At 41.0% G+C, this 65,765-nt stretch overlaps 2 protein-coding genes across 2 annotated transcripts; one reads left to right on the forward strand and one right to left on the reverse strand.

Moving 5' to 3' along the window:
* Nucleotides 1-41,976: 41,976 nt before the first annotated feature.
* Nucleotides 41,977-49,959, reverse strand: LOC103080683 (RING finger protein 113A-like). Its single transcript, XM_082931022.1, is given in 2 exon segments — nucleotides 41,977-42,172; nucleotides 48,965-49,959. Coding segments are annotated over 2 exon segments (1,191 nt in total).
* On the forward strand, nucleotides 45,220-45,888 carry LOC103070196 (sentrin-specific protease 8). Its single transcript, XM_007455817.1, has one exon. The coding sequence runs from the start codon at nucleotides 45,250-45,252 to the stop codon at nucleotides 45,886-45,888; it is 639 nt and encodes a 212-aa protein (XP_007455879.1). The 5' UTR covers nucleotides 45,220-45,249.
* Nucleotides 49,960-65,765: the final 15,806 nt, after the last annotated feature.

A 65,765-nucleotide genomic window follows, 5' to 3' on the forward strand; every position in this document is an offset into this window, starting at 1 on the left:
TCTCACTGTTGTGGCCTCTCCTGTTGCGGAGCACAGGCTCTGGACGCGCAGGCTCAGCGGCCATGGCTCACAGGCCCAGCCGCTCCGCGGCATGCAGGATCCTCCTGGACCGGGGCACGAACCCGTATCCCGTGCATCGGCAGGCAGACTCTCAACCACTGCGCCACCAGGGACAGGGAAGCCCTAAATTCTACCCTGTATTAACTTGACCAATTCCCTTAGCCGCTCTGTCATTCTGTTTTCTCATCACCATTGTTGACATCTTCTCCATCATCGCCATAATCCTCACCCCCATCATCACCATCATCTGATTCTTGCCCCTGTTCCTTCAGCAGCTTTCTCCTACAGCTGGACACTAAGCTGCTTTTGTCTGTAGTTCTTTTCCTTTCTATATATCACTGTGCTTGCCAAGTTATTTCCAAGCACCAGATTGGGCTTTCCTCGGTGTCTGGGTTCCTCCTGAGTAGACATCCTGGATATCACCTGGATACAGACTGTTTCAATTCAATTGAATCCAAAGTTAACAGATGGTGTTCCCTACAGGAGGAGAGAGTTAGGGGTTTAAGGTGTTCAGAAAAATAAATTGGATAAAAAGAAAATATTACTCCTAACAATCTTTGTGAACTTATTTGGATTAGATTTAAAGAAAATATATAGGCTTTATGTGCATCATGAAAATGAGAGCTATCATGTTTTTTGAACAGACACCATGCACTAAGTACAAGGCTGGATTTTTAAAAATACAAATATTTTAGCTATCTTGCTGGATAAATATTCTGATGAGGAAATATGAGAAAACTGAAATGCACAGTAATGAGAGACTTATAAAAGGCAGTGCTAGTTCATGCTCTTTCTCTGACACAATTTTCTCCAATATATTAGTTTGATCTTTTTTTCTGACCTCTGGATGCCCTAAACATGTGTATGAAGCATAACTCAGTCATAGATAATAAAGGCAGCTTTTTTCAGTTGACACATTTAATTATTTCTTACTATGAAAGTAATACATAATCAATATACGAAATTTTGAAACAACAGATTTGTGACTTGCCTAAGGTCAGGCTGGTCTAATAAGTGGCACAGTCAAGGCTTAACCTTCCCTGAGAATCTATGCTCTCAGCCACAGTTTTGTATGAAACCATTTCCCTATGTTGGTCACCTTTGGCTGACTCACATACAGGGTCAAATTCATTGTTATTTAACATACTGGCACATCTCAGTCCAGGGCATTTGTTTGTTTTGCATAGTTCCATCTGTCTTTAACATAGGTTAACAGTATGGAACTTCTCTTGGCCAAATAGGCAGCCAATAGTAGTAGTATTGGGGGATAGTAGTAACATCTTCATGATTGCAAATGTAACTGGAGAAGCCAGTGAGGCAAATGGAATGATATATGATAAACTGTCTCCTTTCAGAGACTATCTAGTGATCTGAAAATGTATGTTTAGCTTGGTGGCAATGCTGTCATATTATATGCAAATTAGTAAATTTTTGGCATACTGTTTGGCCAGGGGAGGTCCAAGGTCACCACCTCCTTTACTTGTGTTTCCCCAAGCTCTATTTCTGCTGATGGGGGTGTTTGTTTGCTTTGTTGAGAATCATACTTTAAGATGATGCCTGCATAAATACATCATCACATTAGTTTCCTTGGTAAATATTGGTTTACTTCTCTTTTTAGTTTACAATTAAGTTCAGAGTAAGCCCTATAAAGTGATAGAGAAAATACGTATCAGGGTCTCAGCCCCTTCATCTATAATATTAAGGGTTAGGTTAGATGATAACGGAAGACTTTTCCATCTCTCAGTTTCCTTAAACTTTCCATTAGTCACAACAGTGGAAGAAATTTCAGGACCTGGGATCATATTAACAATTTTTTTTTCAGCAAATTTGGGTGTATTCCAGGAAATGTTGCTAGTTCATTTCCTGCCAGCTGCAGAGAGTGGAATTTGTGATTTTCATCAATTGATGAGTGTCAGATAATATTCATGACAAACTGACATCAGAAGGGAAGCTGACTTTTAGTAAAGGCATCAAAATGATAGGAGGTTAGGAACTGGACCCCATTTCTCATGTGTGAAGTGGAATAAAGTGAAATTAAGTTCTCTGCCACAAACATGTTCAGTGAAGTATAAAAAAATCTCCAGTTACAATTCTGGCTTATAAAAATAATATTGCACTCCTTTCCTTTACTCTCGGAGCCTGGATGGAAGGTAGACAGAATAATGACTGTCCAATTAGGCGCCACAGTGGTTTTGAGGAGGTGTGGTAGGAAATGCACAGGTGATAGATGCAGAGAGACTTCCTTAGATTCTTGATTACCCCTCTTAATCATGTTATTTAATTTCTCTGAGCCTACATTTTCTCATCTATAAAATGAAAATAATAAAATGTTCCTCAGAGGTTTTTTGAAAATATTAAATTTTAACATACAGGTGATGGCTACTGCTCAAACAGTCTAGGTCCACAGCTTCATACTCAAAATTTTGCAATCTAAAAGTTGTAAAAATTATTTTCTTGAAACCCCCTTGGTGGCAAAACCTCAACTGTCTGATCTGATTTCACTTGGTAGAAATTTTTACCTGATCATGTGAAGCTATTTACAGTCTTTACCTTACTCGGGGTGAATATTCATATATTTTACTGTATAAATATAAGTGTTTGATAATTTGTGCTGTCTCAGACCACTCTAGGGGGTATATAATGTACAATTTAATATCTTTTTAAAATTTAAAATTTCTTGAATTCTGAAATGTCATGGCCCCAAGGATTTCTGATAAGGGATTTTAGTTCTATATTTATTTTCTGCTTTCAGAGTGAATGAATATGGAAAAATTTTTGTATTGGCTTATTCTAGTTAATATCACATGTGGTCATTTTGGTAAAATAATCTCTAGGATTTTTTCCTATATTGTTTGAAGGAATATTTTCATATTATCTGAACTAAGATTTATGATTATAACCACCTCAGAGGTCAGATTTGACAAAGACCTAATACCAAGAAGCCAGGGAGTATTATGATAAGATAAAAAATATTCCACACTCGGGTTTAGTTTTACTAAGTTAACAAGGCCCTTTCACATTACCTATAGTAGTTGGTTAATAAACATTATTGAGAAGAGTTGAAATTCCAAAAAATATGCATGAACCTTATGATACTATGACAGTAGTTAGATGAATGAAATTTAACATATTCTCAGCTTCTGTGAATATCTTTCAATTGGATATCTTTTCAAGAGAGTATAATTTCTGCAAGGCTTTTACATATTTGGCTCAGCTTTCGGTCTCTCTTTTTTTTTATTTTAGAAAAGCTGCATTTGTTATTAAAAAAGGCAAATCAAGTACTCTCTTGACTCTTAAACTTCTTACTCACACCTAAATATTATTCTTATACTTAGTATTGAGTTTACACTTAGTATTGAGTTTCTGTATTTATTTATTTATTTATTTTTATTTTTGCATTACGTGGGCCTCTCACTGTTGCGGGCTCTCCCGTTGCAGTGCACAGGCTCCAGATGCAAAGGCCCAGAGGCCATGGGTCACGGGCCCAGCCGCTCTGTGGCATGTGGGATGTTCCTGGACCGGGGCACGAACCCATGTCCCCTGCATCGGCAGGTGGACTCTCAACCACTGGGCCACCAGGGAAGCCCAAGTTTCTATATTTATTGCTAGAAGTTGTGGCAGCCTAAGAAAGCTATAGATATGGATATACAACCAAAGGTGGGGGCCGGGTTCTATCCATGGTACTGAAGAAGTCTTGTTCTGTTGCCAAGAGCAGAAGCCACAGGATCAAAACCATAGGATCAATTGCCTGAAGTGCTCATAACTCATTTAAGACAAATTCCAGGTTTAATTGAGCCTGTATCAAATAGATTTTCCTGTATTAAGGGGATGTTTTTGTAGTTTAAGATATGAAAGAGAGAAAACTATCAGTAATACTCCATATACATGGTGAACAGACCAGTATAATTCACAAGATACTTAAGAGAAATTATTTGTAGGCTACAAAGTCACTGGGTAAAAATGAAAGTAATGTATTTAGTTATCCTTTGGAGGGCTCTTAACGTTATTATTATTATTTTATTTATTTATTTATTTATTTTTAAACATCTTTATTGGGGTATAATTGCTTTACAATGGTGTGTTAGTTTCTGCTTTATAACAAAGTGATTCAGTTATACATATACATATGTTCCCATATCTCTTCCCTCTTGCGTCTCCCTCCCTCCCACCCTCCCTACCCTACCCCTCCAGGCGGTCACAAAGCACCGAGCTGATATCCCTGTGCCATGCGGCTTCTTCCCACTAGTTATCTACCTTACCATTGTTAGTGTATATATGTCCATGTCTCTCTCTCGCCCTATCACAGCTCACCCTTCCCCCTCCCCATATCCTCAAGTCCATTCTCCAGTAGGTCTGTGTCTTTATTCCTGTCTTACCCCTAGGTTCTTCATAACACTTTTTTCCCTTAAATTCCATATATATGTGTTAGCATACGGTATTTGTCTTTCTCTTTCTGACTTACGTCACTCTGTACGACAGACTCTAGGTCTATCCACCTCATTACAAATAGCTCAATTTCGTTTCTTTTTATGGCTGAGTAATATTCCATTGTATATATGTGCCACATCATCTTTATCCATTCATCTGACGATGGGCACTTAGGTTGTTTCCATCTCCAGGCTATTGTAAATAGAGCTGCAATGAACATTGTGGTACATGACTCTTTTGGAATTTTGGTTTTCTCAGGGTATATGCCCAGTAGTGGGATTGCTGGGTCGTATGGTAGTCCTATTTGTAGATTTTTAAGGAACCTCCATACTGTTCTCCATAGTGGCTGTACCAGTTCACATTCCCACCAGCAGTGCAAGAGTGTTCCCTTTTCTCCACACCCTCTCCAGCATTTATTGTTTCTAGATTTTTTGATGATGGCCATTCTCACTGTTGTGAGATGATATCTCATTGTAGTTTTGATTTGCATTTCTCTAATGATTAATGATGTTGAGCATTCTTTCATGTGTTTGTTGGCAGTCTGTATATCTTCTTTGGAGAAATGTCTATTTAGGTCTTCTGCCCATTTTTGGATTGGGTTGTTTGTTTTTTGTTATTGAGCTGCATGAGATGCTTGTAAATTTTGGAGATTAACCCTTTGTCAGTTGCTTCATTTGCAAATATTTTCTGCCATTCTGAGGGTTGTCTTTTGGTCTTGTTTATGGTTTCCTTTGCTGTGCAAAAGCTTTGAAGTTTCATTAGGTCCCATTTGTTTATTTTTGTTTTTATTTGCATTTCTCTAGGAAGTGGGTCAAAAAGGATCTTGCTGTGATTTATGTCATAGAATGTTCTGTCTATGTTTTCCTCTAAGAGTTTGAAAGTTTCTGGCCTGACATTTAGGTCTTTAATCCATTTTGAGCTTATTTTTGTGTATGGTGTTAGGGAGTGATCTAATCTCACACGTTTACATATACCTGTCCAGTTATCCCAGCACCACTTATTGAAGAGGCTGTCCTTTCTCCACTGTATATTCCTGCCACCTTTATCAAAGATAAGGTGACCATATGTGCATGGGTTTATCTCTGGGCTTTCTATCCTATTCCATTGATCTATCTTTCTGTTTTTGTGCCAGTACCATACTGTCTTGATTACTGTAGCTTTGTAGTATAGTCTGAAGTCAGGCAGCCTGATTCCTCCAGCTCCATTTTTTGTTCTCAAGATTGCTTTGGCTATTTGGGGTATTCTGTGTTTCCACACAAATTGTGAAATTTTTTGTTCTAGTTCTGTGAAAAATGCCAGTGGTACTTTGATAGGGATTGCATTGAATCTATAGATTGCTTTGGGTAGTAGAGTCATTTTCACAATGTTGATTCTTCCAATCCAAGAACATGGTATATCTCTCCATCTGTTTGTATCATCTTTAATTTCTTTCATCAGTGTCTTATAATTTTCTGCATACAGGTCTTTTGTCTCCTTAGGTAGGTTTATTCCTAGATATTTTATTCTTTTTGTTGCAGTGGTAAATGGGAGTGTTTTCTTGATTTCACTTTCAGATTTTTCATCACTAGTATATAGGAATGCCAGAGATTTCTGTGCATTAATTTTGTATCCTGCTACTTTACCAAATTCATTGATTAGCTCTAGTAGTTTTCTGGTAGCATCTTTAGGATTCTCTATGTATAGTATCATGTCATCTGCAAACAGTGACAGCTTTACTTCTTCTTTTCCGATTTGGATTCCTTTTATTTCCTTTTCTTCTCTGATTGCTGTGGCTAAAACTTCCAAAACTATGTTGAATAAGAGTGGTGAGAGTGGGCAACCTTGTCTTGTTCCTGACCTTAGTGGAAATGCTTTCAGTTTTTCGCCATTGAGGATGATGTTGGCTGTGGGCTTGTCATATACGGCCTTTATTATATTGAGGAAAGTTCCCTCTACACCTACTTTCTGTTTTTTTTTTGTCATAAATGGGTGTTGAATTTTGCTGAAAGCTTTCTCTGCATCTATTGAGATGATCATATGGTTTTTCTCCTTCAATTTGTTAATATGGTTAATCACATTGATAGATTTGCGTATATTGAAGAATCCTTGCATTCCTGGAATAAACCCCACTTGATCATGGTGTATGATCCTTTTAATGTGCTGTTGGATTCTGTTTGCTAGTATTTTGTTGAGGATTTTTGCATCTATGTTCATCAGTGATATTGGCCTGTAGTTTTCTTTCTTTGTGACATCCTTGTCTGGTTTTGGTATCAAGGTGATGGTGGCCTCGTAGAATGAGTTTGGGAGTGTTCCTCCCTCTGCTATATTTTGGAAGAGTTTGAGAAGGATAGGTGTTAGCTCTTCTCTAAATGTTTGATAGAATTCGCCTGTGAAGCCATCTGGTCCTGGGCTTTTGTTTGTTGGAAGATTTTTAATCACAGTTTCAATTTCAGTGTTTGTGATTGGTCTGTTCATATTTTCTATTTCTTCCTGATTCAGTCTTGGTAGTTTGTGCATTTCTAAGAATTTGTCCATTTCTTCCAGATTGTCCATTTTATTGGCATAGAGTTGCTTGTAGTAATCTCTCATGATCTTTTGTATTTCTGCAGTGTCAGTTGTTACTTCTCCTTTTTCATTTCTAATTCTATTGATTTGAGTCTTCTCCCTTTTTTTCTTGATGAGTCTGGCTAATGGTTTATCAATTTTGTTTATCTTCTCAAAGAACCAGCTTTTAGTTTTATTGATCTTTGCTATTGTTTCCTTCATTTCTTTTTCATTTATTTCTGTAATCTGATTTATGATTTCTTTCCTTCTGCTAACTTTGGGGTTTTTTTGTTCTTCTTTGTCTAATTGCTTTAGGTGCAACGTTAGGTTGTTTATTCGAGATGTTTCCTGTTTCTTAATGTAGGATTGTATTGCTCTAAATTTCCCTCTTAGAACTGCTTTTGCTGCATCCCATAGGTTTTGGGTCGTCGTGTCTCCATTGTCATTTGTTTATAGGTATTTTTTGATTTCCTCTTTGATTTCTTCAGTGATCACTTCGTTATTAAGTAGTATATTGTTTAGCCTCCATGTGTTTGTATTTTTTACAGATTTTTTCCTGTAATTGATATCTGGTCTCATAGCATTGTGGTTGGACAAAATACTTGGTATGATTTCAGTTTTCTTAAATTTACCAAGGCTTGATTTGTGACCCAAGATATGATCTCTCCTGGAGAATGTTCCATGAGCATTTGAGAAGAAAGTGTATTCTGTTCCTTATGGATGGAATGTCCTATAAATATCAATTAAGTCTATCTTGTTTAATGTATCATTTGAAGCTTGTGTTTCCTTATTTATTTTCATTTTGGATGATCTGTCCATTGGTGAAAGTGGGGTGTTGATGTCCCGTACTATGAATATGTTACTGTCAATTTCCCCTTTTATGGCTGTTAGTATTTGCCTTATGTATTGAGGTGCTCCTATGTTGGGTGCATAAATATTTACAATTGTTATATCTTCTTCTTGGATCGATCCCTTAATCATTATGTAGTGTCCTTCTTTGTCTCTTCTGATAGTCCTTATTTTAAAGTCTATTTTGTCTGATATGAGAATTGCTACTCCAGCTTTCTTTTGGTTTCCATTTGCATGGAATATCTTTTTCCATCCCCTTACTTTCAGTCTGTATGTGTCTCTAGGTCTGAAGTGGGTCTCTTGTAGACAGCATATATATGGGTCTTGTTTTTGTATCCATTCAGCCAATCTGTGTCTTTTGGTGGGAGCATTTAGTCCATTTACATTTAAGGTAATTATCGATATGTATGTTCCTATTCCCATTTTCTAAATTGTTTTGGGTTCGTTATTATAGGACTTTTCCTTCTCTTGTGTTTTTGTCTAGAGAAGTTCCTTTAGCATTTGTTGTAAAGCTGGTTTGGTGGTGCTGAACTCTCTCAGCTTTTGCTTGTCTGTAAAGGTTTTAATTTCTCCATGAAATCTGAGTGTGATCCTTGCTGGGTAGAGTAATCTTGGTTGCAGGTTTTTTCGCCTTCATCACTTTAAATATGTCTGCCACTCCCTTCTGGCTTGTAGAGTTTCTGCTGAGAGATCAGCTGTTAACCTTATGGGGATTCCCTTGTGTGTTATTTGTTGTTTTTCCCTTGCTGCTTTTAATATGCTTTCTTTGTATTTAGTTTTTGACAGTTTGATTAATATGTGTCTTGGCGTATTTCTCCTTGAATTTATCCTGTATGGGACTCTCTGTGCTTCCTGGACTTGATTAACGATTTCCTTTCCCATATTAGGGAAGTTTTCAACTATAATCTCTTCAAATATTTTCTCAGTCCCTTTCTTTTTCTCTTCTTCTTCTGGAACCCCTATAATTCGAATGTTGGTGCGTATTTATCTTTCGATTTATCCTGTATGGGACTCTCTGTGCTTCCTGGACTTGATTAACTATTTCCTTTCCCATATTAGGGAAGTTTTCAACTATAATCTCTTCAAATATTTTCTCAGTCCCTTTCTTTTTCTCTTCTTCTTCTGGAACCCCTATAATTCGAATGTTGGTGCGTTTAATGTTGTCCCAGAGGTCTCTGAGACTGTCCTCAGTTCTTTTCATTCTTTTTTCTTTATTCTGCTCTGCAGTAGTTATTTCCACTATTTTATCTTCCAGGTCACTTATCCGTTCTTCTGCCTCATTTATTCTGCTATTGATCCCATCTAGAGTATTTTTAATATCATTTATTGTGTTGTTCATCATTGTTTGTTTCATCTTTAGTTCTTCTAGGTCCTTGTTAACTGCTTCTTGCATTTTGTCCATTCTATTTCCAAGATTTTGGATCATCTTTACTATCATTATTCTGAACTCTTTTTCAGGTAGACTGCCTATTTCCTCTTCATTTGTTAGGTCTGGTGGGTTTTTATCCTGCTCCTTCATCTGCTGTGTGTTTTTCTGTCTTCTCATTTTGCTTATCTTACTGTGATTGGGTTCACCTTTTTGCAGGCTGCAAGTTCGTAGCTCCCGTTGTTTTTGATGTCTGTCTCCAGTGGCTAAGGTTGGTTCAGTGGGTTGTGTAGGCTTCCTGGTGGAGGGGACTAGTGCCTGTGTTCTGGTGGATCAGGCTGGATCTTTTCTTTCTGGCGGGCAGGTCCACGTCTGTTGGTGTGTTTTGGGGTGTCTGTGGACTTATTATGATTTTAGGCAGTCTCTCTGCTAATGGGTGGGGTGTGTTCCTGTCTTGCTAGTTGTTTGGCATAGGATATCCAGCACTGTACCTTGCTGGTCGTTGAGTGAAGCTGGGTGCTGGTGTTGAGATGGAGATCTCTGGGAGATTTTTGTTGTTTGATATTATGTGGAGCTGGGAGGTCTCTTGTGGACCAGTGTCCTGAAGTTGGCTCTCCCACCCCAGAGGCACAGCAGTTGACTCCTTACTGCAGCACCAAGAGCCTTTCATCCACATGGCTCAGAATAAAAGGGAGAAAAAGTAGAAAGAAAGAATTAGTAGAAGTAGAAAGAAAGAAAGAAATAAAGAAAGAAAGAAGGGAGGGAGGGAGGGAGGGAGGGATGTATAGGAAGGAAGGAAGGAAGGAAGGAAGGAGGGAAGGAAGGAAAAAAGAATGAAAGAAAGAAGATAAAGTAAAATAAAATAAGGTAAGATAAAATAAAATAAAGTTATTAAAATAAAAAACAATTATTAAGAAAAAAATTTTTTAAAAAATGGACGGATGGAACCCTAGGGCAAATGGTGGAAGTAAAGCTATACAGACAAAATCTCACACAGAAGCATACACATACACACTCACAAAAAGAGGAAAAGGGGAAAAAATCATAAATCTTGCTGTCAAAGTCCACTTCCTATATTTGGATGATTCGTGTCTACGAATACATGTCTATGCATGTATTTCACAGATGCAGGGTACATGAAGTTGATTGTGGAGCTTTAATCCGCTGCTTCTGAGGCTGCTGGGAGAGATTACCCTTTCTCTTCCTTGTTCGCACAGCTCCCGGGGCTCTTTAGATTTGGCCCCGCCTCTGTGTGTAGGTCGCTGGAGGGCGTCTGTTCTTGGCTCAGACAGGACGGGGTTAAAGGAGCCGCTGACTCGGGGGCTCTGGCGCACTCAGGCCGGGGGGAGGGAGGGGCGTGGAGGCGGGGCGAACCTGTGGCGGCGGAGGCCGGCGTGACGTTGCACCAGCCTGAGGCGCGCCGAGCGTTCTCTCAGGGAAGTTGTCCCTGGATCCCGAGACCGGGGCAGTGGCGGGCTACACAGGCTCCCCGGAAGAGGGGTGTGAATAGTGACCTGTGCTCGCACACAGGCTTCTTGGTGGCGGCAGCAGCAGCCTTATCGTCTCATGCCTGTCTCTGGGGTCCGCGCTTTTAGTCACGGGTCGCGCCCGTCTCTGGAGCTCCTTTAAGCGGCGCTCTTAATCCCCTCTCCTCGCGCACCAGGAAACAAAGAAGGGAGGAAAAGTCTCTTGCCTCTTCGTGAGCTCCAGACTTTTCCCCGGACTCCCTCCCGGCCAGCCGTGGCGCACCAGCCCCTTCAGGCTGTGTTCACGCCGCCAACCCCAGTTAAATGAATGAATGAAAGAAGGAATGAGTGAAATGTTGGTGCCATTCTAGTTAGTTTTGGTGAAACTTCCCCATTTATGCTATTGTCCCTTATTACACAAAAATATATTGAGTACTTACTATGTGCCAGGCACTGTGCTAGGCGTTGCTAAACGACACTTACAATGTACAATAACCGAGCTGTTGATAATGAAGGATGGCCTCACAGTAGGTTACAGTTTCAGATAGATTTGGAGATCTAATATGCAGAACGGTCGAAAGTATAACTGTAAAACTCCACCTTTTTGCTGCTTTTAGACTAGACACAAGATTTAATTTCCAGGGAGGCAGAGATGCTTTATTACTTTTTAAAATTAATTAATTAATTAATTAATTAATTTTGGCTGTGTTGCGTCTTCGTTGCAGTGCGCTGGCTTCTCATTGCAGTGGCTTCTCTTGTTGCAGAGCATGGGCTCTGGGCGTATGGGCTCGTAGTTGCAGCATGTGGGCCCTAGAGCGCATGGACTTCAGTAGCTGTGGTTCGCGGGCTCTAGAGAGCAGACTCAGTAGTTGTGGTGCACAGGCTTAGTTACTTCACGGCATGTGGGATCTTCCGGGACCAGGGATCGAACCCGTGTCCTCTGCATTGGCAGGTGGGTTCTTAACCACTGCGCCCCCAGGGAAGTCCTAGAGATGATTTTAAACAAAAGTGAAGCACAATGTTTACTAATGTCTGCCATATTCGTGCTTGAAGAGTAGCATATGAAGAGATACAGATGTCTGTGCTACCTTGAGGTTCTTAAGTGAAGAGACCTGAGACTACCCTCACTCATTTCCTGTCCCCTAATTTTTTTACCTTGGGCATAAGAGGAATGAAATCATGGACTGTTATGAAAGCCTGTTCTAGGTCTGAAGGACTTTAGATGCTTTACTGTGTCATTTTATAAATGAAATGCTCAAGTGTTCAAAGCTTCTTTGGCAAATAGTGGCAGAATTACCATCTCTTCTAGAGGGACCTGGTGTAGTAGAGCAGAGGGATATTTGGAAGAAGCTAAATTAGAACTGACCTATTCTGCAGAGGGATTATCATTGAAGAACAATTTAATGTTTCTTTTGTATCTGTTACATGATTTGATCCAAATTGGCTTTTGGGGAAAGTTTTTTATTCCCTCTTTTTTTTTTTGTTTTTGTATTGACAGCATGTACATGCAACAAATAAATGTTTAGAGTATATATATATATATATATATATATATATATATATATTTACTGTTTGATTTGCTTCTTTATTTTTTTCTAAAAGACAACTAATTTGAGTGTGACTACCCTGAATATTATTTTCTGCTAATAATGGTAAGAAATTGTCACAGGATTGGTCATTCACGCCAGACTTGTAACTTTATAACACCAATTTAAAAGTAGAGTTTTGAAATTTTAGGGAAGAAAAGTAGGGCTTAGGGTATGAGTGTTCCCCCATTCCCCCAGGAAAGGATTATTTGCATAGAAGTAACTTTATGATAAATCACCTCTTTTGTCCAATTCTTGAACCACATGCAGTAGTCTCTCATCAAAGAGGCCTTCATTCTAGTGAGTTTTACAAAAAGAAGTCCAAGTTCCTCATCTGTATTAAGGGCTATAATTGTCTGAACTTTTTAGTCAATCTCAGATCATTTCACATTATAGTCACAGTCTTTGAGGCTGTTCTCAGTTAAATTATCTTCTGTTTAAATATTATACTATCTCCACTTGACACATCAACAAACATTACGAGTCATAGAAATCATAAGTATGAGAGGCTTTTTAGCTCCCCTCTCCACTTTTCTTCTTTCTTTTCTTTTTCTTTTTTCTTTTTTGGTCAGTAAAGATGCCTTTTATCATCTGGTTATTACATCTACGATTAAACGCAACCTTCAAGATAATAATTTTCTCTTTGAATCATGTACAATTATTTCCCTGTGTTTCCTCAGAACAATTGTATAGAAACTTGCTCCATGTTAAAGGAATTTCCAAACAAGTTTTTATTTGGAGAATTCTGCATAAGATACCACCGCTCTTGGAAATTCATAACAGGTGAACAGATTGGTCTCAAAGAAGTGCTTCAGTAAAAAAAAGAAAAAAAATTTCTTTAACCCAGGATTTCCTAAACTAAGTTGACTTTTGAACCACTTTCATTAATACCAAGTAGTATCCCACTATGGAAGTTTCTCTTTTAGTCCAAGCTATTGAATATAGGTTCTCCTAATACTCATAAATCAGCTTGGGATTTAATTCTGGGAATGAGAGTGTATGTCAGCTCATGATATCTGTGACCCTATGGATGACTTCCACTGTGGTTTGTTTGGCTGGTCTGGTAGCTAATGTAGATATTCTATTCTTTCTGCAGTGCTTCAGGTACAACTTTCTATTCCACTGAGGAGGACAACTTTCTTAGACAGAAGAAAACATTTCTTTGGAAAAAAGCATAAAATTGTTCTCTTTTCCTGCTAAAATCCAAATATGTTATTAGGCTCATTTTGGGAGAAACATGGAACTTTGATTCTGACATTTGTTCATAAGCTTGTTAGGAATGAATTGTTGTGATACCTTTACAATAAATGTCAAAGATTAGTTTATTATAACATATAGCATAATAGTATATGTTATACTATTATACTACAAAATATATACTATAATAGTATATATAGTATAATAATATCATATAATATAGTGTAATGGTATAGTTATAGGATAATCATGGTACAATTCTCAAGGAATAGTATAAGCACAGGGCGTGATGACCCAGTGAAGGTCGGCTGGTTATAGTGGAGCTGGGGATCCATTAGCATGTGAACACTAGAGAAATTCTTTAAGACTGCGCTGGGTATGTTCTTACAAATTTGTAGCTTGGCTTCACAATAGGTTGAATGTATTTACAGATCACTTGGTGAATTCATATAAAGCATTATCCTTTTCCAAAAAATGTCATCTTTGTTTTTCATGTGTATCCCTGCCTGTCTTCACAATATACACTTATTTCACCTCATTTTTGTTCCCAGCGCTCTTTCCTCTGGCCTGATGAACTGTTTCTATAGGTTATGAAGGATGTAGAGTCATAATGAGCTTTCTATCAGAGTCTCAACTTCACTAGGTTTAAAGTACTCCTTGTGGTTTTAGTAAAATGGAAACAGTTGTTGCTTGCAGAACTAATACAGATGAATCTGGTGCCACACTCTCCCTGGTCTTAGGTGCTGCTTGAACTTTACCAGAGGAGGAAGTGGTCAGCCCGTACATCATGCTCCTCAAAATGCTTCTTAGAAAGATGCTTGACTCCTGCGCCAGTAAAGCCACCGAGGAACTTAAACAAACTGGTTTGGGCCTCACGGAGGAAGTAATTTGCACTGTCAAGAAAGAGAGAGAATGGCTTTCCCACAGGAAGGAGCTTGGATGGCATAAGGAAGATAAATTGCCCTGAATGAATGGGTGAATAAAACCCTCGACAGTTTGAATTCCTTTGGAGGAACCTGGGAGGTAAGCATTTTCTTTCTTCTCCCTTTATCTCTTGTCTATCTCATATTTCAGTTTTATTGCCTCTCTTTCACTGCCCATGGTGCTGAATTATGATGAGACCCAGACTTTTAACCTTAGCTATTTCCTGACCTCCACACCTTCTTTTAAGGTGGATAATGACACAGTCTACTTCTTTCACTGCAGTCATGACTATTACTAAAATTTTTACAATAGTCACATCTAATTTCTTATTATGCTTCCCCTTCACCAATGCACTGGGCAATGTGTCTGGCAGGAAAAGTACAGGCATTATCTCTGGATAAAATAACATCAAAGGGCATAGCTAAGACCCAGTACGTGTTCTTACTTAATCAGAGAAGTATGCTGGGATGGCTCAGAATGCTCATGGTTGGCCTTCTTCTCTGCAGAGACCAGCCTAAGCTAGACATGGGTTCCAATTCTCACTCTAAATTTACTAGTTATGTTGCCTAAAGGCAGTTACCTAATCTTAGTTTGATTTGCTCATCTGTCATTTGAGGGACTAGCAATAGCTATCTCATAGGATTGTTCTGAGTATATGAGATAACATAAAAAGTTTAACACAGAGCCTGGCATAGATGTTCAATTAATGCTGTTTTCCTTCTCTTCTTTGAGTAGCAGTGGATGCTGTCTTTTTTTTTTTTTTTTTGTTTGGCTGCACCACATGGCCTGTGGGATCTTAGCTCCCCAACCCGGGCCCTCAGCAGTGAAAGCAAGGAGTCCTAACCACTGGACCACCCGGGAATTCCCGCTGTCCTCTTTATAGAGCCAGAAAAAGCTGAAGCTAGTGAAATAGTATGTCTGTGTTTTGGGTGCAATCTCTGGCCCTCTTGCCCTCCTCCCGGCCCCTTCCAATGCCCTAACTTTCTGTCTGGCATTGGTAATATTTTCCCAAGAGCAGGCTAGAAATGGCAAGCGTCGTGGGGTAGGAGGGAATGCCTGGCTCATCCTCAGCTCCTCACATGGGATCTTCCCGGACCGGGGCACGAACCCGTGTCCCCTGCATCGGCAGGTGGACTTTCAACCACTGCGCCACCAGGGAAGCCCTGGATGCTGTCCTAATACTCCTGGGAGACATTGGTAATTCTTGATTACAAGGTTAGGAGTCTAGGTTCTTGTATTTTTTAAATGAAATTATTTCAAGTTACAGCAGATCTAAGATCTGCTATTTGGGTTTTCTAAAGAAAGCATATAGTAGTGAGGGAACATTTTTATTTGAGAAGAAGCTCTGTATCACCTGGGTTAAGAAACAAGGTAAGACAACAGGTCAGGACTTCCCTGGCCGTCCAGTGGTTAGGACTCCATGCTTCCATTGTAGGGGGCACTGGTTCGATCCCTGGTCAGGGAACTAAGATCCTGTATGCCACATGTGGTGCGGCCAAAAAAAAAAGACAAAAAGACATAGCAGTTCAAACAGTGGTGGCAGGTACGAGCTGAAGGACATCAGCATATGCTCAGCAATGTAAGTGCATCTGAGATTGTAATGATCAGTCAGTCCCTGGTGGTGGTATTGGTGGTGTTTCTAAGAAGCAGCTACTCCAGTGACTGAGAGGATTGAGATGGAGCTTGCACTTTGAACTAGGCCTAAATCAGTTTCTGTGTCCATCAGATAGACTGATTTCTGGAGGAGCTCAAGTAGTTGGGAATATGGGTGCTGGGTGGAGGTGGGGGGCAGCAAGTCCAAGGCTGAGTTTCACAGACTGGGACAAACGCTCCTGTGTGGGGGAGTGTTGGAAGGATGTGAGCAAATGCATATGCTTATGCCTCAGACATTCTAGAAATCTTCAGCACTCACAGGAAATACAGTGTCGTGGTTAAGGGCTCCAGTACTGGAGATGGACAGACTGGTGTTCAAATCTCAGCTCTACCACCTGTTTTGTCAAATGCACTTAATAGGAAATCCACCTCAGATTGGATTTTTAGATAAGACTATTTATCCTCTCACACATCAAGAAATACAGAGGCAAGGTAGGCTGCAAGCCTAGTGTGTCAGGACTCTGGCTCCACCTCTGTGATCTCTTTGTTCTGTCCTTCCCAAGCAGTTGACTTAATTTTCAAGAGGGTAGAAAGATGGCAGCAGTGATTCTGGGTACCACATAATCTCCAGAAGAAAAAGGCAGACTAGTTTATTTCTCTATCTCTTCTGTAGGAGCGATAACACCTTTCCTAAAAGCCTCACAGTGAACTCCTCTTTTCATTCCACAGAATAAGCTTATATGCCCATTCCTAAACCAATCATGACAGGGGAACAAGATTGCTGTGATGAACTTAGGCTAAAAATTTTCCAGTCTGGGAGCCTGAGATAAGGATCACACTGAAAAATTTGAGGGAGGAGTGGATACCTGAACAAAGTTGTTTCTCTGTTAGAGAAGAAGAGATAGACAGCCAACAGTATACATTATAATTTGTTACCTCTTTTGAGTTTCAGATTTTCCATCAGTATCATATGCATATGTCACATATTCAGAAAATATTAAATAAACTAATGTATGTAAAGCACTCAGCACAATACCTGTTTACAGAGTAAACATTTAGTAAAGTGACAGATGAACTTGGCAATTGATATACCACAATTACTGGCTGCAAGATTGATTCAAAGCTCTTACTGCTTTATGTGACTCTTCCTGAGAAACTTTCTGAATTTTTCCTGACTGGTAATACACCAGAATAATCTTGAGATCCTAGACAAAGTTTTTTAATGACACCTTTTTTGAGTGTTGAGTCCAGATGGTAATGTCACTAAAGATGGCCTTTTCTCCATATCTTATGTAGATATACTGAGTTTCCACTAACTAGGAAAATGGTTAAATACAATCACCGTGCCATCATGGTCACGTGGACCTGTGTGTGTGCATGCACATGCACTGTGTATGAATATGTTCAGCTTTTATGTTGCTTTCAGCCACTTGGCTGAGCATTTCAATTATTTTTCAAGTACCAGTTAGGTGTGAGGAATATGGCAAGAAAGCAAGATTGAACAAGGGGGTGTCAGCAGAGTTGCCACACTCTACAGCTCCACGTAGTGCCATTCGCATAAGTTAAAATGTGAAAAGCATCCCCAAGGTTGTGTAGTACACAGCTTGTGCAGCTCTGTGTGATGGCCCTACATGCCAGTGACTTTTATTTATTTATTTATTTTTAGGTTATTTTTACAATTTTATTTTTGTTTACAGATATGCTTAACAATCACACATATATCCCCATATCCCCTCTCTCTTGCGTGTCTCTCTCCCACCGGTCTAGGGGGTCACAAAGCACTGATCTGCTCTCCCTGTGCTATGCAGCTGCTTCCCACTAGCTATCTATTTCACACTTGGTAGTGTGTACATGTCAGTGCCACTCCCTCACTTCATCCCAGCTTACCCTTCCCCCTCCTGTGTCCTCAAGTCCATTCTCTATGACAGGATCTTTATTCCTGTCTTGCCACTATGTTCACCAGAACCATCCCTCCCTTTCGATTGCATATATATGTGTTAGCATATGGTATTTGTTTTTCTGATTTACTTCACTCTGTATGACAGACTTTAGGTCTATCCACCTCATTACAAATAACAATTTCGTTTCTTTATATGGGTGAGTAATATTCCATTGTATATATGTGTCACATCTTCTTTATCCATTCATCTGTCAAAGGACACCTAGGTTGCTTCCATGTCCTGGCTGTTGTAAATAGAGCTGCAATGAACATTGTGATACATGACTCTTTTTGAATTGTGGTTTTCTCAGGGTATATGCCCAGTAATGGGATTGTTGTGTTGTATGGTAGTTAGTTCTATTTTTAGTTTTTTAAGGAACCTCCATACCCCAAATATTTTCTCCCATGCTGAGGGTTGTCTTTTTGTCTTGTTTATGTTTTCCTTTGCTGTGCAAAAGATTTTAAGTTTCATTAGGTCCCATTTGTTTGTTTTTGTTTTTATTTCCATTTCTCTGGAATGTGGGTCCAAAAGGATCTTGCTGTGATTTATGTCATAGAGTGTTCTGCCTATGTTTTCCTCTAAGAGTTTGATAGTGTCTGGCCTTACATGTAGGTCTTTAATCCATTTTGAGTTTATTTTTGTGTATGGTGTTAGGGAGTGATCTAATTTCATTCTTTTACATTTAGCTGTCCAGTTTTCCCAGCACCACATATTGAAGAGGCTGTTTTTCTCCACCTTATATTCTTGCCTCTTTTATCAAAGATAAGGTGACCATATGTGCGTGGGTTTATCTCTGGGTTTTCTATCCTGTTCCATTGATCTGTATTTCTGTTTTTGTGCCAGTACCATACTGTCTTGATTACTGTAGCTTTGTAGTATAGTCTGAAGTCAGGGAGCCTGATTCCTCTAGGTCTGGTTTTCTTTCTCAAGATTGCTTTGGCTATTCCGGGTTTTTTGTGTTTCCATACAAATTGTGAAATTTTTTGTTCTAGTTCTGTGAAAAATGCCATGGGTAGTTTGATAGGGATTGCACTGAATCTGTAGATTGCTTTCGGTAGTATAGTCATTTTCACAATGTTGAGTCTTCCAATCCAAGAACATGGTATATCTCTTTTGTATATATACAAAAGATGTTTGTATCATCTTTAATTTCTTTCAGAAGTGTCTTATAATTTTCTGCATACAGGTCTTTTGTCTCCTTAGGTAGGTTTATTCCTAGGTATTGTATTCTTTTTGTTTCAATGGTAAATGGGAGTGTTTTCTTAATATCACTTTCAGATTTTTCATCATTAGTGTATAGGAATGCCAGAGATTTCTGTGCGTTAATTTTTTTTTTTTTTTTCCTTGCGTTATGCGGGCCTCTCACTGTTGTGGCCTCTCCCATTTGCGGAGCACAGGCTCCGGACGCGCAGGCTCAGTGGCCATGGCTCACGGGCCCAGCCGCTCCGCGGCATGTGGGATCTTCCCGAAACGGGGCACGAACCCCCGTGTCCCCTGCATCGGCAGGCGGACTCTCAAGCACTGCGCCACCAGGGAAGCCCTGTGCGTTAATTTTGTATCCTGCTACTTTACCAGATTCATTGATTAGCTCTAGTAGTTAGAATAAGAGTAATAATAATCTTGTCTTGTTCCTGATCTTAGTGGAAATGCTTTCAATTTTTCACCATTGAGGACGATGTTGGCTGTTGGTTTGTCATATATGGCCTTTATTATGTTGAGGTAAGTTCCCTCTATGCCTACTTTCTGGAGGGTTTTTATCATAAATCGGTGTTGAATTTTGTCAAAAGCTTTTTCTGCATCTATTGAGATGATCATATGGTTTTTCCCCTTCAATTTGTTAATATGGTGTATCACATTGATTGGTTTGCATATATTGAAGAATCCATGCATTTCTGGGATTAAACCCCACTTGATCATGGTGTGTGATTCTTTTAATGTGCTGTTGGATTCCGTTTGCTAGTATTTTGTTGAGGATTTTTGCATCTATGTTCATCAGTGATATTGGCCTGCAGTTTTCTTTCTTTGTGATATATTTGTCTGGTTTTGGTATTAGGGTGATGGTGGTCTTGTAGAATGAGTTTGGGAGTGTTTCTCCCTCTGCTATAGTTTGGAAGAGTTTGAGAAGGATAGGTGTTAGCTCTTCTCTAAATGTTTGATAGAATTCGCCTGTGTAGCCATCTGGTCCTGGGCTTTTGTTTGTTGGAAGATTTTTAATCACAGTTTTAATTTCAGTGCTTGTGATTGGTCTATTTATATTTTCTATTTCTTCCTGGTTCAGTCTCAGAAGGTTGTGCTTTTCTAAGAATATGTCCATTTCTTCCACATTGTCAATTTTATTGGCATAGAGTTACGTGTAGTAACGCATGATCCTTTGTATTTCTGCAGTGTCAATTGTTTCTTCTCCTTTTTCATTTGTGATTCTGTTGATTTGAGTCTTCTCCCTTTTTTTCTTGATGAGTCTGGCTAATGGTTTATCAATTTTGTTTATCTTCTCAAAGAACCAGCTTTTAGTTTTATTGATCTTTGCTGTTGTTTCTTTCATTTCTTTTCCATTTTTTTCTGATCTGATCTTTATGATTTCTTTTCTTCTGCTAACATTGGGTTTTTTTGCCCTTCTTTCTCTAATTGCTTTAGGTGTAAGGTTAGGTTGTTTATTTGAGATATTTCTTGTTTCTTGAGGTAGGATTGTATTGCTCTAAACTTCCCTCTTAGAACTGCTTTTGCTTAATCCCATAGGTTTTGGGTTGTTGCGTTTTCATTGTCATTTGTTTCTAGGTATTTTTTGATTTCCTCTTTGATTTCTTCAGTGATCACTTGGTTATTTAGCAGCATATTGTTTGGCCTCCATGTGTTTGTATTTTTTACAATTTTTTCCCTCTAATCGATATCTAGTCTCATAGCGTTGTGGTCAGAAAAGGTACTTGATATGATTTCAATTTTCTTAAATTTACCCATGCTTCATTTGTGACCTAAGATATGATCTATCTTGGAGAATGTCCCCTGAATTCTTGAGAAGAAAGTGTATTCTGTTGTTTTTGGATGGAATGTCCTATAAATATCAATTAAGCCCATCTTGTTTCATGGGTCATTTAAAGCTTGTGTTTCCTTATTTATTTTCATTTTGGATGATCTGTCCATTGGTGAAAGTGGAGTGTTAAAGTCCCCTGCTTTTATTGTGTTACTGTCGATTTCCCCTTTTATGGCTGTTAGCCTTTGCCTTATGTATTGAGGTGCTCCTATGTTGGGTACATAAATATTTACAATTGTTATATCTTCTTCTTGGATTGATCCCTTGATCATTATGTAGTGTCCTTCTTTGTCTCTTGTAATAGCCTTTATGTTAAAGTGTATTTTGTCTGATATGAGTGTTGCTACTCCAGCTTTCTTCTGATTTCCTTTGGCATGGGATATCTTTTTCCATCCCCTCACTTTCAGTGTGTATGTGCCCTAGGTCTGAAGTGGGTCTCTTGTAGACAGCATATGTACAGGTCTTGTTTTTGTATCCATTCAGCCAGTCGATGTCTTTTGGTTGGAGCACTTAATCCATTTACATTTAAGGTAGTTATCGATATGTATGTTTCTGTTACCATTTTCTTAATTGTTTTGGGTTTGTTTCTGTAGTTTTTTTCCTTTTCTTGTGTTTCCTGCCTAGAGAAGTTCCTTTAGCATTTGTCATAAAGCTGGTTTGGTGGTGCTAAATTCTGTTAACTTTTGCTTATCTGTAAAGGTTTTAATTTCTCCATCGAATCTAAATGAGATCCTTACTGGGTAGAGTAATCTTGGTTGTAAGCTTTCCCTTCCTTCACTTTAAATATGTCCTGCCACTCCATTCTGGCTTGCAGAGTTTCTGCTGAAAAATCAGCTGTTATGCTTATGGGGATTCCCTTTTATATTATTTGTTGTTTTTCCCTTGCTGCTTTTAATATGTTTTCTTCGTATTTAATTTTTGACAGTTTGATTAATATGTGTCTTGTTGTATTTCCCCTTGGATTTATCCTGTATGGGGCTCTCTGTGCTTCCTGGACTTGATTAACTATTTCCTTTCCCATATTAGGGAAGTTTTCAACTATAATCTCTTCAAATATTTTCTCAGTCCCTTTCTTTTTCTCTTCTTCTTCTGGGACCCCTAGAATTTGAATATTGGTGCGTTTGATGTTGTCCCAGAGGGCTCTGAGACTGTCCTCAGTTCTTTTCATTCTTTTTTCTTTATTCTGCTCCCTGGCAGTTATTTGCACCTTTTTATCTTCCATTTCACTTATCTGTTCTTCTGCCTCAGTTATTCTGCTATTGATTCCTTCTAGAGTATTTTTAATTTCAGTTATTGTGTTCTTCATCACTGTTTGTTTACTCTTTAGTTCTTCTAGGACCTTGTTAAATGTTTCTTGTGTTTTCTCCATTCCGTTTCCAAGATTTTGGATCATCTTTACTATCATTACTCTGAATTCTTTTTCAGGTAGGTTGCCTATTTTTTTCTTCATTTTTTTGTTCTTGCATTTTTTTACCTTGTTGCTTCATCTGTAACAAAATATTTTTGCCGTTTCATTATTATTATTTTTTTAATGAGTGGTCCTGTATTCCTGTCTTACTGGTTGTTTGGCCTGAGGTGTCCAGCACTGGAGTTCGCAGGCAGTTGGATAGAACCGGGTCTTATTGCTGAGATTGGGACCTCCTGGAGGCCTCACTCCAATTAATATTCCCTGGGGTTTGAGGTTCTCTGTTAATCCAGCGGTTCGGACTTGGATCTCCCACCACAGGAGCTTGGGCCCGACCTCCAGCCTGGGAACCAGGGTCCTGCTAGCCAGCTCCTGTGGGTTCCTCCCATCCCCTTAGGTGTCTGTGGTTCCCCACCTGTGCCTGGTAGGTGCCCTAGCTGTGCCAAGACACGAATTCTGTGTCCTCCTAGTCCACTATCTTGACTCCGCCCACCAGTGACTTTTAGAATAGGATACAAACTTTTCACAGATAGCATGGAAGAGCAGGGAGTATGGTTTATATGCATTTGATTAGTATTTTTATAGTTAATTACTCCTTTATGAAATGTGTGGAATGTGGATTCATTCCTGCCTAGTAAAAGGCAGAATGAATCCCTGTTTACCATTTGTCTAGAGCAATTTTATCAGCACATAATGGGGACTGTGCTCTGATATTAACTGTCTCTTGAAGGACTTGGCTATTCTTACAATTAAAAGTCAAGCCTTTCTCCTTTTTAAAAAATGAGTAGGACAATTACTTTTTTTTGTGTGTGTGTGGTACGCGGGCCTCTCACCGCTGCGGCCTTTCCCGTTGCGGAGCACAGACTCCGGACGCACAGGCTCAGCGACCATGGCTCATGGGCACAGCCACTCCACTGCATGTGGGATCTTCCTGGACCAGGGCACGAACCCGTGTCCCCTGCATTGGCAGGCGGACTGTCAATCACTGCGCCACCAGGGAAGCCCAGACAATTACTTTTTAAAAAAGCTTTGCAGAGTGGTAGAATATTGTGGTGGTTGAATCCATTAATTCTAGCAGAAGATTGCCTTGATTCAAATACCAGCTACTCTACTATCTGTGCAACTTTTGCTGCCGTTAAATCACTTCCCTCCACCATAAAATGGAGATAGTCATAATGCTGATCTCCTGGGGCTTTTTGGAAATTTAAATGAATTATTATATATAGTGCCTCAGAAAAAGCCTTGGGTCAAGGGAATCACTCCATTAGAGTTAGTTGTGATCAAGTGTTGGCAAAGATATGGAAAAATTGGAAGATTTACACACTGATTATGAGAATGCAAAATGGTGCAGCTGCTATGAAATACAGTATGGAGGTTCGTAAAAAAATAAAAAATAGAGCTACAATTTGATCCAGAAATCCCATTTCTGGGTATATATACAAAAGAATTGAAATCAGGATCTCAAAGAGATATTAGCACTCCCTTGTTTATTGAGGCACTGTTTATATTACCCAAGATGTGGAAACAACCTACATGTTCATCAACAGATGAATGGGTAAAGAAATGTGCAAATACATACAGTGGAATTCTCTTCCACCTTAACGAAGCAAGGAAATTCTGCAATATGGGACAACACGGATGGACCTTGAGAACGTTATACTCAGCGAAATAAGCCAGACACAGAAAGACAAGTACCACATAACTCCCCTTACATGAAGTATCTAAAATGTAAAACTCATAAAATCAATGACTGGATGGTGATTACCAGGGGCTGAGGGAGAGGGAAGTGGGGAATTATTAATCAACAGGCATGAACTTTCAGTTAAGAAAGATAACTAAGCTTTAGAGATATGCTGTACGACGTTGTATATATGTTTATAGTCAACAATAATGTGTTACACATGAAATTTGTTAAGAGGATAGATTTCATGGTAAGTGTTCTTGCCACAAAAAAAGAGAGTAAAAGTTATCTTAAACTCTATTTGTCAAATAAAGTAACAATGGAACATTTAAGGGAAGGGAGAGATATCCACTAAATTCATGTATTTTTAAAAAAGACTCCACGAAACAAATCAATGTTAATATCCTCCATCATAGAAGGAAAATAATTTCTATGAAGCATTTTCAAAAAGTCTGATCATTTAACTTCAACTCATTATTGTTTTTGTTGTAACAAATATGTAGAGATATTCTTTATTTTTTTATTAAAAATTTTTTTTATTGGAGTATAATTGCTTTACAATGTTGTGTTAGTTTCTGCTGCACAACAAAGTGAATCAGCTATATGTATACATATATCCCCTCCCTCTTCGACCTCCCTCCCATCCCCCATCCCACCCATCTAGGTCATCACACAGCACCAAGCTGAGCTCCCTGTGCTATACTGCATCTTCCCACTAGCTATCTGTCTTACGCATGGTAGTGTATTTATGTCAAACCTAATCTCCCAATTCATCTCACCCTCCCCTTCCCCCACCATGTCCACACGTCCATTCTCTATGTTTGCATCTCTATTCCTGCCCTGGAAATAGGTTCATCTGTACTATTTTTCTAGATTCCACATATGTGCATTAATATATGATATTTGTTTTTTTCCTTCTGACTTACTTCGCTCTGTATGACAGACTCTAGGTCCATCGACAGCTCTACAAATGACCCAATTTCATTTCTTTTTATGGCTGAGTAATATTTCATTGTATATATGTACCACATCTTCTTTATCCACTCATCTGTCAATGGACATTTAGGTTGTTTCCATGACCTGGCTATTGTAAATAGTGCTGCAGTGAATGTTTGGGTACATGTGTCTTTTTGAATTATGGTTTTCTCAGGGTATACGCTCAGTAGTGGGATTGCTGGGTCATATGGTAGTTCTATTTTTAGTTTTTTAAGGAACCTCCATAGTATTCTCTGTAATGGTTGTACCAATTTATATTCCTACCAACAGCGTAAGAAGGTTCCATTTTCTCCACACCCTCTCCAGCATTCATTGTCTGTAGATTTTCTGATGATGGCCATTCTGTCAGATGAGATATTCTTTAAATGAAACAGTTAGCTGTGATCCTCATTATTATCACATTACTCTCTTGTAGACTTTTGGTGTTTCTGGATATATGATGCCACTCAGATTTTAGTATCAGTATGACCTTTTATATTGAACTTCATATTTTTCTCAGCAGCATTTTCATATCTTTTCTTCTTTGTCCTTGCAGCAACCTGTCAGCTAGGTAAACTAATTACCTGCACCTCTGTTATAGTAATTATTTAAGTCTACAGCACTTTTCTAATGATTTGCCTACCTCCTCTACCAGTGGAAAACTCCCATGAGTGCAGTGTATCAGTCAGGAATGCAATTAGCTGTCAGTAACAAATACCCCAAGTAACAGAAGCTTAAATCATAATGATGTATATTATTTATTTAGTAAAAAGTTTTGAAGTAATATCCAGTGGCTCAATGATAGTATAAAGGACCCAAGATTTTTCCATCATCCTGAGTGGAATTGATTCATCATCCTTGTGTTTGTGACCTCATGGCCACAATATGGCTGCTACAGTTCCAGGTACTGTGTCTCTAGCATTCCAAGCAGGAAGGAGGGGAGTGTGTGGGGAAAAGGTCTCCTTGTAAATGAAGAAAATTTCTTATAGAAGCTCACTTGATGATCTCTTTTGCCTTATTTACCAGAACTGGATGATGTAGACACTCCTAGTTTCAAGAGAGGCTAGAAAAGAGAATATTGTGCAAAGGGGATGAGAATTGTCATGATTTGCTCAGAAAAAATCATGATTTGTCTTTTGGAGCTGGGTGGATTGATGCCTGAACAAAATATGTTTTTTTCTGCCTCCCCCACTTTCCTTTCTTCCTTCTTTTCTCCCACCATTCTTCCCTTCCTTCCTTCCTTCCTTCCATTCTCCCTTTCTTCCTCTCTTCCTTCTTTTTTTTTAAATCTGGGAAGACTGTGGAGCAGAAGGGCCAGTGGTGGCAGGAAAGGAATCTAATAGTGTCATTCACAGGCATGGTAGTCCCTGATTCATTTTTTATAAACTCGTAAGTCTGACCAAAAAATCCATAAGTATTAGAATAAATGAAACTCTCTTTGACAGATAAACTGGGGCTCAGAGAGTAGAAAGTATATTTTTCCTAAGACCACACAACTAATTAGAATAAGTGGAACTTTAACTTACCTGTGCTGACTTCTGGCCTGGAGTTCTTCCTGGTTTTTTGTCTTATTACTTATAGAAAAATTAATGCAGCATGTTTTCTTTCTATTTGTTGGCTGTTTGATAGAATGGCTTAACTTAAAGAAGGTAAGTGTTTCTCCTGGAACTTAAGTAAGAAATAGAACATTTAAATGTTTCCCCTAATAAGAATCAATCGACAATGCCCCTCTTTGGATGATTTATAATTATGGAGTAAGATTACTGGCATGTAATAAATTGCAATTCAAAGCCACACTGACCTGTACTTTTTAATCTACTTACTAGTATTATTAAATATGAAGTAGAAATACTTTAGAACTTAAAGAACTGATATTGAGACTCATTATGTGCCAGACATAGAGCTAGCCATTTGAAATATAACTTAGATATTAATCTCTTCATTTTGCTGTTGAGGAAACTGAGGATTATGGAAATTGTGACTTGCTAAACATTGTAAAGCTATAAAGTGGCAGAGTTGGGATTCAAATCTGGCAAAGCTGGACTTTAAAACTTGTGTTTTTCACACTGTCTCAAACTCCTGTCCAGTACTTGGGTACTATAATAATTACATTTTAACCAGTACCCACTGTGTACTAAAAAGCCCTTAGTAGTTAGATAGGGAAATAATATATGTCTGAAAAATTTTTTGCTTCTAAGTCATTTGGGAATTAGCATTTTAGTATTTTGCATGTAAAAAATGTTTTATGTGTTTTATAGACTGAAAAGTTTCATATAACTATCGATTATCATCATCCTTATGTTAGAATTCAGGTTGCCTTCTTGGAATTTCAATGTAGGACTTTAAAAAAAACTTTGTACGGCATTTTGAATTTTTCCATACTAACATAAAGAAGTAAAACATGCATTATAAGTTGTTTAAAGATTCCAGCAGCTATTATGCATCATAATGTGTACTGAAGTTAATTCTGAAGCGTATCTATAGCTCATTTTATTGCTATGGCACCTTGTTTATAGTATAGTATATTTATGGCTTAGAATACCTTTAAATATTCTGGTCTTATGTAGTTGTTTTTTTTCTTTCCTCATAAAATTTTAAAAGGACACTTAATGTTTTAAGAAACACTGCACTTGAGGTGCAAAGCTGTTTTATTATGTTGTTACAAGTTAGCTTTTTTCATAATCTTTAGTTTTTAGCTTGTAGATAGTTGGTTCACAAACTGGCCCCCATACATGGCGGGCAAGGAGAGACTGAAAAAAGAGGCAGACAGCTCCAGATTGATAGGTGGAAGTTTTAATAAGCAAGGGAAATTACTTAGGAGGCTTGTCTTGGGCGTCCACAAGACAAGTAGATCTCTGCACCAGCCAGGCATCGTCTTAAAAGTTTATATAGAGGCCTTAACTGGGTTCAGTCACACATCTGGTCCAGGCGGTCTCAACAACATCTTGTTGTCCCAAGGCAGAGAGAGTGGGCAGAACATACATTGCAAGGACAGGGGAGGGGGTGGGAGGAGCTTCCAGTTACCTGGGTCCAGCTCTCCAGTCAACCAGCAGTCACGTCTTCTCAATGATCTCCCCCAACATAGGGGTTTATAGTAAGAATAAAATAAGTACTACATTAAATTTTAAAACTTTAAGTACATACTTTTATCAACACATATAATAATTAGTCCTATGTACTGCTATTACACTGGGGTACCTCTTCACATATCGAAAGTTTCCTGTTAGGAGACAGTTCTCCATAGGTCACTTGCATTTCTGAAAATTTTATGAGCAAAAGCATTGGTTGCCTTTGTCCTGGACTATCTTTTCAAGGATGCTTGTACAGCAAGTCCCCCACATACAAACAAGTTCCTTTCCGAGAACGCGTTCATAAGTCCACTTTGTTTGTAAGTCCAACAGGGTTAACCTAGGTACCCAACTACACAATCTGCGATATAGTACTGTACTGTAATAGGCTTATAATATTTTCACACAAATAATACATAAAAAACAAACACAAAAAATAAAGAAAACATTTTAAATCTTACAGTACAATACATTGAAAAGCACAGTAGTACAATACAACATTTGGTGTACAGGAGCTGGCATCAAGTGAACAGGCAAGAAGAGTTACTGACTGGAGGTGGGAGAGGAGGTGGAAGATGGTAGAGCTGAAGGATCATCAGCAATAAGAGACAGAGGGCAAGCTGCAATTTCACTCATGCCTGACATTGATCGAATGTACGTTCGCATCTTTGAAAGTTTGCAACTTGAAGGTTCACATGTAGAGGACTTACTATATAGCAATCAGCCTTGGAAGATAGCTCTAATGTCTCCTTCTGGAGCAAGGGACAGATTTTCCTACAGACTTGGAACATAGAGATAGTATATAGAGCATGGGCCAAGCTGTCTTCTGCTCATTACAGAAAATTAGGGCTCCGTAAGTCAGTGTTAATCTCCTATAATACAACCTTCTTTTTATTGTCTCATGGGAACTAGGATTTTGGGAGCTGGCACAAGTGCTGATACTCTGGCTACTTTTATTATCGTGAGTAATAAGTCTTTTATTTCTGACCCAGGAATCTCATGTGTTCTGTCAGCATACGTGAAACTGTGGCAGGCTACATTGTTAGTTTATAAATAGAATAAAATCTCAGACCCTTCATAGCTTTTGACTGGAGTATCCAAATTAAGTATCTTGGACCTACCACCTAGATTAGCAATTTTAATACATGGTAACTCAAAGTTTTTTAAAATTTGAAGGGGATTTAAGCTTCAGAATATTCCAGACTAATATAGTAAAAAGCCATCAAAATTGTTAAAATGTCATCATATTTCCACCAGATTTAAAAAATAAAATGGTTGAAACATTACAAATAAAGTTGAATTCTACTTTGTCCTTTCTGAGAACACTGCTTTTCTCTTCTTTCCTGGAGGCAATTACCATCTTGATTTTGGTGTGTGTCCTTACAGTCCATGATTTAATACTTTCACTATATATATGCAAAGATATGTAGTTCTAGTTTGTGTTTTTTAAAAAATTACATAATTTGTTTCATAGAGTATGATTTCTTAACGATCTTTTCTCACTCAACATTGTTTTTAGATCTAGTCTTGTTGATGCATATTGATCCCATTTATTAATTTTCTTCTGCTTCACTATATGAATATAACATATTTTATTCATCTAAACATTACTGATTAGGCATTTGGGTTGTTTCCAGTATTTTAATATTGCAAACAATGCTGTGATGAACATCTTTATGTCTTGGGACAACGAGGGCACCTTTCTCTTGGATGACTAATAGAATGTGGCAGAATTGACATGGTGCCAGTCTGGGCCTAAGAAAGCAAGGCAAGCTCTATTTTTGCTTTTTGGAGGAAGCCAGCTACTGTGTAAGAGATCCAACTACTCTGAGACTGCCATGCTGTGAGGAAGTCCAATCTAGCTATGTGGAGACGCCATGAGGAGAGAGGGATGTCCCTCTAGTCTCCCTGCTGTTCCAGCCATCCTAGCTGAAGTGCCAGACATATGAAGAAGTCACCTTTGACTTTCCAGCCATGGCAAATGTCACAAGGAGTAGAGACAAGCTGTTTCCACTGGGGCCCTGCCAAAATCGCAGACTCAAAAGCAAAGAAATGATGACTAATTTTGAGCCACTAAGTTTAGATAATGAAAATACCCATTTTTCTTGTGGGCATTCTTTTCTTGTATTAATTAGAAAGTATTCTTTATATACTATGGATACATGTTTCTAGTGTTTTTGTGAGGAAACTTGACTCATCAAGGTATAAACTCAAATGCTTTTATTTTTTTTGTCAACTGCTACCAACTGTACTATGTTGAAGCCTCGTTTTCCACTAGGACAATATCTCAGCATCTGCCTTACTTTTCAGCTGCATTCCATTATTAGAACAGACTCTTAACATTTTCTAAAATTTATTCCTGAGTGTTTTAAAATCAAAGTCTCTTATTCGATTAAAAAATTCTCTAGGAACTTCCCTGGTGGCACAGTGGTTAAGAATCTGCCTGCCAATGCAGGGGACACGGGTTCGAGCTCTGGTCCTGGAAGATCCCACGTCATGGAACAACTAAGTCCGTGTGCCACAACTACTGAGCCTGCGCTCTAGAGCCCATGAACCACAACTACTGAGCCTGCATGCTACAACTACTGAAGCCCACGCACCTAGAGCCCATGCTCCACAAGAGAAGCCAACGCAATGAGAAGCCCGTCCACCACAATGAAAAGTAGTCCCCACTTGCCGCAACTAGAGAAAGAGTGCGCAGCAACGCAGCCAAAAAATAAATAAATAATCCTCTAGCGCTCCCTCCTAAATAGGTGAGACTTGCAGGGGTAGGAGTTTGGAACAGTATGTGTGGGTGCGTATGGGACACGTGTAATCTCAACACACATGGGATGATGGACAGGCAGGAGTGATGTGAAGCAGATTCTGCCCTGCTTCATGCACCTAAAGTGTTGAGGCTTAGTTCTTTCCTTGGTTGGCCTTAAATGGTGTTTGAGATTGATGTCTGTGGACTCCATAGGACAAGATAATGGTTCCCACAGATTCAGCTGATGATGGTCTCTTCTCAAGCAGCCTCTGAAGGCATTGTGGGTTCCTTTCATGATTGGCTATATCTTCCACTGATCCTCAATTGACAGCTTTACAGAATATTTTTTTGAACTGAGTGCCTGTTTGCTTTATGATGTAACCATCACCGGCAAGACTGTAGCCCCAAATCTGAGGAAACTGGAATGCAGGTTTGGGATCCAGGAGTCCTGAACTTCCTTCTTCTGCCCTGTGGGCTCCCACCGTGCCTTCACTCCCAATCGTCTCTTCTCCTACTCCACTAGTGCAAGGAAGATCATCAAGTTCAGTGGCTAAGTAAACATCCTTCCAGAAGCAAAATATCAATATGACCTTCTTGCAGCCATCGTCAAACTTTACCAATCATTGTCTTGAGTGTTCCCTTGGTTTGGGGGAGAGGAAGCCCCTCCTTCCCTTCTGTTAGAGGGGAAAGAAGGAAAAATAGCTTCTATTTACAAATAAAAGACAACTTATAACTTCCTTTCATCCACATATAAATCAGAGGTTTAGGGGAAAGGTGGTGTCAGTTTTGTTGAAACTGCATCTCTCTACAAGCTCTGAAGGGAGAGACAGTTGGAGGTTTCTGATCTTGAATGTGTGTTTCTTGGATCTGTTTTGCTCAGCCAAGTCTTGGTTTTCCTAACATCATCCTTTCATATAATTAACTCTTTGTTACACATGCTACAAAGATCTATACCCAAACTGTGGGTTGACTTTTAATTTTGTTTATTGTGGCTTTGGTTGTACAGAAGTTTTAATTTTGATGTGGTCAAGTTTATGTATAACCAAAGAAATACTTCTATAAAGTCATAGAAGCATGTATTTTCCTTAATAGCTGTAAAACTTTGCTTTTTACATTAAGGTCTCTCATCCATCTGGAACTTATAAAAATTCATATATGATGTGATAAGGGGATATAATTTAATTTATATAGAAAGCCAACGGTTCCAACGCAATTTATTGAATGTCTGTTCTTTTCCCAGGAATCTGAAATACCAGTTTTGTCTTATATCACATTTCCATATGTGTATAGCTCTGTTTCTAATATTTTTGTTTCCTTAGTATATTGCTCCTCTTTGAAGCAAAACAGTACTGTCTTCATTACTATGGCTTTATATATCCTAAGATCTAGTAAGTCTCCCATCCTTTCTCCCAGAATAATTATGATTATTCTTGACCCTTTAGTCTTGCATATGAATTTTAGAATTGATATAAGTTCTGTAAAAAACTATGTTATGATTTTGATTAGCACTGTATTTGGATTTATAGATTAATTTGGGTATGAACTAGCTCTTTAATGTAAAAGAAATGAAGTACTTGCCTAGCAGTCTAAACGCATAAATGTTTCCATTTATTGTATAGCTAATATATCTTTCTTACTTGGCAATATTTTTATGCAAAGCCTTATCTATTGTCATGGTCAATGCCTAACACAAAGCTTCTCTCAATAAATATTTGTGGAATTAATGAATGAACCATGTAGACATTTGTGCTAGACATTTTTTAACTTAGAATGTATTTTGGGAACTCTATGTCATTAGCTATAAATTTTCCAGATTACAAAAATGTCCTTCCTGATTTAGTTTGAGAATGTAGTCTCTCAACAAGAACGCCTAATTTGTAATTATTAAAGCTGCACTAAGTCTACATTTTGCATTTTGTGTGGTCCTATGTTAGTAATTATTGTATAATTTCTGCTTATTTGTTGAGGATGGTGGAGTGAGTTATATCTTCAGATTATATTTTTTAAACCCCTTATTGAAGTATGATTGATGTAAAACATTTTTACATATTTAATATACACAACTTGATGAGTTTGGAGATATACATCCATAAAACCACCATCACAATATATGCCATAAACATGTCCATCACCTCCAAAAGTTTCCTTCTGCCTTCTTTATTTGTAATAATAGTAATAAAGGCTGTGTCAATTTACATTCCCACTAACAGTGTACAAGACTTCGCTTTTCTCCACACCCTCCCAACACTTGTTATCTCTTGTCTTTCATAATAGCTATTCCAACAGGTGTGAGGTGTCTCATTGTGGTCTTGATTTGTATTTTCCTGATGATTAGTGGTACTGAGCACTTTTTCATATACCTGTTGATCAGTAGTTTGTCATATCTATTCAGTTCCTTTACCCATTTTTAAATCAAATTGTTTTCTTTGCTATTGAGTAGTATGAGTTCCTTATACATTTTGGATATTAACCCTTTTTAGATATATTTTCTCCCATTTAGTAGGTTATCTTTTTATTTTGTTGGCTGATTCCTTTGCTGTGAAGAAACTTTTTAGTTTGATGTAGTCCACTTATTTACTTCTGATTTTGTTGCATGTGCTTTTGGTGTCATATCTAAGAAATCATCATCAAAATTAATGTCAAAACATTTCCCCCATTTTCTTCTAGGAGTTTTATGATTTCAGGTCTTTAATGCTTAAGTCTTTAATCCATTTTGAGTCGATTTTTGTGTATGGTAAGATAGAGGTCCAATTTCATTCTTTTGCATGTAGCTATTCAGTCTTCCAACACCACTTATTGCAAAGACTATCATTTCTCATTGTATATTCTTGGCTCTTTTGTTGTAAAATAATTTACCATATATGCATGGGTTTATTTCTGGGGTCTCCATTCTGTTCCATTGATTTTTGTGTCCGTTCTTATGCCAGTACTATACTGTTTTGATTACTATAGCTTTGAACTATAGTTTGAAATCAGGACATGCAATGCTTCCAGCTTTGTACTTCTTTCTTTTTTTTTTTTTTTAACATCTTTATTGGGGTATAATTGATTTACAATGGTGTGTTAGTTTCTGCTTTATAACAAAGTGAATCAGTTATACATATACATATATTCCCATATCTCTTCCCTCTTGCATCTCCCTCCCTCGCACCCTCCCTATCCCACCCCTCCAGGCGGTAACAAAGCACCGAGCTGATATCCCTGTGCCATGCGGCTGCTTCCCACTAGTTATCTACCTTACCTTTGTTAGTGTATATATGTCCATGCCTCTCTCTCGCCCTATCACAGCTCACCCTTCCCCCTCCCCATATCCTCAAGTCCGTTCTCCAGTAGGTCTGTGTCTTTATTCCTGTCTTACCCCTAGGTTCTTCACGACATGTTTTTTTCTTAAATTCCATATATATATGTTAGCATACGGTATTTGTCTTTCTCTTTCTGACTTACGTCACTCTGTATGACAGACTCTAGGTCTATCCACCTCATTACAAATAGCTCAATTTCGGTTTTTTTTATGGCTGAGTAATATTCCATTGTATATATGTGCCACATCTTCTTTATCCATTCATCCGATGATGGACATTTAGGTTGTTTCCATCTCCAGGCTATTGTAAATAGAATTGCAATGAACATTTTGGTACATGACTCTTTTTGAATTTTGGTTTTCTCAGGGTATATGCCCAGTAGTGGGATTGCTGGGTCATATGGTAGTTCTATTTGTAGTTTTTTAAGGAACCTCCATACTGTTCTCCATAGTGGCTGAACCAATTCACATTCCCACCAGCAGTGCAAGAGTGTTCCCTTTTCTCCACACCCTCTCCAGCATTTATTGTTTCTAGATTTTTTGATGATGGCCATTCTGACTGGTGTGAGATGATATCTCATTGTAGTTTTGATTTGCATTTCTCTAATGATTAATGATGTTGAGCATTCTTTCATGTGTTTGTTGGCAGTCTGTATATCTTCTTTGGAGAAATGTCTATTTAGGTCTTCTGCCCATTTTTGGATTGGGTTGTTTATTTTTTTGTTATTGAGCTGCATGAGCTGCCTGTAAATTTTAGAGATTAATCCTTTGTCAGTTGATTCATTTGCAAATATTTTCTCCCATTCTGAGGGCTGTCTTTTGGTCTTGTTTATGGTTTCCTTTGCTGTGCAAAAGCTTTGAAGTTTCATTAGGTCCCATTTGTTTATTTTTGTTTTTATCTCCATTACTCTAGGAGATGGGTCAAGAAGGATCTTGCTGTGATTTATGTCATAGAGTGTTCTGCCTATGTTTTCCTCTAAGAGTTTGATAGTTTCTGGCCTTACATTTAGGTCTTTAATCCATTTTGAGCTTATTTTTGTGTATGGTGTTAGGGAGTGATCTAATCTCATACTTTTACATGTACCTGTCCAGTTTTCCCAGCACCACTTATTGAAGAGGCTGTCCTTTCTCCACTGTACGTTCCTGCCACCTTTATCAAAGATAAGGTGTCCATATGTGCGTGGGTTTATCTCTGGGCTTTCTATCCTATTCCATTGATCTATCTTTCTGTTTTTGTGCCAGTACCATACTGTCTTGATTACTGTAGCTTTGTAGTATAGTCTGAAGTCAGGCAGCCTGATTCCTCCAGCTCCATTTTTTGTTCTCAAGATTGCTTTGGCTATTCGGGGTCTTTTGTGTTTCCATACAAATTGTGAAATTTTTTGTTCTAGTTCTGTGAAAAATGCCAGTGGTAGTTTGATAGGGATTGCATTGAATCTATAGATTGCTTTGGGAAGTAGAGTCATTTTCACAATGTTGATTCTTCCAATCCAAGAACATGGTATATCTCTCCATCTGTTTGTATCATCTTTAATTTCTTTCATCAGTGTCTTATAATTTTCTGCATACAGGTCTTTTGTCTCCTTAGGTAGGTTTATTCCTAGATATTTTATTCTTTTTGTTGCAATGGTAAATGGGAGTGTTTTCTTGATTTCACTTTCAGATTTTTCATCATTAGTATATAGGAATGCCAGAGATTTCTGTGCATTAATTTTGTATCCTGCTACTTTACCAAATTCATTGATTAGCTCTAGTAGTTTTCTGGTAGCATCTTTAGGATTCTCTATGTATAGTATCATGTCATCTGCAAACAGTGACAGCTTTACTTCTTCTTTTCCGATTTGGATTCCTTTTATTTCCTTTTCTTCTCTGATTGCTGTGGCTAAAACTTCCAAAACTATGTTGAATAAGAGTGGTGAGAGTGGGCAACCTTGTCTTGTTCCTGACCTTAGTGGAAATGCTTTCAGTTTTTCGCCATTGAGGATGATGTTGGCTGTGGGCTTGTCATATACGGCCTTTATTATATTGAGGAAAGTTCCCTCTACACCTACTTTCTGCAGGGTTTTTATCATAAATGGGTGTTGAATTTTGTCAAAAGCTTTCTCTGCATCTATTGAGATGATCATATGGTTTTTCTCCTTCAATTTGTTAATATGGTTTATCACATTGATAGATTTGCGTATATTGAAGAATCCTTGCATTCCTGGAATAAACCCCACTTGATCATGGTGTATGATCCTTTTAATGTGCTGTTGGATTCTGTTTGCTAGTATTTTGTTGAGGATTTTTGCATCTATGTTCATCAGTGATATTGGCCTGTAGTTTTCTTTCTTTGTGACATCCTTGTCTGGTTTTGGTCTCTGCTACATTTTGGAAGTGTTTGAGAAGGAGAGGTGTTAACTCTTCTCTAAATGTTTGACAGAATTCGCCTGTGAAGCCATCTGGTCCTGGGCTTTTGTTTGTTGGAAGATTTTTAATCACTTGTGCTTGTGCTTGTGATTGGTCTTGTGCTTGTGATTGTGATTGTGATTGTGATTGTGAGTGCTTGTGATTGGTCTGTTTGTATTTTCTATTTCTTCCTGATTCAGTCTTGGCAGGTTGTGCATTTCTAAGAATTTGTGCATTTCTAAGAATTTGTCCATTTCTTCCAGGTTGTCCATTTTATTGGCATAGAGCTGCTTGTAGTAATCTCTCATGATCTTTTTTATTTCTGCAGTGTCAGTTGTTACTTCTCCTTTTTCATTTCTAATTCTATTGATTTGAGTCTTCTCCCTTTTTTTCTTGATGAGTCTGGCTAATGGTTTATCTATTTTGTTTATCTTCTCAAAGAACCAACTTTTAATTTTATTGATCTTTACTATTGTTTCCTTCATTTATTTTTCATTTATTTCTGATCTGATTTTTATGATTTCTTTCCTTGTGCTAACTTTGGGTTTGTTTTGTTCTTCTTTCTCTAATTGCTTTAGGTGCAAGGTTAGGTTGTTTATTCGAGATGTTTCCTGCTTCTTAAGGTGGGCTTGTATTGCTATAAACTTCCCTTTTAGAAGTGCTTTTGCTGCATCCCATAGGTTTTGGGTCGTTGTGTCTCCATTGTCATTTGTTTCTAGGTATTTTTTATTTCCTCTTTGATTTGTTCAGTGATATCTTGATTATTAAGTAGTGTATTGTTTAGCCTCCATGTGTTTGTATTTTTTACAGATCTTTTCCTGTAATTGATATCTAGTCTCATGGCGTTGTTGTCGGAAAAGATACTTGATACAATTTCAATTTTCTTAAATTTACCAAGGCTTGCTTTGTGACCCAAGATATGATCTATCCTGGAGAATGTTTCATGAGCACTTGAGAAAAATGTGTATTCTGTTGTTTTTGGATGGAGTGTCCTATAAATATCAATTAAGTCCATCTTGTTTAATGTATCATTTAAGGCTTGTGTTTCCTTATTTTCATTTTGGATGATCTGTCCATTGGTGAAAGTAGGGTGTTAAAGTCCCCTACTATGAATGTGTTACTGTCGATTTCCCCTTTTATGGCTGTTAGTATTTGCCTTATGTATTGAGGTGCTCCTATGTTGGGTGCATAAATATTTACAATTTTTATATCTTCTTCTTGGATTGATACCTTGATCATTACATAGTGTCCTTCTTTGTCTCCTGTAATAGTCTTTATTTTAAAGTCTATTTTGTCTGATATGAGAATTGCTACTCCATCTTTCTTTTGGTTTCCATTTGCATGGAATATCTTTTCCATCCCCTTACTTTCAGTCTGTATGTGTCCCTAGGTTTGGAAGTGGGTCTCTTGTAGACAGCATATATATGGGTCTTGTTTTTGTATCCATTCAGCCAATCTGTGTCTTTTGGTGGGAGCATTTAGTCCATTTACATTTAAGGTAATTATCGATATGTATGTTCCTATTCCCATTTTCTAAATTGTTTTGGGTTCGTTATTATAGGACTTTTCCTTCTCTTGTGTTTTTGTCTAGAGAAGTTCCTTTAGCATTTGTTGTAAAGCTGGTTTGGTGGTGCTGAACTCTCTCAGCTTTTGCTTGTCTGTAAAGGTTTTAATTTCTCCATCAAATCTGAATGAGATCCTTGCTGGGTAGAGTAATCTTGGTTGCAGGTTTTTCTCCTTCATCACTTTCAGTATGTCCTGCCACTCCCTTCTGGCTTGTAGAGTTTCTGCTGAGAGATCAGCTGTTAACCTTATGGGGATTCCCTTGTGTGTTATTTGTTGTTTTTCCCTTGCTGCTTTTAATATGCTTTCTTTGTATTTAGTTTTTGACAGTTTGATTAATTAGTGGCCTCTCCTGCTGCGGAGCACAGGCTCCAGTCGCACAGGCTCAGTGGCCATGGCCCACAGGCTCAGCTGCTCCGCGGCACGTGGGATCCTCCCAGACCGGGGCATGAACCCGTGTCCCCTGCATCGGCAGGCGGACTCTCAACCACTGCGCCACCAGGGAAGCCCTCCCTTGCTGCTTTTAATATGCTTTCTTTGTATTTAGTTTTTGACAGTTTGATTAATATGTGTCTTGGCGTATTTCTCCTTGAATTTATCCTGTATGGGACTCTCTGTGCTTCCTGGACTTGATTAACGATTTCCTTTCCCATATTAGGGAAGTTTTCAACTATAATCTCTTCAAATATTTTCTCAGTCCCTTTCTTTTTCTCTTCTTCTTCTGGAACCCCTATAATTCGAATGTTGGTGCGTTTAATGTTGTCCCAGAGGTCTCTGAGACTGTCCTCAGTTCTTTTCATTCTTTTTTCTTTATTCTGCTCTGCAGTAGTTATTTCCACTATTTTATCTTCCAGGTCACTTATCCGTTCTTCTGCCTCATTTATTCTGCTATTGATCCCATCTAGAGTATTTTTCATTTCATTTATTGTGTTGTTCATCATTGTCTGTTTCATCTTTATTTCTTCTAGGTCCTTGTTAACTGTTTCTTGCATTTTGTCCATTCTATTTCCAAGATTTTGGATCATCTTTACTATCATTATTCTGAATTCTTTTTCAGGTAGACTGCCTATTTCCTCTTCATTTGTTAGGTCTGGTGCGTTTTTATCTTGCTCCTTCATCTGCTGTGTGTTTTTCTGTCTTCTCATTTTGCTTATCTTACTGTGTTTGGGGTCTCCTTTTTGCAGGCTGCAGGTTCGTAGTTCCCGTTGTTTTTGGTGTCTGTCCCCAGTGGCTAAGGTTGGTTCAGTGGGTTGTGTAGGCTTCCTGGTGGAGGGGACTAGTGCCTGTGTTCTGGTGGATGAGGCTGGATCTTGTCTCTCTAGTGGGCAGGTCCATGTCTGGTGGTGTGTTTTGGGGTGTCTGTGGCCTTATTATGATTTTAAGCAGCCTCTCTGCTAATGGGTGGGGTTGTGTTCCTGTCTTGCTAGTTGTTTGGCATAGGTTGTCCAGCACTGTAGCTTGCTGGTCGTTGAGTGAAGCTGGTTGCTGGTGTTGAGATGGAGATCTCTGGGAGATTTTTGTCGTTTGATATTACGTGGATCTGGGAGGTGTCTTGTTGACCAGTGTCCTGAAGTTGGCTTTCCCACCTCAGAGGCACAGCAGTGACTCCTGGCTGCAGCACCAAGAGCCTTTTATCCACACGGCTCAGAATAAAAGGGAGAAAATGTAGAGAGAAAGAATTAGTAGAAGTAGGAAGAAAGAAAGAAAGGAGGGAAGGAAGGAAGGGAGGAAGGAAGGAAGAAAGAAAGAAAGAAGAAAAGGAAAGAAGGAAAGAAAGGAGGGAGGGAGGCAGGCAGGAAGAAAGGAAGGAGGGAAGGAAGGAAAAAAGAAAGAAAGAATATACAGTAAAATAAAATAAAGTATAATAAAGTTTTTAAATTTAAAAATAATTATTTAGGGTTAAAAAAAAAAGGGCCAGATAGAACCTTCAGACAAATGGTGGAAGCAAAGCTATACAGACAAAATCTTAACATAGAAGCATACACATACACCCTCACAAAAAGAGGTAAAGGGGAAAAAATCATAAATCTTGCTCTCAAAGTCCACCTCCTCAATTTGGGACGATTTGTTGTCTATTCATGTACTCCACAGATGCAGGGTCCATCAAGTTGATTGTGGAGCTTTAATCCACTGCTTCTGAGGCTGATGGGAGAGATTTCCTTTTCTCTTCTTTGTCCTCACAGCTCACAGGGCCTCAGCTTTGGATTTGGCCCCGCCTCTGCGTGTAGGTCGCTGGCGGGGGTCTGTTTTTTGCTCAGACAGGACGGGGTTAAAGGAGCTGCTGATTCGGGGGCTCTGGTGCACTCAGGCCGGGGGGAGGGAGGGGCACGGCGTGCGGGGCGGGCCTGCGACGGCAGAGGCCGGCGTGACGTTGCACCTGCCCGAGGCGCGCTGTGCATTCTCCTGGTGAAGTTGTCCCTGGATCCCAGGACCCTGGCAGTGGCGGGCTGCATAGGCTCCCCGGAAGAAGGGTGTGGATAGTGACCTGTGCTCGCACACAGGTCCCTTGGTGGCGGCAGCAGCAGCCTTAGCGTCTCCCGCCCGTCTCTGTGGTCTGCGCTTTTAACCGCGGCTCGTGCCCGTCTCTGGGGTGTGCGTTTTTAGCGGTGGCTCGCGCCCGTCTCTGGAGTTCCTTTAAGCAGCACTCTTAAACCCCTTTCCTCGCGCACCGGGAAACAAAGAGGGAAGAAAAAGTCTCTTGCCTCTTCGGCAGCTCCAGACCTTTTCCCGGACTCCCTCCCGGCTAGCCGTGGCGCACTAACCCCTGCAGGCTGTTTTCACGCAGCCAATCCCAGTCCTCTCCCTGCGCTCCGACCAAAGTCCGAGCCTCAGCTCGCAGCCCCACCCGCCCCGGCGGGTGAGCAGACGAGCCTCTCGGGCTGGTGAGTGCCGGCTGGCCCCGATCCTCTGTGCGGGAATCTCTCCGCTTTGCCCTCCGCACCCCTGTTGCTCTCCTCCGTGGCTTCGAAGCTCCCCCCTCTGTCTCCCACAGTATCCGCCTGTGAAGGGGCTTCCTAGTGTGTGGAAACCTTTCCTCCTTCACAGCTCCCTCCCACTGGTGCCGGTGCTGTCCCTATTCTTTTGTCTCTGTTTTTTCTTTTTTTCTTTTGCCCTACCCAGGTACGTGGGGAGTTTCTTGCCTTTGGGAGGTCTGAGGTCTTCTGCCAGCATTCAGTAGGTGTTCTGTAGGAGTTGCTCCACCTGTAGATTTATTTCTGGTGTATCTGTGGGGAGGAAGGTGATCTCCGCCTTTTACTCTTCCGCCGTCTTCCCCGCTCTACCTGTTCTTCTTTCTTAAGATTGCTTTCCCTATTTGGGTTCTTCTGTGGTTCCATACAAATTTTAGATTTGTTAATTCTATTCTGTGAAAAATGCCATTGGAAACTTGATAGGGATTGCATAGAATCTGTGGATCACTTTAGGTGGTATGGCGGTTTTAACAATAATAATTCTTCTGATCCTTGAGCATGGAGTATCTTTCCACTTATTTGTGTCATCTTCAACTACTTTTATTAATGTCTTATTGTTTTCAGTGTACAGATCTTACACCATTTTGTGTGAATTTATTCCTAAGTATTTTATTCTATTGATCATATTTCAAATGGGATTGTTTGCTTAATTTCTCTTTCTGATAGTTCATTGTTAGTGTATAAAAATGTGACTGATTCTTGTATATTGATTTTCTATGCTGCAACTTCAGTGGATTCAGGACTGTCATAACAAAGTACCAACAACTGAGTGGCCCAGAACAATAGAAATTTATTATCTCACAGTTCTATAGGCTAGAAAACAGATTAAGGTGCTGACAAGGTCATGCCCTCTCTGAAGGTACTAGGGAAGGACTTCCCCCCCCCACAAAACAACATTTGATTTGAGAATAATGGGAAAATTAAGTAATGGGAATTGGACCCTCATCGGGGTCTTCTGGGAAATCAGAAGCACCACCCTCTTCTGCAGCTCTATGCTTCTTTAGTTTAGCAATCAATTCTTTTGCTGGATTGAAGATGCCATTGGTCTGCTGGTCACAGGCATAGCACGGGGTGGTGCAAAAATGCTGCAGTGCACAGCTCTCACAGAAATAATGCCTGTGTAAGGAACGGCACCAAAGACGGAGGACAGCTTAAGCAAGCTTTATTAGGGAGCGCTCCCGGGCGAGGTTCACGGGTCCGAGAGAACGGGGCCAGAGAAGTCGCGCCCGGGCGAGGGTTTGGGCAGAATTTATAGGGGAAGAAGGGAAAGGGGTGTGGTGACTCCGGGAGGGCACAGGATATTCCTTATTTGGTGGTCTCTTCGGGTATCGTGGCAATATCTGGTGCTGGTTGTATCAGTCTTGGGACCGTTAGTCCCGCCCCTCGAAAGGCGGGAAGGCTGGGCCGGGTGGAAAGTCCCCAGGTCAGTTCCTGGAACTGGGTGATCCGGAAAGTCTCCATGTCAGTTTCTGGAACTGGGTGGTCCGGAAAGTTTCGGTCTGATGCAACCTGTGAGTCTGATTGCGTTCCCCTGCCTCGGGCCAGTTGGCCTTACATCCCGACATCTTTGGTGTAATGGGGCGGCGTTCTGATCCCTGGCTACTTCTTGCTGAATGGGGGCGTCGAAAGGGGAGTCGGGCGACCAGAGGTCCGAGGCTTAAGGGAGACCAGTGGGGGGTTCTGTAGGAAGCAAGGTGTAAGGGCCGAGGAGCATTTGGTTTGTGGCCACCTGAGAGACTTCCTCCATGCGCCTGCGAAGGAACCTAAGAAAACAGGGAGCAAACATGAGCAAGATACAGATGAGAATTAAGGGGCCTAAGATTGGTGTTAGCCAGGTGTAGAGGGTGGATCGCCACCAATCGGGGATTGGGGAGGTGGACTGTTGGTGTTTGCGTTGGAGTTCTTCTCTTAAGCGATGGAGGGCTTTTACGTTGTCTTCGACCAGTCCTGTTTCATTGATGTAATAGCAGCATTCTTCCTGTAGGAAGAGGTAGGTACCTCCTTTGCCGGCGTCAGGAGATCCAGGGCTCGTCGATTCTGGAGAGCGACTCGGGCTACTGAGGTGGTCTGGCGCTGGAGGGAGGTGATGGAGGCGGCAGAAGCCTTGATGGCTAGCTGCAGTTTCTGTTCTAGGTCACGGGATGTTGAGACACTGTGTGTTAGGGCTCCTACCCCGATGCCCGCAGCAACGAGAGAGGAGGCGAGGGAAGTGCCTGCGACCATAGGGAGAAAGATGGCCCTTTGGCCCTTAGAGAGGTCGAGGGCCCGTGTGAGTGCTATCAGTTCAGCCCTTTGAGAGGTTGTCCCTTCTGGGAGGCTGTTAGCCTCGATAATCGTTGAGATAGTTACCACCGCATAGGCTGCCCGTCGGCGTCCGTCAGGACCGAGTATTGAGCTGTCATCTACGAAGAGGGTGCGGTCCGGGTTTGAAAAGAGGGGTGTCAAAGAGTCCCTCTCTCGGCGGGCTAAGGGACTCTACGACTTGGGGGCAGGAGTGGGAAGGGGAGGTCCCGGTATCGGAGATAGGCAAGAGGGAGGCCGGGTTTAGGCCGGGGGGAGAGGTCGAGGGAGATAGCAGGGTTTTCAATGAACAGTAGGTGGAACTCCTGGATACGGGAGGCGCCCAGGAGGGAGAGAGACTTGTGTCCTAGAAGGTCGACCAGCCAGTGGGAGGAAAACACGGTTAGTGGGTGGGCCAGAGTCAGTTTGAGTGTTTGTTTGGTCAGTTCGGCTCCCGCTGCTAGGGCCCGAAGGCATGGTTGCCATCCCCGAATGGTTGGGTCTAGCTGTTTGGAGAGGTAACCCACAGGGCGGTAGGAAGGCCCTATAGGCCGGGCAAGGAGTCCAGTGGCTATTCCGGCCCGTTCATCCACAAAAAGGTGAAAAGGTCGGTTTGGGTTGGGCAGAGAAAGGGGAGAAGATATCAGAGCGTTACGGAGGGTGAGAGAGGCCTGTCGAACGGCGGAAGGGGAGGGGAGGGGGCCTTGAGGGGCTTCTTTAGCGGCTAGATATAAGGGTTTAGCGAGGGGAGAAAAGTTAGGGATCCAGTGCCGGAAAAATCCTATAAGGCCCCAAAAGGAGAGAATTTGCTCCACCGTTTCCGGAGGCTGGAGTTCACGGATAATCCGGGTGCGGTTGGCTGTTAGACCTTTTGTGGTAGGGGTAAGGTGGAGCCCCAGGTAGGTTACAGAAGATACAGATAACTGAGCCTTGGCTGGGGAGACCCGATAACCGCGAGAGCCAAGGTAATTGAGGAGATCTGCCGTATGTTGTCTTGAGAGGGTGAGAGACTATAAGGGAGGAGGTCATCTACATATTGAAGGAGTGTGCTGGGGGTAAGGGAGCAGGAAGTGAGGTCCCGTGCCAGCGCCTGACGGAAGAGGTGAGGACTGTCGCGGAAGCCCTGGGGAAGAACTGTCCAGGTGAGCCGACTGGAAGTATGAGTATCCGGATCCGTCCAGGTAAAGGCGAAGAGGAAATAGGAGTCGGGATGTAGGGGGAGAGTGAAAAAGGCATCTTTGAGATCCAGAACCGTAAAGTGGGTTGTGGATGGGGGGATATGGGAGAGCAAGGTGTATGGGTTTGGTACTACTGGGTGGAGAGGAATTATGGCCTCATTGATTAGTCAGAGGTCCTGGACCAGGAGATAATCCCCAGGGGCCTTGCGGACAGGCAGGATGGGGGTGTTGCAGGGAGAATCAGTGGGCATAAGGAGTCCCTGGTTTAGGAGTCTGGTGATAATAGGTTGTAGGCCCCTAAGGTGAGTCTCAAAGATGGGAAATTGGGGCCTTGATGGAAATTTGCAGGGGTCCTTTAGGCGGATGAGGACGGGGGAATGGTGTGTTGCTATTATGGGCTTAGAAGTATCCCAAACGTGGGGATTGATTGGGTTCGGTGTGATTGGAAGAGGGGGATAGGAGGGGGAGGGTTCTAGAGACAGGCCGAGAAGAGGAAGCAGGAGTTGGGAGGAGGGGACCTTAGGGTCAAGTCTAACCAGCTGGAGGGAGGCCCCTAAGTGGAAAAGGACATCTCGGCCTAGCAAGGGAACTGGGCAGGATGGTATGACTAAGAAGGAATGAGTAAAAGGGAGTCCTTTGTGTTTTCCGGCCAATAGAGAGCCGCCTGAAGGCTGATTGGGTTGGTGAGGTCTGAGGCAGCTTCTGGAATTTCTGAGCAGCCCTGGTCAGTACAAGATGGACCCAGTAGTCTTGAGTTACATGGACAGTCTACTGCGGCAATCAGATGTCTCACTATTGGATCCTCCAAGCTGGCTCAATGACCATATTATTGGGTTTGCCTTTGAGTACTTTGCCAACAGTCAGTTTCATGACTGCTCTGACCATGTCTGCTTCATCAGCCCTGAAGTCACCCAGTTCATCAAGTGCACTGGCAACCCAGCAGAGATCGCCATGTTCCTTGAACCCTTGGACCTCCCTCACAAGAGAGTTGTATTTTTAGCCATCAATGATAATTCCAACCAGGCAGCTGGGGGAACCCATTGGAGTTTGTTGGTTTATCTCCAAGATAAAAATAGCTTTTTTCATTATGATTCTCATAGTAGGAGCAACTCAGTCCATGCAAAGCAGGTAGCAGAGAAACTAGAGGCTTTCTTAGGCAGAAAAGGAGACAAATTGGCCTTTGTGGAAGAGAAAGCCCCTGCTCAACAAAACAGCTATGACTGTGGGATGTACGTGATATGTAACACTGAGGCCTTGTGTCAGAACTACTTCAGGCAACAGCCAGAATCACTATTGCAGCTACTCACTCCTACGTACATCACAAAGAAGAGAGGAGAATGGAAAGATCTCATTGCCACACTTGCTAAAAATTAGCTGTTGAAATGTATTTGTGACTTTTGAAGTCTCCTCGCCTCTCCCCATGTATTTGGATGGCTACAACCTCAGTGCCTGAGGGAAGATGCCTGGTAGAGGAAAGGTTAGAATTCTTACTTCTTCCTGAGAGAATGTTATCCTCTGTATTATCCTAATGGAAAGTTTCACTTTAACCCTAGCTTGAGAGCAATATGTTCTGTGAAAATGTCTTGAAAATATGCACCAAAACCTTAAAACCAAGCTATCTTAACACTTATTAATTCCCTTTTGGTCTCCCTTATCCACATTGGCTTATTCCAAAGGAAAAGCAGTGATTGGTAAAACAAATTAAGACTATGTGAAGTCTAGAATGCAAGAAGAAAATTATAGCAGAACCAAAAACTTATTGCACAGCCCACATATTTTTTTTTATCAAAAGTGATTTGACATAACATGACCTATAACTAAATAAACAATTTAAAAGCCAAAAAAAAAAAAAAAAAAAAAAGGGAGTCCTTCGATATGATATGGGAGTGGACCAGTCTGGAGTGGGAAGGATGGTTTGCCATCAGTACCCATGACTGAGATCTGGGAAGGAGAAACTGGCCCAGAATAGGTAGGCAGGACCAAATAGGTAGCCCCTGTGTCCACCAGAAATGAGATGGACTTACCCGCTACCTGTAGCGTTACCCTGGGCTCGGCGAGGGCGATGGGGGTCTTCGAGTCTGGGCGCCGTCAGTCATCAGCCAATCCCAGCAGTTCGAGTGGTAATGCCATTGGGTCAGCCTGCCCCCCGCGTGGAGACGCTGAGGGAGGGCCAGTCGTAGGGCAGTCACTCTTCCAGTGGCCCGTTAGCCCGCAGCTGGGACAGGGCTTAGAAGGAGGTCGGGGATTGGGACATTGGCGAACCCAGTGGCCTTCTCTTCTGCATTTGAAGCAGGCCCCTGGCGGGGTTGCCTTTTGCGGACCCCGTGGATGCTGTGATCCATGGGAGATGGCCGGCCTTAGGGCGGCTACAAGAGCTTGGGTTTGGAGGGCCCCCTTTGGGTGCATCCGAGCCTGTCTGCTGGATTCTGCCAAATCCTCACGGCCATTATAGACTTTAAAGGCCATCTTTACCAGATCTCGAATAGGGGTCTGAGGGCTGTCTTCTGCCCGTTTTAATTTCTTTCGGATGTCCAGGGCTGATTGGGTAATAAAATGGGTGGCTAGGACCGTTGCCCCTGCCTGGGTGTCGGGATCCAGCCGGGTGTAGAGAGTTAAGGCCTCTGTAAGGCGATTGAGAAAGATAGCTGGATTTTCGTTAGGTTCTTGGGTTATCTCTTTTAGTTTCTCAAAATTGACTACCTTATGAGCGTCAGCCTGCATGCCAGCCAGGAGGCATTGGATCATGAGGTCGTGTTTACGACGGCCATCTTGGCCATCCTGATAAGTCCAGCCTGGATTGGTGCCAGGTACAGCAGTCGCTCCGACAGGCATGGAGTTGTCGGTGAGGTGAACCTGATCTGCATGGTTTCGGGCAGCAGTTTGAATTCTTTCCCTCTTGTCAGGGGTCAGAGTAGAAGATAGGATCACAAAGATATTGTGCCAGGTTAGATCGTAAGCTTGAGAGAGGTAGCGAAATTCTTTGATGTAGCGGGAAAAGTCGGCAGAAAAGGAGCCTAATCGCTTTTCTATTTGAGAGAGATCTTGGAGGGAAAAGGGAACATGAACTCTAACTAATCCGTCCGCTCCTGCTCCCTCCCTCAGAGGGCAGAGGAGGTTTGGATCTTGGGAGTCCTGAGAGCGTGTATGTGCACTAATTGGCGAAGCAAGGGGTGTGGGAGGAGAAACCGTTGAGGGAGGCGGGGGAGCAGTTGGAGGGGCCGGAGGGGGTTCGGGAGGAGGAGGGACCGCTTCGGGGTAGGATGGAGGTTGGAGAGGAGCTCTGGAGGGGGGAGAGGCGAGAGATTCGGGTGGGTCGGCTAATGGAGAGGGGTCATCGTCAAAGGAAATTAGGGGCTTGGATGTAGGAGATGTCTGTTTGGCAAGAAGGATCTGGGAAGCGGAACAATCGACGCAGAGGGAAGGGCGGGAGTGTAAATACCAGAAGGCCTGTACATAGGGGACCATTTGCCCGTCCTGCGGCAGTAATTATCTAGATCACGGAGGATGTTAAAATCGAAAGTCCCTTCAGGAGGCCATTTGGATTGATTGTCTAGAGGATATTGTGGCCAGGCCACAGTGGAATAGAAAATAAGCCGTCGGCAACGGAGATCTTGGGAGAAGCCGAGGGCTGTAAAATTGGCTAGGAGACACCCCAAGGGCGTCTTAGGATCTGGTTTCGATTGTGAGGTTCCCATGACCCCCAGTCTGTCCCTGGTCTCACTCTCCAATTCACGGCAGGTCAGAGAGCAGTCAGGCAATTGGGACGCCTCCACAGTTGCCCGAGGCCCGGAGAGAGGACGAGGAGTCCCTGACGCGGCCGCGATTAAGGACAGGGAGTCCGGTGGGCAGGGACTCTGAGGGTCGGAGGGAACAAGGGAGGGGGACTTACCCCGTTTTCTGCCGGATCGGGTGGATGAGTAGAGGTTCCCTGGTTGTCTCCTGGGGGAGGGGAGGAGCGGCCCGCGCGGTAACCCGTGGGGCTTGGTACCCCTCCCGGGTTTCGGCACCAAATGTAAGGAACGGCACCAAAGACGGAGGACAGCTTAAGCAAGCTTTATTAGGGAGCGCTCCCGGGCGAGGTTCACGGGTCCGAGAGAACGGGGCCAGAGAAGTCGCGCCCGGGCGAGGGTTTGGGCAGAATTTATAGGGGAAGAAGGGAAAGGGGTGTGGTGACTCCGGGAGGGCGCAGGATATTCCTTATTTGGTGGTCTCTTCGGGTATCGTGGCAATATCTGGTGCTGGTTGTATCAGTCTTGGGACCGTTAGTCCCGCCCCTCGAAAGGCGGGAAGGCTGGGCCGGGTGGAAAGTCCCCAGGTCAGTTCCTGGAACTGGGTGATCCGGAAAGTCTCCATGTCAGTTTCTGGAACTGGGTGGTCCGGAAAGTTTCGGCCTGATGCAACCTGTGAGTCTGATTGCGTTCCCCTGCCTCGGGCCAGTTGGCCTTACAGCCTGCACTTGGTGACAACTGGGTTTTGGAAGGTCTGGCGACAGATGAACGGTATTTACTCGTCATCGCTTCCCACTTCATAGTTTTCATCCTTATGGGCATCATAGCGACCCTCGTCAAGCTCACGTTCGATCTGCCAGCCATGTTTGTAATCTGAACGGTCATGGAGGAATTTGCAGCTGTCTCCAAAGCCGCAAAAGCCAGTCTCCTTGTAGTCCTTACAAATGTCGGGCTGGTAATCCCAGCTCACGGTGGCACGCAGATGCTCGGGAGCTCGGATGGGGCCTTTCCGCACCATCTTGGAGGAGGCATTGCCCATTGATGTATCCTTGGGCTTCATGTACTTCTGATAATTATTGATTCCCCGATAGATCTTGTCATCTTCCTTGTGCCTCAGCTCCTCCTGGATCTTCTGGCTGCGCTCAAAGATGGCTTGTGCGTCACGCTCCTTCTCTGTGTCTAGCTCGTAGACCGCAGTCGCACCCATATCCTCTGGCCCCACGGGTTTCCCTGAGCGAGTGGACTTACAGACCACGCCGAGGCTCTCGGGCTCGTTCTCCTCCTGGCTACTCTGGTCACCATAAGCTGCCTTCTGTTTACCAATGCCAGGGGTCTTCTGTATCATCGGATTGTGGGTCGCCCGCTTCTTTTCCCGGCTAACCACAGCGCTGCCTTCGTCACTGTTGCTGCTGTCGTCTCCGGACTCTTGGTGGCAGATCGGGCGCTTTCTGAGACCTGTAGCCCCTTTTCGCCCAGGCTTTTTGAAAAGAAAGGTGCACATCTGGTCTGTCATCTTTCCTGGAAAAAGTTGCTCTGCCGTTTTAAGAGTCTCGGGTTCCCAAACGGCTGTGGCCTGCTGGGTGGGGCGGGGCTTCTTCACGTCACTGCACGTAGTGCGCTCCGCCGCACGTGCATGCAAAATCGGTTTCAGAAAAAGGCGTGGCCGTGGACACTGCGGGAGCACGAGTGGCCATAGTTCTTTGACTTGGGGTAGCATAACTCCAGTGTTCACGTGGCTTTCTCCCTGTGTGTTTGTCTGTCTTTTCACATGGTGTTCTTTTTATCAGGACAACAGTCATATTGAATTAGGGACCCATCGTACTCCAGTTTGATCTCATCTTAACTAATTACATCAGCATGATCCCATTTCCAAATCAGGTCACATTCGGAAGCAATGGGAGCTAGGGCTTCAACATATAAATTTTGAGGGGGTGGGCTCAATTCAACCCATAGCACATCTATTAAATCACCTGTTACAACTTATTATAATTAGTTTATTTATCTATTATTTTTAAAATAATTAGTTTATTTACGTGTCTTTATTCCTTAACTCCTCTGCAGAATATAAATTCTTTCAGGGATTCCTCATTAATCATTAAAAAACAAAACAAACAAAAAAAACTCCCAGTGCTTAGCACATTGCCTGATACAGAAGAAGGCAAAATACTAGTTGTATGGCTATTTTAAGTGGTAGACTCTGATAATCTAAGGTCTGGGATTTTTATTCTCCCTTTATTATAATAACATCTAATATTTACCCCAAACTCTAGTTATTTGGTTGCCCCAAATAAGTTATTACTTATTTTTTTGGCAGGTAGTTGATACGGCTTTAATTAAATCTAATGGGACAATGTGACAGAGAGATTAAACCAGGCATTTCTTCACGCCATTTGGTGATCTGACCAAGGAAATCAGTCTTTAAAAATTCCTTAAGGCATTTTCATTTCATTTAATGATCAAATTAGATATTGATGTATTTAACCTCAATATCTTCTGTATTCTGTTACCTGCTTTAATTTGAATTTAGAAGTGATCGAACACAGGAGGTCATTATATGCATGACTGCACATTCTGGTTTTGTGAATTCATGTTCAAGTCTGATGCTTGAAAATCAGTTCACTATAAGCTTTGGATATGAGACTGTAGTATGTATTTATCTTTCCCTTATGGTTACCCATCACCTGACCCATTTCTTCTTATGTTTGGGGAATCTCCCTTGTTCCCATTCTGAATCTTGTTGAGACGTTGAGATGCCTCCTATTACAGAAACTGAAAATGCCCAATCCTTACTTTCCTAGCCTTTACTGCAATTTAGGACTCTTGGGGAACTCTCTGGCTGCAGTGCTACAGGAAGATCAGAAACTGCGGTAATAATGGTGGCAGTCAGTGCTTGGTAATACAATGCTGTGTTTGGTGGAAGGGCCAATGGTGTCTTCCCCAGACCAATGATGTGGCATGTTTTGTATGTTGCTCCTGGCTGCAGATCTTCAACAGGGCTGCTGTGTTGCAATGCACACCATACATGGCTGGCCTTGAACTTGGTTCTTCAATCATCCTGGTGAGTCTGAGACATATGCTACCCTTTGAATAAATTCCTGGCCCCTATCATTCCCAGTCAATGATAACTTCTTCAATTTTCAACTAAAAACCTTGACAAGTACAAGGATATTCAGTATTTAACTGATGTACCTATAATGAAATATTAGATGTGTGGACCAAAATAAGTTGTTCAGTCTTATGTTTGTCATGAAGATTAGTCTTGTACATCAGCTTCTATGCTGGCTTTGATTGATACTTTTTTTGCTCATTTTCTAAGTCTCATTTATTTTTCAATAAATATTTTTTGAGTGCCTGAGTGTTAGTTCCTATGGCTACCATAACAAATTACCACAAACTTGGTGGCTTAAAGCAATATAAATTTATTCTCTTATATTTCTGGAAGCCAGAAGTCCAGAATCAGTTTCACTGGGCTAAAGTCAAGGTGTTGGCAGGGCTGGTTCCTTCTGGAAGCTCTAGAGAATGTGTTCCCTCATCTTTTCTAGCTTCTGAAAGCTGCCTGCATTGCTTGGCTTGTGAGCCCTTCCTTGCATTATTCCAACCTCTTGCTTTTGATGTCACATTGCCTTCTCATATTATGTAGTCAAATCTCCCCTTGCCTTCCTCTTATAAGGACATTTGTGATTATATTTAGGGCCCACCCATATATCCAGGATAATCTTCCCATCTCAAGATCTTTAACTTAATCACATCTTTGGAGTTGCTTTTGCCATATAAGGTAACATTCACAGCTTCCAGGGATTAGGACCTGGGTATCTTTGGGAAGCTATTAGTCAGCCTAATACACTATGCTATGCACTACACATTGAGAATACAAGGTGAAAAAGATAAATGTTTCTTCTGCCCTTATGAGGTTAGTGGGATACACACATTTAAGTAAAAATTACAGAAATAATTCTACAAGTTTACTTATGATAAGTGCTCAAAGAAGAAATACAAGATGGGATGGGAGAATATAATGGACTAACCTGGCAGATACTAGGGAGGTTATGGAAAATTTTTCTAAAAAATAATATTAGCTAACACTATGTGCTAGCACTTTGCTCAGTGGGTTACATATATTCATTAATTTAATCATCACCACTAACCTATGAGGCAGATACTTATACTACTATCTCAAGATTAATAAACTGAGACACAGATACTATAAATAGCCTGCTTAAGAGTCTGTGGCTACTAACTGGCAGAGGAATAAACATTGAAGTGGTCCTTAAATGAAGTGGATTTCAGTTGTGTTGCCTGCTTACCATTATTGTGTAACTTTCTTTGGAGAAATTTCTGTTCCCTCATTGTACCCAAACACTCTGCCCTCCCCTAGTTAGGGGTGGGCACATGTCCTAACCTGGGAGTGACTCTCCAGAAAAACAAAACAAAACAAAAAGCTGAGGATGATCCCTTTTCCAGAATAGACTGCCCATCATTTCCTACCATCTTAATTGCTTAGGCTTCCTTGGCTTCTGTTATTTTCCAGTTGTGTCTTTAAAGTAATTATTATATTTTAAATTAATTTATTTATTTGGTTGCACCAGGTCTTAGTTGCTGCATGCAGGCTCCTTAGTTGTGGCTCTTGGGCTCCTTAGTTGCAGCTCACCAGCTCCTTAGTTGCAGCATGAAAACTCTTAGTTTTGGCATGCATGTGAGATCTAGTTCCCTGATCAGGGATCAAATCCAGGCCCCTTGCATTGGGAGTGTGGAGTCTTATCCACTGTGCCACCAGGGGAGTCCCAAAGTAAATATTTTTTAAATAGTCTTTGATTGTGTGAGCTACTTCTTACCTTTCCAATAAATTCATTTCCTGCTTAAGTTTCTGCTAGTGCCTGTTGCTTACAACCAGAGCATTCTAAGAACAAGGAGGAATTAGGCAGGTGAAGATGAGAGGAGGCAAACAATTCCAAGGTAGAGGGTAGAGTGTGTACCTGAGGTGATAAGCTACTTGTATTTCTAAAGCATTTTGAGAAAGCCATGTGGCTGGAGCTACTGTGGTAGAGAGTGGCGTGAAATGAAATTCAAAAGCTTTGCAGGGGCCAGATACACAAACACATGCCATGTGAGGATTTGGGGCTTTATCCTCAGAGTAATATTTTGTTATTGTCTTATTTCATTTTTGTTTTTTTAAAGCAAGACATTTATAACTAATGTATTTTGTCATCTGGACTCAGTGGGGTACAAGCAGAAAGCAAATTTATTCTTTCTTATCATTTTCTGTTAAACTTGCTCCATTGAGTCATTTTTTCCTAGATTCAGGATGAAATCTTGGCTAGGAAGCATGAGTTTTCTGATTCCTCTTAGAATGAATAAATGTCTATCTCTTTTAGGTTATGAGATGTAAGGTTCAGTCTAATATCAGAACTCCACATTTTCATTCAATTATAAAATTCTCTCATTACCTTAGCCAAGGCCTAAGGCAGGCTTCAAACCTGCTTTAAGGGAGGGGTGTGATCATCTGCTTCTCCACATAGCTTTTCTCCTCCCTCTCTTCCACTGAACGTGCCACCTCTGGCTCCTCTAGGGTTGCAGGTAGAGGAGGGATGAGGTTATCCCTTTCCTGGGAGGTTTCTGTAATGTACCCGCAATTTCTTTGTTGCCAACAGTGCTTCTCTTGCTGGAGGTTAATGATCTCCCCTACCCCTCTACTTCCAAGCCCTGACCTCTGCCAGTTCACATTCAGCTTCTTTCTGCTGGGCTTACCTTCACCCCCAAGTGGTCCTTTTCCAGGAGACTCAGGACTGGTGGAGACAGCAGGCAGCCTGCAGCAGGAGGCAGGTTCACTGTGTCACTAAAGTCTAGGAGTGTAATCATTTTTCAAACAGTCTCAACTACTCTCGACTCTGCCATTAGGCCGACCAAACTCTTGCTTTTAGACTTTTTCAGGCATGTTTCCCATAACTGTCTCTGTGTTATCCCAGATTCCAGGGACCAGTGCCAAGCTCTCTAAATGCTTCTTCTGAAGCTCCCCCACGCTTGGAAATTGCCTGGGATTCACCAAAGTTTTCCTAATCACTCCTCAATTGGCCAGTCAACCTCATCGGGCCTATTGCAAGCCTTGTCTTGGACCATCATCTTTGCAAACCTAGCCCCTTGTTCTACAGTGTGAGTGTAATTGACATCTATTATTCTTAGTTTGGAGGCTTCAGTCCAAACAGACAATAGGAAAAGTGCCATTTTAATTTTCTCTTGCAAAGTGATATATATGATCAGATATTTATTATTCGCATAATTTTAATGAATATAGTTTCCAGTCACATTACTTCCCCAGCCCCCATATAAAACAAACAAAACACTGATCATTCTTATATTTAAAAATCAGAATATTTTCTAAATTGGACCGGATTTGAGTTCCTTTACCCTAGACAGTATTAAATTAGTCAAACAATTCCCTCCTCAGTATTCTGCAGGAAGTGGGGGGCCCTTTATCTTCTTTTGGTTTGAAAAAAACTCAACTAGCTGTCAAACACTTGAATGTGGACCAAACATTTAAACATTCATTGAAAATTTGGATGTGTTTCATACAGCACTAATCAAAGTAGAAAGCCCTCTGACCACTTTCAAATTAATCCAAGCAAACAGCAATTAGGGATATATTCTACGTCTTTTTGCTCACAGCTCACCAGGACATAATGTGAGCTCCCATGCCTATTGGGAGGGAAACAGAAGGCACTTAGGTTGCTCCGTACTTTGATATGTGACTGGCAGGGTTGCAAATAATGTGCCTGCAAAAGAAAATTGCTTCCCTTTCTGACTTACTTCACTCTGTATGACAGACTCTAGGTCCATCCACCGTATGCTAACACATATATATGGAATCTAAGAAAAAAAAAAAAGGTCAAGAAGAACCTAGGGGTAAGACGGGAATAAAGACACAGACCTACTAGAGAATGGACTTAGGATATGGGGAGGGGGAAGGGTAAGCTGTGACAAAGTGAGAGAGTGGCATGGACATATATACACTACCAAACATAAAATAGATAGCTAGTGGGAAGCAGCCGCATAGCACAGGCAGATCAGCTCTGTGCTTTGTCACCACCTAGAGGGGTGGGATAAGGAGGGTGGGAGGGAGGGAGACACAAGAGGAAAGAGATATGGGAACATATGTATAACTGATTCACTTTGTTATAAAGCAGAAACTAACACACCATTGTAAAGCAATTATACTCCAATAAAGATATTAAAAAAATAAAAATAAAGATAGACCAATGGAAAAAAAAAAAGAAAGTTGCTTCCTGGTGCAACTGAAGATGGAATTAAAGAAATGTTTCTTCCTCCTTCCTTTTCTCTTTCCATTTACTCAGCATTACATGACCCTGCTGTTAAGCACCTGAGGAGAACAAGCAATTGTTTATGGTGGCCCCAGTGGGATGAGTCTGACCAAGAGAAAGTAGGCAACATAGCAAAGAAGTGTTTCCAACATTTATTTAGTATATATTTATTAAGCACCTATTGGGCACAAAGAACATAAAACATGGTGACTGCCTGCTAGAAACTTTTAATCTGGTTGTGAGGATAGGATATACACACACCATAAGTTAAATTCAGTTTGTACTATCAAAGGCAGAGTCATCCCATACTGGGAACCTGCAAAAGGCAAAACTGCAGCCAAGAAAGTGGTAGAAGCTATAGAGAGAAAAGTCTGGGCTAAATGTAAGTTTCTAAAAGAACTGACCAAAGATAGGTTGGACCATCTTAAATAGAGGTGAGTTTCATGTCGAGCAAGGTATTTAAGCTAGTCTGAATAAGCACTCAGCAGGAGTGTTTGTAGAGGGTATTATTGCATCTGAGGAGTGGCTACCCTAGGTGATCTTTAAAATACTCACATGACTTTATGATGCCTTGATTCTGTGAGTGTTTAGGACAGGGAGCATGCATAGGTTCATAAAGTGACCAGGAAAGCATTTGTTGAGGTTGAGGTATGAAAGAAGGAGCAGATGTGGGACCGAAGAAGGGAGGGAGGAGGGAGCTCCAGGCAGAGGGAATACAGTGAGACTAATGAAAAATCTGGGGCTTTTTCTTGACCATATATTGCAGGAGAAAGCTGTATTATCTCTAACCACATTTAGAGGAAGATTACACAGTTTAAGGAACAATATCTTAATGAACGTTTCTTCAGTGGCTGAAAATTTGCCAGAGTTGACCCATGAAGTCAAGCTTGAGGTATGGGCTAGGGAGTTTGTCTAGTTCACATAAACAGAATTTTATTGAATTCCTACTGTGTTGTAGGCATCAGGAGCTGGGAGTGCAGAGATGAAATGAGACAGAATTTCTTCTCTTGAATAGCTTATTGTTGAGCAGGGGCAAAGATACTACAAAAAAAGAAAATTACAGACCAATATCACTGATGAATATAGATGCAAAAGTCCTCAACAAAATACTAACAAACAGAATCCAACAACACATTAAAAGGATCATACACCATGATCAAGTGGGATTTATCCCAGGGATGCAAGGATTCTTCAATATATGCAAATCAATCAATGTGATACACCATATTAACAAATTGGAGAATAAAAACCATATGATCATCTCAATAGATGCAGAGAATGCTTTTGACAAAATTCAACACGCATTTATGATAAAAACTGTCTAGAAAGTGGGCACAGAGGGAAGCTACCTCAACATAATAAAGGCCATATATGACAAATCCACAGCAAACATCATTCTCAATGGTGAAAAACTGAAAGCATTTCCTCTAAGATGAGGAAAAAGGCAAGGATGTCCACTCTCACCACTATTATTCAACATAGTTTTGGAAATCCTAGCCACAGCAATCAGAGAAGAAACAGAAATAAAAGGAATGCAAATTGGAAAAGAAGAAGTAAAACTGTCACTGTTTGCAGATGACATGATACTATACATAGAGAATCCTAAAGATGCTACCAGAAAACTACTAGAGCTAATCAATGAATTTGGTAAAGTTGCAGGATACAAAATTAATGTACAGAAATCTCTGACATTCCTATACAGTAATGATGAAAAATCTGAAAGAGAAATGAAGGAAACACTCCCATTTACCATTACAACAAAAAGAATAAAATACCTAGGAATAAACCTACCTAAGGAGACAAAAGACTTGTAAGCAGAAAACTATAAGACACTGATGAAAGAAATTAAAGAATATATCAACAGATGGAGAGATATACCATGTTCTTGGGTTGGAAGAACCATTATTGTGAAAATGACTATATTACCCAAAGCAATCTACAGGTTCAGTGCAATCCCTATCAAATTACCAATGGCATTTTTTTACAGAACTAGAATAAAAAATCTTAAAATTTGTATGGAGACACAAAAGACCCCGAATAGCCAAAGCAGTCTTGAGGGAAAAAAACGGAGCTGGAGGAATCAGACTCCCTGACTTCAAACTATACTACAAAGCTACAGTAATCAAGAAAGTATGGTACTGGCACAAAAACAGAAACATACATCAGTGGAACAAGATAGAAAGCCCAGAGATAAACCCACACACTTATGATCAACTAATCTATGACAAAGGAGGCAAGGATATACAATGGAGAAAAGACAATCTCTTCAGTAAGTGGTGCTGTGAAAACTGGACAGCTACATGTAAAAGAATGAAATTAGAACACTCCCTAGCACCATACACAAAAATAAACTCAAAATGGATTTGAGACCTAAATGTAAGACTGGACACTATAAAACTCTTAGAGGAAAACATAGGCAGAATACTCTGTGACATAAATCACAGCAAGATCTTTTTTGATCCACCTCGTAGAGTAATGGAAATCAAAACAAAAATAAACCAATGGGACCTAATGAAACTTAAAAGCTTTTGCACAGGAAAGGAAACCATAAACAAGACCAAAAGACAACCCTCAGAATGGGAGAAAATATTTGCAAACGAATCAATGGACAAAGAATTAATCTCCAAAATATATAAACAGCTCATGCAGCTCAATATTAAAGAAACAAACAACCCAATCCAAAAATGGGCAGAAGACCTAAATAGACATTTCTCCAAAGATGGCCAAGAAGCACATGAAAAGCTGCTCAACATCACTAATTATTAGAGAAATGCAAATCAAAACTACAATGAGATATCACCTCATACCAGTAAGAATGGGCATCATCAGAAAATCTACAAACAAGAAATGCTGGAGAGGGTGTGGAGAAAAGGGAACCCTCTTGCACTGTTGGTGGGAATGTAAATTGATACAGCCACTATGGAGAACAGTATGGAGGTTCCTTAAAAAACTAAAAAATAGAATTACCATATGATCCAGCAATCCCACTACTGGGCATATATATACCCTGAGAAAACCATAATTCAAAAAGACACATGCACCCCAATGTTCATTGCAGCATTGAACATTACAATAGCCAGGTCATGAAAGCAACCTAAATGCCCATCGACAGACGAATGGGTAAAGAAGATGTGGTAAGTATATACAATGGAATATTACTCAGCCATGAAAAGGAATGAAATTGAGTCATTTGTTGAGACATGGATGGATCTAGAGGCTGTCCTACAGAGTGAAGTAAGTCAGAAAGAGAAAAACAATTATCATATATTAACGCATGTATGTGGAACCTGGAAAAATGGTACAGATGAACCGGTTTGCAGAGCAGAAATTGAGACACAGATGTAGAGAACAAATGTATGGACACCAAGTGGGGAAAGCCCCAGGGGGTTGGGGATGGTGGTGTGCTGAATTGGGCGATTGAGATTGACATGTATACACTGATGTGTATAAAATTGATGACTAATAAGAACCTGCTGTATAAAAAATAAATAAAATTAAATTAAAAAAAATAAAAAGCTCATCCTGGGGCTTCCCTGGTGGTGCAGTGGTTAAGAATCCGTCTGCCTATGCAGGGGACATGGGTTCGAGCCTTGGTCCGGGAAGATCCCACATGCTGCAGAGAAACTAAGTTTCTACAGAGAAACTTAGTTTCTGCACTAAGCACAGGCTTAGTGCGCCACAACTACTGAGCCTGTGCTCTAGAGCCTGGAAGCAACAACTACTGAGCCCGTGCACCACAAGTACTGAAGCCCGTGTGCCAAAGGCCCACGCTCCGCAACAAGAGAAGCCACCACAATGAGAAGCCCGCGCACTGCAACAAAGAGTAGCTCCCGCTCGCCGCAACTAGAGAAAGCCCGTGTGCAGCAACGAAGACTCAATGCAGCCAAAAATAAATAAATTAAAATAAATAAATAAATAAAAAGCTCATCCTAAAATGTCTCCTGATAAATACTTAGATTTAATTTCTCCAGTTTCATGATCACTCTAATAATAGCTATATTTATTGAGTACCTTCTAAGTGATAGATATGTTAGTCTCTTTCCAGTTCTCATGACAACCCTTCAGTGTAGGTCTTTTATTATCTGTGTTTTCCAAGGAGGAAAGCAAAGCTCAGAGAGACCACCTATATTGCCCAGCTATTAGTAAGTGGCTAATGGAAAATACAAAAGGTAGATAAATTAATGGAGTGGGTATCATGTCCTAGGCACTGCACTAGATGCAGGGCACACAGCATCTTATGGAATCTTCTCATCACTGGAGAGGAGAAATGCCACTGTCATCCCCATTTTATGGTCAGGATAACAGGCTCTGTAAAATTAAGCAAATCATCCAGAGTCTCACAGTCGGTGTTATGGACCGAACGCTTGTGTCCTCCTCAAATTCATGTGTTGAAATCCCATCCCCCAGTGTGCTGGTATTAAAAGGTCGGGGCCTTTGGGAGGTGATTAAGTCATGAGGGTGGAGCTCCACTACTCTTTTATATCTTTTTTTTTTTTTTTTTGGTGATACGCGGGCCACTGTTGTGGCCTCTCCCATGGCAGAGCACAGGCTCCAGACACGCAGGCTCAGCGGCCATGGCTCATGGGCCCAGCCGTTCCGCAGCATGTGGGATCTTCCCGGACCGGGGCACGAACCCGTGTCCCCTGCATCGGCAGGTGGACTCCCAACCACTGCGCCACCAGGGAAGCCCCACGAGACTCCTTTATAATAGAGTCTCCAGATTGTTCTCTTGCCCTTTTGTGCCATATGAAGATGCAGCCTGAAGTCAGCCATCTATGAACCAGGATGCGGGCTCAACTTCCCAGCCTCCAGAACTGTGAGAGATACACTTCAGCTGTTCAGAAGCCCCCCTAGTCTATGGTATTCTGTTGTAGCATCCTGAGCTGACCAAGACAGTGTAGAGCAAGGATTCAGGCCCAGCCTGTTGGCCCAAAAGCTGATAGTCTTTAAATTTTTTAAAAATTTATTTATTAGTATTTATTTTTATTTTTGGCTGCGTTGGTTCATCGTTGCTGTGCACGGGCTTTTTCTCTAGTTGGGGTGAGCGGGGCCTACTCTTCGTTGTGGTGCGTGGGCTTCTCATTGCGGTTGCTTCTCGTTGCGGAGCAGGGGCTCTAGGCATGCAGGCTGCAGTAGCTGTAGCACGCGGGCTCAGTAGTTGTGGCACACGGGCTTAGCTGCTCCGCGGCATGTGGGATCTTCCCGGACCAGAGCTCGAACCCTTGTCCCCTGCACTAGCAGGCAGATTCTTAACCACTGCACCACCAGGGAAGCCCTAAACGCTGACAGTCTTTAAAAACTATGCTACCTTTCCTCTCCCCACTGTGTTGTACAGGCGACAGCTTCACTCCAGCTCTGCTTTTCTCCTTGCTTAACCAGAAAACAGAGTGAATGACAAAACCATTTTGAGTATTTTCTTGAAAGGCCAGGAGTGAACTTGGCTGGAGGAGAAATTTCCATTAGAATCCTGAGGCTTGGTGTACAGCAGTGGCACCAGGAAGGAAAAAATGCCATGCTCATTAAGCAATTACTGAGACTCATGGTTAAAACATGAGGTTGCCTTTCTAAGAGAATCCCTGAAATAAGTGGTATTCTTCATTTTGCCTTGGACCCTGGTTGATCGGTGTCTAAGAAATGCATCTTCTTTTACTGGAGAAGTAATGGGGAAGCAAGGACTGTTTCATCCATTATCTCTTTGGATCCTTACCACAACCCTTTGGAGACATATGGAGGATATTTGGTTTGGAATTTTAGTGGCCAGTTAATCAAGATCCATCCTGCTTTTGAATCCTGGATCATTTGCAAAATATATACAATAGTTAGGGATTCCAAATGCAGGTTTATCGCTTGGATTGGATCTCATATCTTGGATCTGTGGCCAGATGCCCTTCCTCATTTACCCCCCCCAACACTTGCTGCACCTAGACTTTGGGATCTGCATTTAGGAAGGGTTGGGCTGGTAGCCAACTGCCTCATACCAGGTGAGTGCAGGGAGCCTGGGAAAGGAAGGTGTCCTAGGGGACACGTAGCAGGTTTGCCTTTCCCCAGTAGAGGTATATGGAGGATGAGATGTCTGTCTCTTACCACCTCCCATGTTAGATGAATCATTCCCTCTCCTGTGAGGAGAAACCAATGCAAGTACAGAGGGCAACAGTTTCTTACCAAATACATCTGAGAGGTGTTTTACTGGCTGAAAAATCATAGGGAGACGGAGCATATTTGTTTTCAGGGCACTCCCTGATCTTGTTCTTTTAGTCCATTGCCCTCTCCTGATTTGACAGGTGGAGAATTTGAGTCTCAGAGAAGCTAAAGTTTTGAAAGTCACACTTTAATGACAAGCATGGGGTTCTATCTCATAACGAGCTAGTGGATGGAAGCTTAGAGCTCAGGGGTTCAGAACTTTTATGTCAAAAATGTGCTAAGAGCTTCACAGAGAAGGCATGTGACTTGCACAAGATCAAAGTGGCAGGACTAGATATCAGGTCTTCGGACTCCTGGCTTTTTCTAGTGTCTCACAGAAGTCTCCTTTGTAAGCTGGTGACATTTGTGCTGTTGGCTTGTAAGCATGGTCTTCTGGATACCTGGCACTATTCCCAAACCAATTAAATCAGAGTCTCTCGGTGGAGAAGCTCCATCATTGATGTATTTTTTAAAGCTCCCAAGGTATCCTGATCTACAGAAAGGTTGAAAGCCACAGCCTTGGTGATGTCACACTTTTGTTTCATCTCAGTGACACTTTCTTTGAATGTAGAGATGATGAGAAATTGCATTTCCAGGCAGATCATCTGTTTATTAGCATTCGAAACCTAAATCCAAGCCTCAGTAGGTCCCTGTGTGAGCTTCCTTAGCTTACTAATGGCAGTCCTTTACCTGCGGATAGGGCATAGGTATAAGGATAGACAGGGGCAGTTCTTGCCCTGTCTTGATGCCACTTGATTTTTACAACAGCCCTGTGGAGTCAATAATTATTTACATCATGCACAAAATGAGAAAACTGGGTTCTTACCTAACCCTGCATGGAAGAAGATACCTTTCTGTGCTGGTCTTTAGAAAAGAGGTTCACACCAAGTGTGTTAGTAGCTGATCTTTATTCTCCACTCTAACAATGGCATCTTCCCATTTGAGAATTCATTGGGAAAACCCATTTTGATCTAGCCAGCTTGTTGTTAACCCCCAACCGGATCTGTGGTCAACGGTAACACAGGTTGTGCCCTATCCAACCCCAAGCAGTGCCGGTTGCTACAGTTTATGTGAATGGCATCCCTAGCTCTTAGGCAAATACCCTGGCTGGATAACTGTACATGGTGAACCTGCATATACTTAAAGAGGTGCTATCTTGCTCAGGAGGCAATCTCTCTAATAGGATGTAAAGGGTGCTGGAACAACCCACAAATACTGCCCTTTCATGAGATAACATAAAATCAGTGCGTGGTCTATTTCTTAACACTATCTTCTCCAAGCTCTCCCATTTAAAATGCACATACTCTTAGGAACAAGAAACTATTCTGAACTCTTAAACTGTTTTTCTCTAAGGTGTTAAGGATTGATAATTCATATAGAATAGGGGGTTATGCTTTTCAAACAGCCTTCATGTTGTCTTCTGTGATGTAAGTATTATTATTCCCAATTTACATGTGAGCAAACTGAGATTCAAGGAAGATCACTGTCTCTCACAGATATAGGAGACAAACTTGTGGTTACCAAAGGGGAGAGGGAACGAGAGACAGATACAGTGTGTAAAATACATAAGCAACAAGGTTATACTGAATAGCACAGGGAATTATAGCCATTATCTTGTAATAACCTATAATGGAGTATAATCTGCAAAAATGCTGAATTGCTATGCAGTACACCTGAAACTAACATAATATTGTAAATCAACTATACTTAAAAAAAGATCACTGTCTTGACCCACATTACCCAGTAACTAAGAGCTTGAACTCATTTTTTTTTTTTTTGTCTCAAGATTTAAGACTTTTCCCACTATCCCCTACTAATGAGGATAAGGGTTTATTTTTATTCTCCTTGATTACGTGCTTTTAAGAAATGTGAGGATCAAAACAAATAGTCTCAGAGGCTGTAGTCCTGTCAGCATTCAGCAGTATCCTTTGGGGTAATTTTTCCAGTTCAGATGCACCCTCACTTGAATCATTTATGCTATATTTTCTTTTTTTTTTTTTTAACATTGCAATAAAGCATTTATCAAGGAGTTATTAGAATTCTTCAAAGATGTTAGAATTCTTGGGAAACATTGCAAAACAAATATCCACAGGTTTGGAAATAGAAATTACAGTTAACCATTGTCAATGGAAAAAACCCACTATTTTTATGTGCACCACTTATTAATGAGGTATGCTCTATTTTCTAAGTAAGAAACTTTACATTGATGGACAAGTTTCCTTTTTTAATTAGTATGGATGCTGAGGTAATAGTGTATGTTAAACTATGTTGGTTTTCTTTGGAAAACTCATGTATTGAAACATGGCTAGACTATTTATGCAACTGGCTTCTCTTTAAAAATGATAGTCTTTGATCAAAGAAAATAAATATTTTTATTCATAGAATGTAGGCTATAGAGTAGAGGAAAAAGTATGTGCTTTGTTGTCAGACAGGCCTGAGTTCGAATACAGACTTCTCCTTGCTGATGTCTTTGTGATTTGAAGTAAATTGCTTGTCATCTCTTAGCCTCAGTTTCCTCATCTATAAAATGGGGGTAATGAGACTTGCATGATAATAAATCTAAAGCATATAGCACATAGAAATTCCTCATCTATAAAATGGGGGTAATGAGACTTGCATGATAATAAATCTAAAGCATATAGCACATAGAAATCCCTCAAAAATGTTCATGGATTTACATCCCTCTTGAGGTAAAAATCTACTATCCATTAGGTAATATAATTACCTATTTTTATTATTATATGAGAAGTTGGGAAAGTACATTCACCTAGTTGCAGAAAAGAAAAGCCTAGATAGATGGGCTTTGGCAACCTTCATTCGTTTATTCATTTACTAATTCAGTCACACAGAGTAATTTCTCTAAAACACAAAACTTATTACTGGCTCCTCTACCTAAAACTGGTCAAAGGCTCCCTAGCCTCAGTCAGTTTCCTTATCTGAAAAAGGACAAAATGATAGTCTTTAAGAGAGCAGTTGGGCACATTAAATGTGAATCTTTTTTTTTTTTTTTTTTTTTTTTTCTCACTGTGTGGCCTCTCCCGCTGCGGAGCACAGGCTCCGGACGCGCAGGCTCAGCGGCCATGACTAACGGGCCCAGCCGCTCCGCAGTATGTGGGATCTTCCTGGACCGGGTCACGAACCCGTGTACCCTGCATCTGCAGGTGGACTCTCAACCACTGCGCCACCAGGGAAGCCCTAAATGTGAATCTTAATGTATATGAAGCACTCATTGTCTGGAATGAAGTAACTACTGAGAAACCTGTTGAGTGGTGTAGTTATTTATTATCTATTTTTTTGACCACGCCGTGCGGCATGTGGGATCTTAGTTCCTTGACCAGGGATCTAACCTGCGCCCCCTGCAGTGGAAGGGCAGAGTCCTAATCACTGGACTGCCAGGGAACTCTGGTACAGCTATTATTTATTTTATTTTATTTTTTTACATCTTTATTGGAGTATAATTGCTTTACAATGGTGTGTTATTTTTATTAAAAAAATAAAAACAATTATAAATATTTTAAAATTATTTTTATTTTTTTATTTTTATTTTTTTGCGGTACCCGGGCCTCTCACTGTTGTGGCTTCTCCCGTTGCAGAGCACAGGCTCTGGACGCGCAGGCTCAGCGGCCATGGCTCACCGGCCCAGCCGCTCCACGGCACGTGGGATCTTCCCGGACCGGGGCACAAACCCGTGTCCCCTGCATCGGCAGGCGGACTCTCAACCACTGTGCCACCAGGGAAGCCCTAAAATTATTTTAATTTTTTATCGTTACTGCAACCAAAGCGTTTTCATGTACATTAGCCTCATTTGTGCTACACACTAGTCCTATGTTATTTTTATTCTCCCTGTTTTACAAATGAGAAGTAAACTGACTTGAACAGGTCACAAGGTCAGCAGGTCATCAGACGTCAAGTGGATGTTTTCCCTGCTACCATGGCTTCCTTTCTGATTCACATACCTCTCAGGGACCCATCCCTGGGTCCTTGACAATTCCATCTCTTGGGTAAATCTTTCTTTTTGAAAGACTCCTGC

Source organism: Lipotes vexillifer, unplaced genomic scaffold (genome assembly GCF_000442215.2).
Source record: "Lipotes vexillifer unplaced genomic scaffold, Lipotes_vexillifer_v1.1 scaffold977, whole genome shotgun sequence".
NCBI classification, from domain to species: Eukaryota; Metazoa; Chordata; class Mammalia; order Artiodactyla; family Lipotidae; genus Lipotes; species Lipotes vexillifer.

Coding starts and splice junctions, on each gene's coding strand:
- LOC103070196 (XM_007455817.1), top strand. CDS start 45,250: ATGGACCCAGTAGTCTTGAGTTACATGGACAGTCTACTGCGGCAATCA.